At 43.1% G+C, this 60,948-nt stretch overlaps 2 protein-coding genes across 3 annotated transcripts; one reads left to right on the forward strand and one right to left on the reverse strand.

Annotated features, from left to right (window-relative positions):
* Positions 1-23,013: 23,013 nt before the first annotated feature.
* On the reverse strand, positions 23,014-43,175 carry MAP3K8 (mitogen-activated protein kinase kinase kinase 8). 2 transcript variants are annotated; one of them, XM_056485042.1, is made up of 9 exons: positions 43,013-43,175; positions 39,694-39,820; positions 38,500-38,860; positions 35,260-35,424; positions 33,547-33,808; positions 30,861-30,967; positions 26,765-26,917; positions 25,883-26,129; positions 23,014-24,446 (listed from the first exon to the last, which is right to left on the reverse strand). In XM_056485042.1, exons 2-9 carry the CDS (start codon positions 39,726-39,728, stop codon positions 24,313-24,315), a joined length of 1,464 nt encoding a protein of 487 aa, XP_056341017.1. In that variant the 5' UTR covers positions 39,729-39,820; positions 43,013-43,175; the 3' UTR covers positions 23,014-24,312. The 2 variants fall into 2 exon arrangements, with proteins under 2 accessions (XP_056341017.1, XP_056341018.1); XM_056485043.1 differs by lacking the exon at positions 43,013-43,175 and adding an exon at positions 40,464-42,713.
* Positions 43,176-46,454: 3,279 nt separating this feature from the next.
* On the forward strand, positions 46,455-59,205 carry MTPAP (mitochondrial poly(A) polymerase). Its single transcript, XM_056484560.1, has 9 exons — positions 46,455-46,613; positions 48,277-48,449; positions 49,025-49,258; positions 49,563-49,787; positions 52,781-52,992; positions 54,967-55,193; positions 56,376-56,468; positions 56,565-56,638; positions 58,316-59,205. Exons 1-9 carry the CDS (start codon positions 46,475-46,477, stop codon positions 58,652-58,654), a joined length of 1,716 nt encoding a protein of 571 aa, XP_056340535.1. The 5' UTR covers positions 46,455-46,474; the 3' UTR covers positions 58,655-59,205.
* The last annotated feature ends 1,743 nt before the right edge of the window (positions 59,206-60,948 follow it).

A 60,948-nucleotide genomic window follows, 5' to 3' on the forward strand; every position in this document is an offset into this window, starting at 1 on the left:
CTGGTGGAAGGTCAGTGAAGCTGGTGGAAGGTCAATGAAGCTGGTGGAAGGTCAATGAAGCTGGTGGAAGGACAGTGAAGCTGGTGGAAGGACAATGAAGCTGGTGGAAGGTCAGTGAAGCTGGTGGAAGGACAGTGAAGCTGGTGGAAGGACAATGAAGCTGGTGGAAGGACAATGAAGCTGGTGGAAGGACAGTGAAGCTGGTGGAAGGACAATGAAGCTGGTGGAAGGACAATGAAGCTGGTGGAAGGTCAGTGAAGCTGGTGGAAGGTCAGTGAAGCTGGTGGAAGGACAATGAAGCTGGTGAAAGGACAGTGAAGCTGGTGGAAGGTCAGTGAAGCTGGTGGAAGGTCAATGAAGCTGGTGGAAGGACAGTGAAGCTGGTGGAAGGACAGTGAAGCTGGTGGAAGGACAATGAAGCTGGTGGAAGGTCAATGAAGCTGGTGGAAGGACAGTGAAGCTGGTGGAAGGACAGTGAAGCTGGTGGAAGGTCAATGAAGCTGGTGGAAGGACAGTGAAGCTGGTGGAAGGTCAATGAAGCTGGTGGAAGGTCAATGAAGCTGGTGGAAGGACAGTGAAGCTGGTGGAAGGACAGTGAAGCTGGTGGAAGGTCAATGAAGCTGGTGGAAGGACAGTGAAGCTGGTGGAAGGTCAATGAAGCTGGTGGAAGGACAATGAAGCTGGTGGAAGGTCTAGAGAGTGACTCATATGGGGGGTGGCTGTGGGAGCTGGGGGTGCTCAGGCTGGAGAAAAGGAGGCTCAGGGGTGATTTTATTGCTCTCTACAACTGCCCAAAAGGAGGTTGTAGCCAGGTAGGGGTCATAGCCTCTCCTCACAGCAACCAGTGGCAGGATGAGGGGATATAGTCTTAAGATGGGTCAAGGTAGGTTTAAATTGGGCATTAGGAGGATTTTTTTCCTGGAAAGGTTGTTAAGCATTGGAAAAGGCTGTCCAATAGAGGCAGCGCAGTCACCATCCCTGGAGGTGTTCAAAAAACAGCTGGATATGACTCTCAGTTCCATGGTCTGCTTGACAAGGTGATGATCAACCAAAATTGGACCCAAGAATATTGAGGCCTTTTCCAACCTTAGTGATTCTATGATTCTGTGATCCCATTGTCCACAGTTTTTTGTGGATGGGAGTTTACCATAGAAGATTCTAATGTGCACAAAGGACCCAGCATAGAAAGTTTAAATATCTCCTCCAAGGTCAGATATCAAGTCAAGGAGAACCCCCTGGGCCCCAGGTGTGTATTTTTGCCAGTGCTGCCTGTCTCTTGACACAGAAATACAGTTAAAAAAATGAGGGTGGGGCCCTGTGGGGCTTTTTCTCCATACATGCAACCAGAAATGCCTTTTATCCCTCTCAGCCTGCTTCAGACAGCACATTAAACACCCTGGTGTCTGGTGTCTGCCCTGTCACACACTCCTGGCTGAACCTGGGAGCCAGCAGGGAAAGGCTGTCCTGGGAAGGGCTGGGCAAAGGGAGCAGTGCTGGGGCAGAATGGAGGTGGGGAGATGCTCAGGAATCCCCAGGCAGAACGAGAAGGGGAGGGTCTGCCCTAGGGATGTGGGCACAGCATGGTGACACTCACAGAACGCAGAGGAAGCCCAGAGCTGGGGAAATGAGGCTGCTCAGGGCTGAGGTGCTGCCAAAGCAGGAGCCAGAGCTGCCTCCCTCCAGTGCCCCACCAGCTCAGAGAGCAGCGAGTTTCCCAGTGCTGGCAGGGAAAACGGGGGGTTTTCCAGCCTTTGACAGCTTAAGGCACACAGACTTCACAGCAGTGCTCTCCACAGCCATCCAGACCAGGCTATTTTTAAATAAAACCAAAATTTTCATACATATTTGCTGACTCCAGCAGTTACAGCATGTAAAAACACCAAGCTATTGCAGAACTTGGGGTAATTTGCAAACTTTAGAGTTGCAAGAACATAAATAGAGAAGTGCTGTTATTTAAAGAGGAAGGAAAGCTGTATAAAATGTTTTAGAGGACTGTTTAAATGTCTTTAAATACAACAGCTAATTTCCCTGTCTGAGGATTTTCACTTTAGTCACACCAGACAGAAAGTTTTTTTGCAGGTGTGTATTAGATTATCAGACACCAAGGTTTCTTCTAGCCCCCACATAAATCAATGTGTGTTAGAGATTTGTAAGCTTTCTAAGATTTTAATTTTTTACTGAAAGCTTTATCAGTGTTTAGTCTTGTAAATGCTTGTATATAGAAGAGACACACAAGCATCCTTGCAAAACCAGTTCCAAAACCCAGATTCCCTGGTTGGTGAGCTCACCTATGCAGAAAATGTCAATATGGTATTCCCACAAGATCCAGCAGGAAAACCACCAGAGAGTCTCCCAACTTCTTAATGCCAGCTCTTCCCCACTTCAATCCCAAATAAAAATCTTAATGGTAAATGTATTATTTTCACCTGGTTTTCCACAGAAATAACAATTTGTGCTCAAATGATGAAAAAAACCTGAACACTTTCCCCCAGATCACAGGAAATGACAGTATAAAAGATTCATCACAATGAAGTTTGTGAAGTTACAGATTTAAGACCTGTTTCTAAAGTCAGCCACTAATGACAGACTTAGAGGCCCCTACACCAACAGAGCTACAAAAAATATTAATAGCAAAAAAATCAGAAATCTGCAAGTGAGTGAGGATTCTTTTCAGTGGAAACCACTGCAAGCTAAAGCTTTGCTAGGAGGCAGTGATAAGTGGTTTGTGTGCAAGTTTTATCAAGATACATGCTCCAGGCTTATAGAAGACAGGACCAATGGTTTGTACTTCAAGGAAATGACGTTGTACACTGATGATTATTTTTATATGTCTTGTTGTTGCTATTGAAACATGAAAGCACTTATCTTTATGAAGTTTCCTCTATCTGTATCAACTAGTTGTAAATGCTGTTTGATTTTCCAGATCCTTTTACAATCAAATGTTATTTTAAAAGGACTGTAGTGTATAGACAGCAGAGCAGCCAAAGGGCAATTTTAAATTTGCAGGCTGAAGGAAGCTGCATCATAGTCAGGCAAGGAGGAACTTGCTGGCCATTTTTTTATAAAATTATCTTCTTCTTGCAGTATGATTTCTCTTCACCTGGAACAAGAAACCCTTGCCAATAACAGAGCAAAGCTGTTTGCAGAAAGCAGCTCTGCTCAGCCCTCCTGATGCTGTCTGCAGAGGAAGGAGGGAGGCAGCAGGATATGTTGCACACATGTTTAGGTCCTTGCATTGTTGTCAAGGAAGTGATATGAGCTTCTGGGAAATCCATAGTTCCTCTTTAAATGTCAACAGGTTAACAGTGTTGTGCAGGCTGTATCTGGCTGTGCAAGCAAGGTGATGTTTACATGGTTGGATAGTGATAACAGCACCTGGATAATTTCTGATTCCTTCTGGAAATATCATCTTTCCATATGAGCGTAAGCACAGGTGTTGACTTAATTTATCCTTACTGGCATGTCCCTGTTACAGGACAACAATTCATTCAGCAAATTCAACCTGTAAGAGTGGAATGTCTTCATCTTTGCCCAAGACCCACTGTACAGTACTTTTACTTCATAACACATTTTGAGCTTGAGAGCAAGTGCTGTTTTTAAGATCCTGTTTACAACAAATCCTGGAGAAGTCTTTGAAAATTCAGAAGTCCAGAATGATGCAACATTTTTTCTCCTGTTCTCTGCCTGGGAAGGGCCACTTGTCTGCAGCAGGGTTTTGAGGTGGGCATCCAGGAAGTGTCCCTGGGTGCTGCTCTCCCTCCCAGCACCCACACATGAAGTGGGTGGCCCACAGTCAATGTCAGGGACCTGGACAGGGCAGGTGCAGGTCAGGGACTCTGTATGCCACTGGTGAGAGAGGTCAGAATAACTTCCTATGCTGTTTTTGTCCTTTCAATCCTCCCCTAGGGCATATGCTCTAAAAACCCATTGTATCACAGCACAAGAAAGTGCTGCCACCCTGTGAGATGCTGGCACAGCTCAGGCCTTCTGCAAGCAGAAGAAATAATTAGATTGTTTTTCACTGCCATGTGAGGAAGTCTTACCAGCAACAATTGGATAATACTCAAGAAGGACTTGAAAAATTATTTTTTCTGATCACAAAGTCTTCAGAAACAGCTGAAATTTGCAAGGGAAATTTCAAGGCATTTTCTCACACCTTAAGGTTATTTGCCAAATGTTGAAGGAGGGATCCTGTATAGTATTTGGTCTGTAGGTTTTTTCTTTCTGCCTTTCAGAATGAACATACCACATTCAAGCTTTTTGATCTCTTGGGCAAAACAGCAATTATCAAAATTCATGTTTTGAGAGATCTCACTCATAAATGGGTTGGGATTTGAGGGTCAAAGGTACCTTCTTACATTCTTCCCGCACTGCTGGCTTGGAATGCACTGGAAAATCTCTGCACCTATTGGGCATTTTTTTGGCCATGAAGCATTCCCTAAACACTAGTTTGAAGTGATGACACAAGTTAAGAATAATCTCAAAGATCTTGTTTTATAGTTTTGACTAAGATTAAAGCATAAGTAAATTGAGCCCATCACTGAGAACAGTGGATGAACTTTTTTTACAATTCTGTATCTCTCTGTAGCTCTCCTTATTTTCAAAGGCCACTTCCTTCAGTTTGTTTATTTTTATGCCAGCTTTTGTGGCTTTGTCCCTTGCTCTCCACCCTGAGTGATCTCACTAGAAATTCCAGGTATGTCTCAACATACATTTGTGAATTCTCCCAAGTCTCCAAGAAACTTTCTCTGTGCTCTACTTCCCCAATTACTTTTCATTTGGTTACAAGATGTGGTTCTGTCAGTGTTCTTTCCAGTGTTGACCCAGGCACCTGAAACATGCTGTGGACAGTCTGATCTCAGGCTACAAGAGCAAATATCTGCTTCCTCCTGTGCTGTGCAAAGAGAACCAGCTGGGGCTGAGTCACGCCTGCTGAAACTCTGGGTGGTGTTATTGCAGGGGAAAAGTCATTTGGAGGAAAGTGAGACCAAAAACTCGAGGGAGAAGTAGAAATGCTGTGTATCAGCAGAGGTGCAGAGAGTAGAAAGTGCCAGTTGGATTTGCAGAGCAGTGTGGTGAATCAGCACCAGAGCTGTGCCTGGAGACCTCCCAGTGCCACCCAGCCACAGCAGCAGTGAGAGCTCAGAGATGCACTTGGGTACCCCTTGGGGAAGTAGTGAAGGGAGAGACTGGGATGGAAGAAGAGAGGATTCAAAAGAAAATGGAATTGGGCTCTAAAATGGGATGGAAAGCAAGCCACAGTTTTCAGGGTGTCTATCCACAGCTCACTGAGCGTGCAGGGCTGGGACTGGAAGCTCAGCAGCAGTGCAGCAGAAAGCTCTCCAGTTCCCTATCCTTGCCTGCTCACTCTCATATTAATCCAATTTTATTGTGATGGCATTTTAAAACCAGATCTAGTCCCAGGCAGGAGGGAGACACACTGCATGGGGATGGGGACAAATGCCAGGAGCAGGGCCAGGAGATCCTTGTTCAAGCCTCATAGCAGGGCTGTGCTCACACGACTCCACCTGTGTGAGCTGCACCAGGTGAGGTAGCATGGAAGGACATAGCAGTGATGATTTTGTTAAAGCTTTTGTGAATTTATTTTTTTCATCTTGTGAATCTAGATCCTCCCGCTTCTACTGCACAAGTATCTTGGGTCATCTCTTAAGAGTTTTCTGTTTAATAAAGTTCACTTGCAGTGGATTAAATTTTATATCACTGGTGAGTTGAGAACTATTTGCCACTTTCTGATTAACAGCCTAAATAGTTTATTTTTGCATAGAGGATATTTATGTGCTTTGCAGATCCTCTTTCGTCTTTGAGTCTCATTAATTCTTGCATCTGAAGTTTGTTGTGTATTTTGTGGCAGCAACGCACATAAAATACTTGTAACACCAAATTGCCGGGATATTTATATTCCTAATTTAATCCGTGAAACACAAAGGAGACCATGCTGCGCTTGGGGTGCCCTCGGTGCCCCTTGGCAGGGGAGCTGTGATTCGTGTCCCTCGGCTACCAGAGCCACGGCTGAGCTGCTGGCAGAGCAGAGCGGAGAGAAGCAGAGCAGAGCGGAGCAGAGCAGAGCAGAGCAGAGCAGAGCAGAGCGGAGCTGACAAAGTGTCAGCTACAGGGACCCGCTGGGGTGACCGAAACTCACAGGGGTGACCAGCACGCAACCCCTGTGCTGTCCCTATCCCCTGTGCGGCTCAGGGGCAGTTTGGAGCCGCAGCATTCCCGGGGGACAGCCGGGAGCTGGCGCGCACGGAGCCGCGCTGCGCCGCTCCAGCTGCGCTTTCCCCGCTCCAGCTGCGCTTTCCCCGCGCCAGCTGCGCTTCCCTCGCTCGTTCCAGCTGCGCTTTCCCTGCTCCAGCTGCGCTTCCCTCGCTCGCTCCAGCTGCGCTTTCCCTGCCCGCTCCAGCTGCGCTTTCCCTGCTCCAGCTGCGCTTCCCTCGCTCGCTCCAGCTGCGCTTTCCCCGCTCCAGCTGCGCTGCCCCGCTCCAGCTGCGCTTTCCCTGCCCGCTCCAGCTGCGCTTTCCCCCCTCCAGCTGCGCTTCCCTCGCTCGCTCCAGCTGCGCTTTTTCTGCCCGCTCCAGCTGCGCTTTCCCCGCTCCAGCTGCGCTTTCCCCGCTCCAGCTGCGCTTTCCCTGCCCGCTCCAGCTGCGCTTTTCCCGCCCGCTCCAGGCAAATCCCGGCTCCCGCTGCTCCCAGCCCTGCCGCTCCGAACGTGCGGCTCTCGCAAGGACATCACTAGATGGCGACAGAAGTTTTGAAACCGAGTCGGAGTCTCCTGAGGGTTTGCACAAGGCTGCGGTTCAGGCTTTAGCCGAGCCCTAAAGGGGCAGGACGTGCAGCCTGGGCTGCTGAGGGGTGTCTAGCTCTGGCCATCACCGCTTGCCTACATAGGAATACTATATATATATACTATATACTATATACTATATACTATATACTATATACTATATACTATATACTATATACTATATACTATATACTATATACTATATACTGTATTAACTACATACTATGTACACTATATACCATGTACTATATGCACTATAGACACAGTACACAATATATATATAAACTATACAAAATACACTATGTATACACTATACACTATTATACTACTATAATATTCACTATATAATACATAATATTTAGTATATAGTATATAGTATATAGTATATAGTATATAGTATATAGTATATACTATATACTATATACTATATACTATATACTATATACTATATACTATATACTATATTCCATATAATATGTACTATACACTATACACTATAGACTATATACTATGTACTATATACTATGTACTATGTACTATGTACTATGTACACTATGCTATACCTTTGTTCCAAGGCAAGAATCCAGCATGCTGGGTAGGAGACACACAGGTAACTGGAGTAGACAGCGAGGCAGTGCAAGGTAATCAGGTCCCATTACAGCTGCTGCTGCTCCTGAACTTGGCTGAGTAACCTGAGCGTGGTCAGAATAATGATGCTGAGGTGCCCAGGGTGGCATTTGCCATGTCATTGGGGAATATCATTCCTTGGGCTCATTCCTAGGCTGCAGCATGCTGCCTTCTCAGCAGCCAGACATCCCTGCAGCCCTGGCCTGGGGCTTCTCCATCCTGTGCTCAGGCTTAGGCTTAATTTAATTCCATGCAAAAAGGGTGAGGAAAATAAATAAATAAATAAAGAGGTCAAAAGAGGAGAAGCCAAGAAAAATTAAATTTAGCTTTATATAAAATTAAAGCCATCTTTAAGGAAGCCTCTTGCCTTTCTGGGTGTTAAACTACTCTCTGAGGAAGCTGTGGGAAGCATATCTCCTTATTATATACTGTAAACATGATTAATTTGCTTTTCTGTATAAATAAACCCTGTGATTCATCGCTGTCAGACAACTTACAGAGAGTTTCAGTTTTAAATTTTTAAAAAATGGGTTGAACAAATTGTTGGTGTTTTCTGGCCCATTAGGCAAAACTGTAAAATCATAAAAGGGTTAATTTTTGAAGCAGCTTTGGAATATTCCTGAAGTTGTTCTATTACTGCTGCTTGCTGTGCTCTGCTGTGGGAGCAGAAGTGGCATATGTAAGTGATGACAGGACACTGCCTCACAGCAGGGACAGCAGGACCTGCTGAGGCACTGGAACTTGAGCCCTGCTCCTCCAGTCCCCATAGCACATCACCTTCTACATGATATTCCTGGACCTGCAGGGACATATTCTGACAGCCTTTTTATGTGCCCTAGCTCCAGATTTCCCTAGGAAACTTGGGAAATTACTGACCCCCCCTTAAGAGCAGATTGTCTCTTCCTGGGAGTCAAGGTGGAGTGTAGGGACAAGCAGGGTCTGATGGCCTCTGCAGCATGGAAATGAGTCCCTTCAGTGCCAGGGTGAGACCAAGAACAAAAGCAATTTCCCAGGAAATACATGTTCTTGTGCCACCTTCTAAGTGCCCTGTCTGTTTTATAAACCCTGAATCCCCACATCACACAGGAGGTCTGTATGAAATTGGACCCAGTGAGCTAGATAAAAAGAAGAGACCATGGTCTAGATGACAGACTTTTGGTTTCTAAGTGCCAAGTCTTAGCCAGAGTGTATCTGTATAGAATTCCATGTTTTTATCTTCTCAGTGGCTTTATGAGCAGGAAAGTGCAGATGGATACCAAGGTATTGGGAGCAGAAGTGACCCACCAGTGTCCTGAGAACCTGCTGCAGAGGAGGGGATGCATCAGCTGCTGAACCACCCTTTCAGCCATGGCTGGGTCATTTTCAGGGGAAAGAGTCTTTTGGTGGCACTGAGAACAGAGAAGACAATTGCAAAAGTGGCTCAAGCACTGCAAGGGCCAGTAGGCACTGCCCTGCAGGACCCTGGGGAAATGCATCAGTGAGCATCTGCTGTGCTGGACAGACAGCCTGGCATGTGCCCTACTTCCAGGCTGCTGTCAGCATGGCTGTTTTGTCAGGATGGTGCTCTGTTTTTCCCCAGAGGTGGAAACCCAAACCACATACTCCCCCACCCTCAGTCACTGTTCATAAGCCAGGTGTTTTTTAAGAAAACATGCTGCTGACTGTTTGAGAGAATTTTATGGGTTTTTCTGGTACTGTTTCTCACCTCTTGTGGTAATCCAGGTGTGTTAGTACCCACCAAGCACCTAACTGTGACATGGTTAAGTGTTGGAAAACCTGGAACATCACAGAAGCCATTAAAAGCACATTTCTTTTTTTCTAAGGTTGTTTATAAAAAGAGAATACAACCATGTGGTGCCCTTGCCAACCTGCTCCTCAGACTGGCAATGGGAGCTGAAATGCAGGAACAGCCTGAGAGGGGAGTGAGCAGAGGCACAGCCCAGAGGTGAGGGCTGGGGAGCACTGGGGAGACAGAGGGCAAAGCCCTCAGGGTGCAGAATGTTACCTGGAGAGGCAGGGGCTGGTGCACCAAAAACTCACCCACTGAGTGAGATGGGCTCCTGCAGGGCCAAGGATGCTGCTGGGCACTTCCCATGGTCCTAGAGCTTGTCTGAGGGAAGGCTGGAATGGCACCACCTGCTTTTCATACTGCTCACAAACCCCTGCTCACGCTGGCAGGACTCAGGCTGACCTAGCAAGCAGTGTTCTGCCAAAACCAGGGCTTGGGACCAAGTGCCCTGCCTGTGCCAAGGCAAGATCCTGAGAATTCCTCCCTGAAGGACATGTACCTGGGAAAAAGGAAAAGGGTCCTTCCACAAGCTCCAAGCAGTGGTTTTGCCATTCATACTCAGTGTCAGTCACTCAGATAATCTCTGCATGTAGGTGGGCACTCCCCAGCCAGACTGGAGGCAAATAATCTGTCCCTCACTCCATAGACTGGCAGAAATAACTGCAGTGACACCAGCCTCCTCCCTTCAGGCTCCACCAAAAGCTCAGCCAATCCAGAAAGTTTTAGGTCTGGTTTTTTGGGGTTTTTCTTTTTTGTTTGGTTTGGTTTGGTTTTTGTTTTTTTGGGGTTTTTTTTGTTCTTTTTTCCATTGGTAGTTCAAAGGAGTGAACGTCACTCTCTTTCTCCCTTCACTACCGTTTTCATGTGTGCTGGAGCTTCTGGTTTCCAGTTACCACTGAAAGCAGAAGTGAAAACTAGAAAGAAAAGCTTTTCTCAGGGTATTTTAGGTTCAAGCAAAGTCAGGAGGTTTCAGAAACAAAGCAGGGGCACTATGAGATAATCTGGTTTGTGCTTAGCTAAAGGTAAATCAAACTTTGACACTTGCCTATCCTGTGAACTAGCCACAGATTCTCCTCCCTCACAAATACCTGCTCTGTATAAGCATCCACAGCTCAGTCCCAGCTTTGCCTAGCAGAAGGTGTTTATGAATAATAATACTCTGCTCTTCAGTCAGAATTTCTGTCTGAAGGTCTCAAAAGAACTGCAAAATTTAAATTTTTCTAAAGTAAGAGCTGAGTAACAGCAGTCACTCTTTTGTATAGATTTGTGTTAACCACCCAGAGATGCAGTGGCAGAAATGAAAACAATGCTGAAGTGCTTCAGCAGGACCCAGCTGTCCTCCCAGTTGTCCCCCTACTATGGATCAAGGATGCATGGGGGGAACCAAGTCTTGAGACAGCCTCTGGCAGCTTCAGGCACTCAAATATCATGAGAAGTGTTGGGATAGATCTGGCAGAAGGGCTCAGATTTTTGCTGTTGCTCTAAACCAGCCCTGTGTACAAAGCTGCCATGTAGTGAAGATGGTCTGGACCCAGAAACCAAACATGGACAAAGAGGTTTCAGGGGAAAAAAAACAACCAAAAGAACAGCTGGTCAGGATGAGACATGATACCCAGACCAATTTATCTGCCTGTACACTTCTTATGAGGGAGGGTGACAGGTTTCTGTGCAGAGCAAACATGTTTGGCAAGAGGAATGACGCCAAGAGAAGATTTGAAAGTGCAAAGATCATCTGTGAGCAGTGAAAGCCTGAAGGTTTTCTTTGTTAGACCAAATGACTGCTCATACTGGAGTAGGTCAGCAAAACTACAGCAGACTCACAGCAAAGAATTTTAGGTTATGCCCAGTGGAGTTTTCTGGCCACAGAAAGGAGTGTGAAGCCCTGACTGCAAAGTGAAAACAAAGAATTATTTGAATACTTCATGCTGTAATGACATTTTGGCAATGTGAGAATTTAAAAGACATTCACAACATGAAATATGTGTAGCTGAAAGACTAAACTTTAGGGGCTGGATCTGTCCTAGCTAATCCCACTTGATATTAAAAAAAAAAAAAAAAAAAAGAAAACTTTCAAACTTAGATCTGGACAGGAAATTATTCTTGCAGCCTGTGACATATGATTAGAGGAAGCTTCTATTCAGCTCCAAGTTTCAATTGCTGAACAACTTAATTTGCTGCCCCTATAGAGGGAAGAGAATAGTAAGAGGAGTAGGACATAGAAGTCTAGAGGGCAAGAGAATGTACATCAAGGAGAAAGGAAGTAGTCATGCTGATAAGGACAGCTATTGAGGAAATGTTACAGTAAATGAGAGATTTGTGCCTGTTTCCGTTAAATATGATGATGAAGGGAAGAAAGAAAGGAAGAAAGAGAGAGAGAAAGAGAGAAAGAAAAAGAGAAAAAGAGAGAAAGAGAGAGAAAGAGAGAGAGAGAGAGAGAAAGAGAGAAAGAGAATTGTGCATAAATGCAGTCAACCCAGGTAATAAAATGGAGTAGTATCTTGATCTTCCAGTGAAAGGTGTGAAATCAGCTACTGCAGAGATAACAGCAGCAGAAATCTGACTTGAAGCTGTAGGGTCAATATTGAGCAGGGAAGAGAACAGTAGAGGGCAAGGGATGGAAAGATTTCCTTATTTTGGGAATGGGAAAGAAAGCTATTTTGATATGTATAAAAATCAATTTGTTGCACTGGTCATAAGGAAGTTCTAGCAGGGCAGTGTTATGGATCTGTTATAAATTTCTTAAGGTTAAATTTGCTTTGTGATAGTACTCTGCCAAGAAGGGGCAACAATGACAATTTTGGAGACTGGCAGGGTTTTTTTTGGTGTATTGGATGTGCCAAGGTGCAGGGTCAGTGTGTGACATCCATCTTTGCTGTAGAACCAGACATGTCCCTCCCACATTTCACCCCTTCTAGGGGGAAGCTGCTGTGTGGCCAAGAGATGTCTCTTTGGTTTCATGACAGATGCTCACAGATCATGTAGGAGAGAAAAAACACAGAGCCTTGGTAGCCAGAGCAGCAGAAAATGGGCTGTGGGCTGGCAGGGCAGTTCCCTGTCCAGGTGTAGGAGCTGGCAAGCTTCAGGCTATACACTATCCAAACCTCCAGCAAGCAGAACATGCAGAAGCTGTTCAGAGAAGCACCTCTTGAGAGAAATAAGAAGGTGTGGAAAGATTCCAGCACTCATGGGATTAGTTGGTAGCTGAGTGAGAGTTTCAGGTGTAAGCAGGAATCTACAGGAAAAGGCTCTGAGCAGGTGAGTTCATGCCTTGGGCACCTCACAGGGCAAAGGGAAAGTGAGGCTGGTCATCAGGCATGTAAGATCAGTCAAAGGATATTGAAACAAACAGCAAAGTATGGGTTAAATGAAGTGCAGAAAGAACTCCCTTGTGGGAATTCTTCCTCTTTTGTGCAAGGGCTGCTGTGTGATGCAGCAGAGCTGGGGGTGCTGCACAGATATTTTCCCTGACAGTATTTTTACTACATCCTCCTAGTTTCTTTGTAGTTCTAGTTTTCCTCCAGTTTCTAGGGAAGTCTGGGCATAAAGAAGAAATAGACAGCCTTTAGACATGATCAGGGGCTGGCATCAGCTGATCAGGTGCTGGGCATCAGCTCCTATGTCCTTTTTAGGATCTGACTGCAGGGACCTTCCTCCTTTGAGCTCTCAGGAAATCCCCAGGCTATAAGGGCTGAAAATAAAACTAGCCTAGATTTATCAGAGTACAGAAAGGCACTTGAAAATACAACAGGAAAAAAAACCTTTTCCCTGCATTCAGTTAAGTCTGAAAGTGGTTTTTAAAAGCAAACTTTCTTCACTGCCACCTCATTTTTGCATTCATCTCATGCATAGGAAAACATCAGCCTGAAAGAGACTTTTCCAAGAAAATTGCCAAGAAGGTGCAAAATGGAAGCAGCCCTTGCTGAGGGGTGACCTCCCTTTCTTCCTTCATGTGGGCTCACTTTGTCCAATACTGGTGGCTGTGCTTCTTTTTTTCCTCTGCCTTCAGTCAGAGTCGAGACTGAAGCACAAGATTCAGGATTTTCATGTTCAGACTAAAATGTTTATTAATTCTTATCTAAAGTACACTGAGTTCCACAGAACTTCTAGCTAACAAGCTAAAAGTGAAAAAATGGAGCTGTATCTTGTTTGTTGCAAGGTCTTTTAAAGGCAATTAGTCCAACTAAAAACTAACATCTTTATTATTTATGCTTTTGACCCCATGACCAAACACTGTGGCCTTCAGTGTGGTGCTTTCCAACCAAAAACTACTACCTAAAACCAAGAAGAAGGAACAAGGAGGAAAAATAAGCCAATGCCCAAAGCCTCCATCTTGTCCCACACCTATTCCTATATTCTAAAACCCCAAATTCCAAACCCTTCACCATGTGATATTACACATTCTGTTCAAACTACACACCATGATCCCAATTCCATCACTCAATTTTGGAAGCCTTCTCCAAGGCCTCAGGCCAAAAGCAGTGCTCTTTTGGAGGTCAGTGCCAGAAAGCACAGAAAGTTCAAAACTCCCTGGCTTCAGGGCTCCAAAAGTCCAGGAAACATTGGTGGTCAGGTCCCAGGGAAGGTGGCAGAGGGGTACCAACAGTTTGGAATCCATGAATGCTCACTCCAGCTGCTGCAAGTGCACCCAAAACATTGGGGCACCAAGCAGCATCCTGGGAGAGAGGGCAAAGCTGGGTCTCATTGCTCCACAGAGGAGAAGGAGGAGAGAAGATGGGATCTGGGACTCCAAAAACGTGGAAACATGAGACAGGTGAAACCATAGACAGGGATGTGGCTCCTAGAGTGGCCAGCACCACGCTGGGAGCATGGAGTGGAGAAGACAGGCACCTCTGGTCCTGCTGATGCAGCCCTTCCCACTGCCCACAGCAGGGGCAGGAGGGGACCCTCTGCTGCTCCTGCCCAGCCCAGGGGTGCTCACAGTGCCAGCCCTGCCCAGTGCAGCTCCTCCTGCACTCCTGGATCAGCAGAAATCCACACAGCTCCAGGAGGCCAGAGTTTACAGCTGGGATCCCTCAGCCATGGCTTTTGGGTCTTCTTGTATTTCTGAAGTGCTGCCGCCCCTTCTGAAGCACTCCATCCCTCCTGCTCCAGGGGCAGGGCAGCTGAAGGAGTTTCTGTGAGGAGTCCTTTAGCTTATCTTATGCAACAGGTTAGACAAAATGGTAATTATTCCTTTCAGCTTTTAGGGTTCTGAGCCACTTCTTGTGTCTATCTTGCACATCTGCTCGATTCATTTTGTCCCACACCAGAGCTTTGTCTCCTGTCCCAGCTGCAGCAAGGCTTGATCCCAGGACACCTCCACCAGCCCTCAGGGTCTCCCCAAAACCCCTCTGTGGAAAGCACCTCAGAGGCTGGGGAACCACACTGGGGGAAAGCACAGGACAGGGAATATTCTACTGCTGAAATACCCAGCCCCAGCTGGGGAGAGCTGCATTCCCCCTGCAGTCCTGAGGGCAGAGCTTTCCTCTGGTGAGGGAGACCTTTTACCAGCCAGGACAAATGCAGGAAGATCTCCTGCTCATCCTGCAAGTCAGGGATGGACCTGGAGTGAGCCTGTGGGATCTGTGGAGGCTGTGAACATTCCTGCAGGCACACCTGGGGGTGGAAAGCTGTGTGAGGCTCATCACCAGCAGCAGGTACCTCCTGAAGGGTGTGGCTGCCTGTTGACCCAGCAGACACAAACAGGGGGCTCTGCAGGTGTTTCTGAGGTGCCTGGCCAGCTGCTGGGGAGGAGACCATGGAAGGATGCTGCTGGAAATGAGGGACTCAGGGCTCCATGGCTGAGTGGCAGGAGGCAGCTCAGCCCCAAGCTGGGCTGGGGCAGGAACAGGCTCACTGGAAGCAGGCAGCTGCCTGGATAGCTCCATACAGACTGGTGGGATGTGGGCAGGGACATGAAAGAATCATCTAGCAAAGGTATGTGTCCTGGGGTACCTGAGGGAGGGTAGCACAAAGTGCACTGTTCCCCTTCTTGGAGAAGATGAAGACTTTAAGGTGAGAAACACCAGCCTGCTCAGCAGGGCACAGAGAGAGATCTGCTGAAAAGTGGGCAGTGCTAATTAAAGGCTGAAAAGGTCTTATTTCAAATGAAAAGGAAAGTTATGTAGACATTATGAGTAAGTGAACCAGGCAAATAAACAGAGTCAGCCTACATCCTGTGTCTCTCTCAGCTCCTGCATCCCCATTTCCTTTTGGTGTGTGCATCACCCTGTGGCTTTGACTCACTGTTGGCACTGGAACAGTGTTGGATGTTCTGTCTCGTGTCCCGAGAGGAAATGAGGTGGAGACACTGACATTGCTTGGAAAGTGGAAATAATCTTTAATCATTGGACTCTGCATTACAGCCCCGTGCTGGTGCCCCCACAGGAGACGTGCTGGGCCACCCCAGCACCAGGACCTGATCCTAAAGCCACTGGCTTCCCAAAGTGTGTGACCCAAGCCAGCCCTGACTGTCAGGGCAGCTGCCTTAGGGCAAGCACAGGGCACAGGTCACTTCTGCTCTTCAGCACACAGTGCATCTATGCCAAGCACTGGACTCTGCCACAGCTTCTATCCACCCAGGCTTTCTGCCTGCCTCCTCTCCCAGGAAAACCCTGCAGGGGCTGGCAGGAGACAGGGGAGTGGCTTTCACACACAGAGCTTTAATGTGGGCTTTGCTACTCAGAAAGGCTCCGAGCTCCTGGCTGTCCCTCTCCCAGTGGCGTTAGAAGGGACAGAGACAGGCAGAGGAAAGCCTGGGGGGACAATGCCCCACAGCATGTCAAAAGTTCCTGAATGGGCAAAACAAATCTCCTGTAGCTTCATCCAGGCATAAGGAAAAACCTGGGAGAATTGCAGGGACAGAGAATAAAAACCACTGTGTCTTGAGAAGGTGAAATATATAAAATCCATTCTGAGATCTTGCAAGATCGGGTAGGAAGCTGAGGAAATCAAGCTTAGAAGAGGAAGGATCCCAATGGTCTGGAACATCAGACAGAGGCATGGTTGGAAGCAAGCGCTGAAGGGAGACAATGTTTGCCTTTCTGTGCCTGCTTTTTTGTGTGTCAGCCTCTCCTCTGTCTCCAAAACAAGAGACAGTGGGCAGCAGGGTGGCCCAGCTTTCCTCAGCTTCCTCTCTGGTTTGGGTCCACATGGATCAGGAAGTATCTCTAGTCCAAGCCCTGCTCCACATGGGGCAGACTGCAAGGTCACACTCAGTTATTTGGGCTGCTCCATTCAAGCTTTGAAGATATATCCCCATGTCTGGAAAAATAAAGATTTCCAAACTTAAAGTGACCTTATAAATTAGGCTTGAATTTGTGTCTGCTATTGTATGCACCCAGTTGTTTGTATTTTCAAAACTCTAGTCTGAAACTGTTATGTCACTGTCTGTGCTGAATAATAAGACTTCAGCTGAATAATCTCTCAAGAGACTTGGGAGAGGTGCACCAGTCTGGGAGTGTTCAAGAGAGGAGTCATCCTCAGCAGGCACATGTTTAATAGCTGGACATGTTTCCCTGGTGTCTAACCTCTGCCTCATTTCTCACTCTTTCAGGGGCAGAGGTGTTTGTGCCGGGACAATATTTACAAATACAACATCAAGAGCATCATTTCAGAGAAGATGATCAATCTTCATGGCTTCTGGTACAAATTATTCCTATGGGAAGCTTGACTCTGACATGATGACTTTTCTTATAGCAGAACAGTAAAACACTTCCTAAATATGAATAAGAGCCCTTCTGATCAAAAAGGCACAATGTAGTCCTGTAACCAGCACTATTGCAAAATTCAGAATAGTATCTACTGGCATGCAAAGGCTGGACATGCAAAACATCAGTCTAAGGGAAGGCTAAATTCCAGCATACAGCAGCTGGAGTTAGCTGAAGTTTGCAAAGAGCTAAAGTTTGGAAAGAGCACTGTATTTCCTTGCCTAAATTCAGAATTTTCCTCCTTTCCCCAGACAGCTAAAAGATGAAAGGTCTCTATTGCTGCCCATCTCTGCCAGCCTTCCTGACATGCTGGTTTGGTTTGCCACACGTCCTAAAAAGTGGTCTGGAGGAAAAAAAGTAAAAGTGGCTCCTGCCCAAGACCTTCCTATGGAGGGTTTGCTGGTGGTCCCTTCTGTCCCTGGTATGGCAAACAAGGGTGTGCAGGGACAATTCTGACTTCAGGGGTCTGAACCTGCAACACTGCCCCAGCAACCACCTGACAAATTAGCTTTGGAAGAGGGAATGCTTCTAGCCCCATTTACACATTTCATGGGTGCAGAAAGAAATATCACACCTCTTTTTGAGATATGTGTGCTCAGAGACACCTTCAGGCCTCCTCCTTCCAGGTAACTTCTGACTGCTTATCAAACCTGCACTTACCCACAAATACTGCAGAGAAGGCCAAGAGAAGATGCCACAGTTAATACTAAAGCCTTGCTGCAAGGCTGGAAAGTGCAATCTAACTGGGTTCTGCTTGCATAAAACAGTGCAGAAAGGGAGACAGAGCTTCCTGAACATTTTTCAAATTATTTGGCTTATTTCCCTTCCTGGAAATGTTGCTTTTTTGGCAAAATGAGTTGCTGATATGCTGTAGCCAAAGATGTTTTCATATTTCTAAGGAAGAACCAACTTAACCTCAAAGGATACTTGTTACTTGCTTTAAAATATCCTTTCTTATGAAGAAAATGGTCTGATTTTCCCTGAAGAAATGCAGTGTGTACTTGGAAATGCCATGGTGGTTGGCTAGCTCTGCCTGAGTCAGTGATATCTGGTCTTCTGCTCTTTCAAAACCACCTACACCCAAACCCAGAAGGATGCAGCATACATGTCCCTGCTCAGAGGTGGGCAGGGAGCCACTCAGACCAGTCAGCCCAGGGGGTCATGAGACCACTTTTAAACACATCCCTTTGCTGGCCCCTTGCCATCTCTGTATGCCACAAAGTCCTCACAGGAGCCTGCCCCAGTGTCCCAGGGGTCCAGGCTGTCCTTGGGCCACCAGCATGGCAGCACAGTGTCACTGGGCTCCTGCCACCCTTGGGCCATGGCTCTGCTCAGCACAGCAGCTGGAAACAGCCACCTGCAGGCCAGGGGTCCCCATGCCACCCTGGCAATGCCACCCAGGGGCTGGTGGCCCAGTGCAGAGGCACATCCTCACAAATCCCTCTGTGTCTCCAGAGGGCCACCAGGCTGGCTGGCCCTGCAGGATGTGACTCCTGGGGACCAGACAGGGCTGCAGAGGGAGAGCAAACACAGCCAGATGGGAGAGACCTGCGTGGGTGATGGGACACCAGGCCAGGCTTGGAAACTACCACTGAACAAAACTAGGGAGAAAAAGGTAATTTGTTGGAGAGGATCTTTGTGCCACAGGTAAATAAAATCTCCTGAAGGAGCATCTGCAGAGGTGGTGGGGTACAGACACAGGCTCTGCTCGGCGTCAGCACTGCCAGGAGCTCACCTGTACCAGAAGCACATGCAATTCACTTGCAATTTGAACAGGCAAGAGAGGAGTTGACAGAGGGAAAAGACCTACATTGGAAATTCACATGAGTTTTGTAGACTTCCTCTTAGGGCAAACTATGTTTGCTTTTCTCCTTTTTTTTTTTTTTTTTTTCTTTTTTTTTAAGGGAGGGGTGTTGTTTCAGCTGGAATAGAATTATTTTTCTTCTTCTTAGTGCCGTGTTTTGGATTTGAAATGAAACTCGTGTTGATAACACACTGATGTTTTGGTTGTTGCCAAGTAGTGCTTACCCTGAAAGTCAAGGACTTCTCAGTGTCTCCTCCTCTGCCAGTGAGGAGGAGCATAAAGAGCTGGGAGGGGCAGAGGAGGGCTGACCCAAACTGGGCCAAGGGAGTTCCACACCACAGAAAATCATACCCAGTTTATAAACTGGGGGAAGGGGTCAATTGCTGCTCAGGGATGGGCTGGGTGTTGGCCAGTGTGTGATGAGCAATTTAATTGTACATCACTCTTTTTCTTTTTGTTTTATATTTTCTTTTTTTAAAATTACAATTGTTATCACAATTTACTTTGTTTCAATTATTAAACTGTTCTTGTCTCAACCCACAAGTTTTTTTTTCTTTTTTTTTTCTTTTTTTTTTTTTTTTTTTTTTTTTTTTTTTTTTTTGAGTCCCTTGTGTTCTTTCTTTCCCTCCAGGGATGGGGAGGGGTTGAGCAAGCAGCTGCACAATACTTGGGTACCAGCTGTGGTTAAACAATTAGGGAAGGGGGAGAAAAGTTGACCTCGGCTTACTGTGAGAGTTAAAAAGGCAATCCTTTGCACTGCCAGCAGCCTTGACAAGCCCCCAGGCTGAGCAGGAATCTGTGGCACTTCACCTCTGGAGGTTTGATGGACACCTCCTGCCCCCCTGTCCTCCTGCACAGGCACCTCCTGGAGTCCCTCCCTGCCTCTCCCATTTCCATCTCCTGCCCTTCTTTGGCTGCACGACACTTCAGCATGTCACTTGCTGTGAGCACCAGGAAGGATTTAAACTTTGTAAACACGACTGATTATTTGACTTTTTCATATTGACAAAGCTATGCTTGATGTCACAGCCTGCAATGGGGCATGGTCTCTGTGCATGGACATCCCTCCTCTGAGAATGGCTCCTACAGGAGCAGGGTTCACACTCATACCAGAGCTGTGGGTGAGGCGAGGCTGCCATTGCATGTGGCTTTGATGAGGATCAGACACAGCCATTTTCTCTTGCACACCTCTCTCTGGGAGCATCCTCCCTGTCACAGGCTCCCTCTGACCCACCCAGCTGCCCCTGGACACGCTCACGTGCTGCTGCCTTGCAGCAGGTGTGGGTGCAGGTGAGCAGAGCTGCTCAGTCTCCTTCCTGGTGAGTCACCATGCCCCAGTATCTGTCTGGTCACCAGCCTGAAGCAGCACACGTGCACCCATGGGACTAAACCCAGCCACTCCCAAAGTCTGGCTGCATTTTTTTTTGGGCGTTGCTGAGTTTGGTCAGCACACAATTTATAAAGACTTGTTTTCACCTTGACTGAATTGTTAGCTTTGGATGGTGACAGTTTTAGAAATAGACCTTGCTGGGCCTTTCCTGTAAGAAAAGAAAAGCCTGCTTGGGCTCCAAAGAGTGATTTGGTGCTCTTGTGTTGGGAATTTGCAAAGTCCCTGGGCATGGGATGCAAAGCAAAGCATAGGAAGCAAAGAAAGCCCTCCTGGTGTCTGAGCCTGCCTGGGAAGCAGCCAGTCCAGCCCCAAGGGAAGCTGCTCCCAGCCATGCAAATGTTCCCACTTTTGGCCATGCACAGCACCAGGCATCTCCCTACACCCCAGTCCTTCCCAGACAAAGAACCTGGCCCTCCCAGCTGTGGCAGGGTCACACCTCCAGTGACTCTTCCCCAGCTGCTTCTTTGCTTCTGCCAATTAGCCAGAGCAATGCACTTTATTCCCCAAGGTCCCAAAAAGGGACTAATGTTTGGCCAGGGGCTTCCTTCCCCATTCCCCTCAGCTCTGCACATAGGGAGGGGCTGGAAAACTGCTCTGTGTTTCTACTGCAGCTTCCCTCAAACTTCCAGACATCAGGAAGCCTTGCTGAGGAGTGTCATGGTGATCTCAGTCCCAGGGTCACAGGCTGAGATAAGAAACCTGCTAAGCCCAGAAGAATAGAAGGCACGTTTGGCTCCCTAATTTCACCAGTGCTGTGATTTATCCTCAGCAGGCAACCAAACCCAGTACAGCCACTCATTCACTCCCTTCTGGTGGATGAGGGAGAGGAAATTGTACAAGTGAGAAAACTCATGGATTGGGACAAACATGATCTTAAGACCAAAACAAATGCTGTGCACACGAGCAAAGCAAAACAAGGAATTCATTTACCACTTTCCATGGGCTGAAAGGTGTTCAGCCATCTCCAAGACAACAGAGCTCCATTATGTATGTGATTGTGACTTGGGAGCACAAACACCATCTCTCAGAATGTTTCCCCTTCCTTCTCCCCCCAGCTTTACACACTGACCATGACATTGTATGGCCTGGAATATCCCCTGGGTCAGGAGGGGTCAGCTGTCCAAGCTGTGTCCCCTCCCAGCTCCTCCTGCACCCCCAGCCTCCTCCTTGGTGAGACGTGAGAGAAGCTGAAAAGGCCTTGACACTGTGTAAGCCCCACTTAGCAATAACAGAAACATCCCTTGTTATCAACACTGTTCTCAGCACAGCACAGCCCTGGACTGGTTACTGTGAAGAAAATTCTCTACCCCAGCCAAAACCAGCACTATCAATTATTGTGAGCACTGGGTTTCCCCATGCCCTTGTTTTCCTTTGCAGTTTAGCATGAGTCTCAGTATTCCCTCAAGAGAAAATCAAACTACACACCAGAAATCAACACAAACAGAGGCAAACCATTTGCAAAATCCCATGGGTCAGTGCTGACCAGCCAGCACAGGATTTTCCCACCACCCATTTTCATTCCCTCCCCCTCACCTCCAGCCTTGGCTGCTGAGTACACAGCTGCTCAGGCAACCAGGTTAGAGGAGTAATCTTCCCCCTCCCAGGATATTTCTAACCCAGTTCATTTCCCTGACCTCATTCCCCAGGTACTGGTATAAACAAGTGGACCTACACAATGCAGGGATCACTTCTGTGGGATGTGCTTGAGGGATGTGGGATGTTTAGGATGTGATGTATTGCTCCAGAGAGAAATTCCTGCTATGCTGTAGCCTAAGGCTCACCTAAGAAACAGTCCTCAGCTATCAGAAAGCTGATAGAGCTGGAAGCAATGCTTGGTGTTCAGCATATCTGAACAGCTGCTTGTTGATTGTGTACCAGTCCTCTGAAGTGATAATTATCCTGAAGCCCTTATACTGTTCAGACATGTGGATGTGTCTATAAAGAGCTATTGGTTTACTCAGCCAAACATTATTACCTATGTCTGGCAATATATAACAGCCATAACTAAACTCAAATATGAAAGAGTGAGCCTATATTAAATATTGTCTCCATATGCAGATTTCCCTGCTAAAACATTTAACTGGGTGGGGGAAAGGAGAATGGCATTACAGAAAAAAAATAGAAGAAAAATCAGTGCAACATTTTTAAAGCAAAGGTAAAAGACCCCTAGCAGCCTGCAATTTTGACATGGATGTCATTGTTGAAGTATACAGGCACTCAATAAGCATTTGCAGAACCCTTAACCATTGTCTGGTGACAATAAACACCTTAATTTTATAGAAGGGAAAGTGGGGGAGAGATTATAAACCCACCTTCTGTTATCAGAAAAGTTACTTCCCAATAATTCTATGAATCTCCTTAAAGATCAAAAGCTATCAGCAAAAGATCATAAAATTGAACACAGGTCTCTGAGACCAAAGGTGACATCCAAACCATTAGGTCATGTTTTCTTTAAGTTAGCCACACTGAAAGTCTGATCCCTGAACATCCTGATCACTGCAGTCAGTATAAATACTAAGAAGGCTTGCTGACACAGCTCTCCTCCAAGCAACTAGTTATCTAGAGATTTTGCACAAAGCCCTAGAGTAAGTGGGTTACTCCCAACAGCATTATTTGCAGTAATTAACATCAGGACTGAAGTGCTCCATGTTGTACACAACTGCTCTGCAACATCCAGGCAGTACATAAGGAATGTTGGGGTGTGAGAAGATCCTGCCAGAAATACTTACCATCTATCACCAGAGTCCAAAATCCATCAACAATCACCTTCACTCTACCTCCCAATAAGTGGAATGATGCCTGTAGTGTACCTGGGCCATGGTAGGGGGTGTTGGCCCAAATGCAGTTGCAGCCCCACACTGTTTTTGAAGATGAAGGAAGAATGACCACATCTCAAGGCACTGAGCTGGATTTATTCATTTGACCATATCAGTATCAAACTAGAAATCATCTCTTTAAGATCATGTGTTAGAGAGGAGCAGCATTAAATAACAGACATGAAAAAGAGACTGTGCTTCAGAAAAAATTCAGTGTACAACATACACAGTATGCCATTTAACACAAATGCTTATAAAGAGTCATCCTAAGCATCAGAAAGAGTTTTATAAAAGTTTACGTTCTCATCCCATGGGATGTACAGAACTATGCAGTTTACATAGTTTTACTATCATCCAAAACATCATGTTTCAAATGCATGAGGCACAGCAAGAACAATGTAATTCCATTTCCATAGGAACATAAACACTGCTTGTCACTAATGACACTCCTTCCAAACCGTAACACTCAGAGCAATTATACATGTGTACAATTTTAAAGTATTAAAAAGCAAGAGTTTGGAGCCTGCCCACTGCTACCAATAGGGAATAACACTTGATCTACCCTTGAAAACTATCATAGATACCCTTGCAGAAGCTGTAACACAGGAAGGAGCCATGCTTTGTCAGGGCCAGCTGACTGTGCAAATCCCAAAGCTAACTGATACTGCCAGTGAAAGCTTCTCTGGACACACAAAGGAGGGGACAGCCTCCTGCTTAGCTCCCACTGCCCTGGCAAGATGCAAAGTTAAACACATCTGTAAACAAGCAATAATCTGACTCCACAGACAGCTGATAGAAATTAGCTCAGTTTATGGGAGGCCCTGATTTTCATTAAGAATTACTAGAGGCTGACCAAGTTTCAAAGACCAAGAATGACCAAGTCTTAAAGATAGAAACAAGACTGAACCAGTCTCTGACTGGTTAAATCAATTACTTCTTTTCTTTTTTTTTTGGGGGGTGGGGATGGCAGGAAGGTTTTTTCTAAGGACAGCTCAGAGAGACTGAATCTTACAGCCCACATACTATTATATTATATTTTTTTTCCTGACATTATTTGCAAGCATATATTTTAAGTTTTACAAAAGTGCAAGGCCCAGCACAGGAAGTTATCCTGGATTAAGACATTCTCAGCAGCAGTATTCTTTCCAGCATCTTCTTGTTGGTCAACCAGCAGACACACAAACATCACTGCTTGGGATCAGCTTATCAGAGCCCCTGAGGGTTTAGCTTAATCATCTGTGCAATTAAACACTATTCACATTTGACAGCCTATAATGGCAATAGTTTTATGTACAAATTGGAAAATCAAGTCTTAAAATCAAACTTTAAGAGGTAGAGGTCCATTTCTGACCCGTGAACATAAAATGTCACTGAGTCAGTCATACTCTAAGGCTGGTGGTCCCCTAACAATATTGAAGTAACCAGCTAGAGCTCCAAGGTCTATGTAGAGTGATCTTTGTCTCTTTAGCAGGTCTGACTCTTCCATGCTCCCATTACACAATGAGGAATCTAGAAAGAAAATAGAGGAACTGTGTCATTACTGCACAAATAGCTGTATCAGTTCATTTTCGTGTTTGGAATATTTGGCCTATTATTTAGTCTTAGTAATCTGTGGTTTAGAAAAATTTTAAGTACAACATAAGTCAAACCAAAAACAAAATAAAATCTAACAAACCAACCCACAACTCTAACAAAGAGAGGGAAGCAGTTTACAACTGAAACAGCAAGTGTGTTCAGCCACTTAAAAAGTCTCCATCAGCTGGAACAGCTAAGCAGAACCTTCTCATCCTCTAAGATATAGTGCTGAAGGAGTTTGGTGCAAGAAAAAACCTGCTAACTTTCTGTCATCTGAGAATTCTGCTTCCTCATAGGGAAATTTTCATCTAAACACATGACATCATCTTTGTCTGGGTGTGACAACAGAGAATGAATACAGGACCATCAGTTTCAGATTGTTTTATTCCTTTTAAATCAGGGTCTGAAAAGACAGATCAGGTTTGCAATGGCAGAATTCCCCTGAATACTTGTATAATGAATGTCTTGGAATCCCAGGCACCCATAATAAAATCCAAGTTTAATGGTCAAATATTCTTTTCATTTTCAAAAGAATTAGTTCAGATGGTCTGAGAAGGCAAAATCCAGAAGGTACAATGCCATTCTAAATTCAAAAACTCTGACTGATTTATTCAGTGAATTTGTTGCAACAATTATGCATTACAGTGCCCAAAACTTTGCACAGATATCTTTGAAAATATTTATCCCACTTAAATAAACCACTTGTCTTTTGTCAGAACCCTCCTAATGTATTTGGTAAGTTGAAGAAAAGCATTTTGAAGCCTGTTGGCAGGTTGTTGGCACTAAATCTTGCTTGGGCTTGAAAGGGCTGTTTCCTACCTAGTTCATGTATTATCCTTCATTAAGCACTTACTAATGCACAAGGGCAACAGCATTCTATCCCACAGTCATTTTAAACAAAGGTTTTAAAACAAAGGGCTTGTACAGCTGACACTCAGCAACATTAGTAATGGTTTTGTGTGTGTGTTTTTCCTTAAGAATGCAAAACGTGTTGGATTTGCTGGTGGTTGTTGGACTTTGTCATTGTTTACAAATCACGGGTCTATAAAACATCTCGAGTACAGTGACAAATTGAGTCCATTTGGAACAAAAATCTATCCTTCATGAAGTGCCCTGAATGCCATGGCTTTTCCAAGAGCCAGTCCTTCCCGAGCCTCGAAGAATTCAGTCGAAGTTCCTGCCCATTGAAGTCAATGGGCGTTTTACAGATCACTTCATGACCTCGGGGTCTGATCCCATCTGATCGGGATTTTCCCCCCGTCTCTTTCTAGATGTGTTTCGAGTTTGTCGGCTCCTCACCACTCATCCAAACCAAGATCTGACACAAACTAGTCTACAAAGTAGGAGGCAAGTGAGCCTGATGCCATTACCTGTAATATTCTCTGGCAGCTGCAGATCCTTCCTGGCGAGCAGCCTTTTCCTTTCAAACAGCGCCGAGTCCAGGCTCTGGCACCGCGGCTGCTCCTCGGGCGGCGGGTGCAAGGCTTCGTGCTTCAGTAGGTCTGCTGCAGACAGCCTGTGATTGGGATTCCTGTCCAGAGCTGCCTCCAGCAATTCTCTCATGGAAGTGCTGCAGTCCTCAGCAATATCCTCTAAGGGGGGAGCTTGCTTGTGTATCTGTTGGAATAAATAAACACCATGGAAACTGTTATTCCAAAAACAGTGGAAGAGGAAGTCATAGATAACCACATGAGTGGTCTGGGAATTCCCCAATCAGGACTCATCACCTCCCTAAATAGGGCTGATCAACTAGAACAGAACATGCACAGAACTACACAAAATCCACTTTTAAAAAATCAGATTTTATAATAAATTTTAAAACTCAAAGAAATTTCAAGTAAGCTTAAAATCCAGTGCAATGCAAATTCACCAGATTTCTGTACCACACTGGAAGAATCAGAGAATCAAATCTACCAGGCTCCAGTTTTTATCTGCAACTTCTAAGGAAAATAGACAAGTAGAAGAAAATTGATTGTTTCAATCAAGTCTCACATTGAACTATCCCCATCCTTCCAGTAAACCCAAGGCCTGTAAATTGAAACCCAAATTAGAGAGACAACTCCAGCTCAGTCTCTGTCTTCCCCTAAACGATCAAAACCCACTTCTTCCCTCCCTCCCTCCCCTGAAGCAAAAAGGATGATATAATCTCTCTGACAAATATTTTGATAGTTTTTATATGACTAGAGGTTTCCCAACAAGAGTACAGGAAACCCTCCAAGTGATACTGAGCTGGCTCTGCTCAGGACACTTACAATATAGAGGTAGGAGGGATATGCAGAACGAGGGTATCTGTTCACCCAGGGAGGGATGCCTGTTTGCATATGAATGATGGTAGCTCCCATGCTGTAGATGTCTGCTTTTGTTGTGTGGCCTCTGCAAAGGATAACTTCAGGGCTCATGTAAATCTGTAAAAAAAAACCAATAGATTACTCAAAGGGGAAAACAACAGCCAAAGATGACTTAATGACATTTTGTCATCCTGGAACCCCCCTCAGAAGGGATGAATCCCACTAGTACCTGCAAGCACCATTTGGGAAATAAGATAGTTGTGTTCTGCATGTGAGTTTAGCCAAAGAAACAGTACCTGGACAAACTCATATTCCAGACTTGCCCTCCTCAGAAAGGCCACAGGCCAGTGGCAATGTGCCTTAGCTGAGCTGTGAGAGGCTGAGGTTCAAGCCACAGCTCTGCCCTGTTCAATGGGAGGCAGAAGCCTCATTCCTCCACATTCCTCCACAGCAAAAGGAGGTGCCTGAATTGCCAGTTTGTTTTGTGGGGCGCTGCTGGGACTGCTCCATTCTGCTTGAACAATGGCTGGGCATGAGCTAAAGAGAGAGGGTGAACTGTACTGACAGCCACCAAATGGGAGTAGGAGTTCACTCCTCAGATCCCTGTCACACAGAATACTACACAGCCCTTCTGAGCAGAACTGGCAGATATATACCTTCCTGTCTTCTTTACTCTCCTTATCCATTAACCTGCATGTTGGAGCATTATCCTGAGAAATGGGATGATGAGGAACAAGCCAGGTCTAGGCAATTCATAAATTAAAAGTTAGGTGCCCTTTGCACCAGATTATCCCCAAAGCAGCTATGAAGAAAAGAATCCCTCTTCTAACCATTTTCCAAAGCAAAAAATGCTAATCTTTCTTGACAGAAACCAAAATAGTTTCCATCAAAACATTTCACTGAAACATTTGAATTTGCCAAAAGTCTGAAGAAGGATCTTGCAAGCTCCTGCCAGCAAAGGCAGCTCAGAGTGCAGCTGGAGGAGAACCAGACAGGCAGGATGCAGGAGGCACACCCTGCACAGCTCTGCCACTGGCCTGGGGAGCAGGTTTCAACACCACATGGGCACAGCTCAGAGCACACCAGGCTAGCAAGCTACCATATTTGCTCCTGGTTTCTACTTTTCCCTCACCCAATTTCCCTCTAAAGGATTCAAACAAACTTTAATTAATTCAAGTCATCCTAACACAAAGAATCACATTAAAAGCCATTAACTGACACAGGGGCAGGAAGTTAAGTCATCACCACATGGCTGACTGCTTATTACCACAGATTGAGAACGGCTGTAGGCTCACACAGATTCCAAGGAATACTTCCCAGTAAATTACATTCCATATCTGCAAATAGAACTTGTGATTTGAAGTGTGTGCAAAGCCTCAGCAGGTGTCTGCAGCTGCTTCTGACTTATCCATTGCTTTCCTCAGGGCTAAAAGAGAATCAGTGCATCTGCATCCTCTACCTTTAAGTCTCATAAGGAGAAAAGAACAGGACTCCTAATTCTATAAAAAGAAGACTTTGGCAAATACAATGCAACTTGAGTGAAATCTACATAAGCAAAAAGCAGCTGCCTTCAAAAGAACGCTGGCACAAGATCCTATCTGCAGTTAAGGTGAGAAAATGGTCAAGATGCACCTGGACTGTACAGGGACAAAAATCAAAAATGAGCTCCAAAGCTCTGGTTTCAGACTAAGAGTCTGTTGTCACCAAAGCAAACAGCACAAGCCATGGATAACTTCCCATTCTCATTCCTTCTCACTGGTGGGCTGGTACTTGCCTGCCAGTCAGACCAGTGTCACAGCCCAGCTAAAAACCAGTCCTTTCTTCATGCTGTGCTAGTTTTAGTTTAGCATTCCTGAAAATGAATCATACCTTCCACACTCAATAAACTTTAGCAGACAACTTTTTACCCTCAGATGGTTGTAACTGAAGCTTATATATTTTAACAAAGTGACAGAAGCCTAACAGAAAGTGTAACAACTGCCTAGAAAAAGTATTTCCTGCAGAGCAGTTTCATAACAACCACAGTTTAATGTTCTGCATGACTTGTACACAAAAGCAGGAGCACCAGTTTTTTCACACTACACCACTATACAAAAAACTTTTCCTTCAATCCTGTTGCCCAGAATTGTGACTACTCATTTTTACAAGCACAAAGAAGATTCACTACATTCAGACTTTCTGTGCTCTGGAACTGAATGAAAATCCTAACTCCCAGAGAACATGCACAGGACAAAGGTTACTCCACCTGCCACTTCCCTCAAGGACACAAGTCCCTGCCAATACCAGATGTAAGAGAAACCAGCCAGCTCACAGGCACAATGCTGCCTGGCAGTGACAGAGCCCCAGCCTGGGGTTGGTTGCACAATTACCTGCAGGAAGAGCAGGACAACTGCACTACTCCTTAAGGCTGCATAACACAGGGTGCAAAATTCAAGAAGACTTTGTAAAGTCAAGATTTTACTTTGAAGAAAAAACCCTAACAAACAAGAAGGCCAGACTACAGAGGCCATTTGTGGGTGACAGGATTAGGCACTATGGGGAAGAAGATGCCTAGAATGAAGACTGTGAGCAGAAAAACCTATAGAAGCATCAGGATCATCAGCCTGTAACAGTGCTGTGTCTCCAACCCCACCTCTGGCTGTGGTGCTGTAGCAGGATTGCTGCTCTCCTGAGACAGCAAACACCAAACAGGGCCATATTTCAGGGTTGGGGGAATTATCAGCTTTCTGAGGACAAGACTGCAGGTGTTAAAGTGTGGGGAATCATTTTCCTCCTATTAAATGAAGAACTAAGTGTTTTTCACTTGGCAAAGTGAAAACACTGAAGTGTTTTCACTTTTCACTTGTTCTTATTAACACAGTCTTGGTCTGTCCTCCAAGACCCAGAAGTGGATCCTCACCAGTCTGCTCCACAATCATGGAAATTTCCTGTTTACACACATCTCCATCATTGGGAAATACCCTACCAACTCATACCCACCACTGTTCTTACTCTCATTAACCACACAAAACCCCCTTGAACAAGCAAAAAACCCCAAACCAAAATAAAAACCCCACAAAGCTCATACATGAAGTGCCAGAAAGCATATACTGCTTCCAGCTTAGCAACCATTTTAAGCTCTTAACTCCCCTGACTAGAAAGACATTGAAAACAAATATTCAAGTGTTTTCTCAATGATCTTGAAAAAAATAAACAAACATGACCTTCTGTGAAATCTTGGTTTATCCTACCCTTCTAAAAAGTGAAATGGTTTTTGTCAGTTACACAAGGATCTCCTCTTTGCACATGTGGAAGACTATTAAAAGGGTAAGTGCCAACATTTCAGCTGAAGTATTTCCTGTAAACAATCTCCTCCAGCAACAGAGAGCACAGACACCACATCTGCAGCAGCTATCCAAGTTAATTGTTGCTGCTTGGTTGTTTGCTAAAACTGCAAACACCTCTGCAGGAATGCAGCCCAAGTGGTGTGCAGAATCTCAAAGTCACTGAGAACATTTAAAAGGAGCCCACCTCCACCACAGTAATGTCTAAGGAATTCTACCAGATAATCATGACCCGTGCCATGCACAACCTCTGAAGAGCCAAGGGGTTACATGTAGATAGGGAACAGAGCTTAGGAGGGCTAAGGGATGAAACCCAGACATCAGTAATTTCTGTGGTTTTGAAGGAGGAATCAAAGCACAGTATTGAGCAGGTCACCACAGTCCACAGCCTGTATCTCAGAAGAAATCTTTGCTAGAGCAAAGAACAAATTCCTGTTTGAAGTGTCTCTGACCAGCTGAAACACTGCAAACAACCCTCCTCAGAGCACTGTTTGACTTCAGTGAATAATTGCTAACAAATGGGACTGCAAAGAAAGTGACACAGCTTTCAGAGCATTCCATTCAGCAAGTTGAAAATAAAAATATAATTGAGACTCTACTAATGTTAGTAACTTTCTTACAGATTTTATAGTAACTATTTTACCCATGCTTCTAACCCTCCATTTTCAAATTTGAGCCTAAACACCACAACCAATGATTAATGCAACATAAGGGCTTTTCTCCCTTCAGCTTCTTACCTCTGTTCCTCTAAGGTCTTTGGGATAGTAAATGTCTTCAGTCATTTGAACACTTAGGCCAAAATCCACCAAAACAGCCTTAGTTGACATAAAGACAATGTTGCTTGCTAAAAGAAAAAAATTATATAATTTAAGTGTCTGGCACATTCGGTATTTATTTTACAACACTCTTGTTTCATTCACATGCTATCCTAAAAAGAGAGAGAGATTAGCATAACCACTCTCTACAGCCAATATCCTTCTAGCCAAAAAAGGTTTGGTAATGATTTGGTTCAATTTTAAATCACATCTTAAAAATCAAACTGGACTGGTTTATATAAAAGAATCCATGTTTGGTCCTTTTCTTAGCTTAAAATGAAAAAAGAAAAAAAAAAAAAAATAAGACAAGGAGAAAGAGGAAAAAGGCTGAGTGTAGAGGAGGAAGCTGAAGCCTGGTAGGCACCATAGCACGGTGCTCTGAAGATGTTTAATGGTCTCCAAGGTGGAGATCATGCTGTGCAGCTCTGGCTATAAACAGCACAACTGCTGCTCACAGAGGCTTTTCTAGAGTAATAATTTAAGTGAAGAGAGAAGCAGAGAGTAACCAGGGCCCCTCCACAGCAGCCACACCAGTCACCTGCACTGGTTCATGAGGGCAGCTCAGCATGACAACAGAGGACAGACAATGGCTATAAAAGTAATAGAAGACTGAACATTTCAAACTCCCTCTCAACTGCAGCAGTATCTAGGAGCTTAATTTACTTTCCTTCATAAAACTCTGCCTAAGGCACAACTTTGTACTCAGAGGCTTTGTTTGCAGCTGTATTTCTGATCAAATATTTAAGAATGTAGTGCTCAGTGTGAGCCTTGAGAAATCCTTTTTTGCTGTTTCAGAAGAGGTGGTAAAATGAAGTCTCCAAGTTACCCAACAGAAACACATTTTTCTTACAGGAAACTGTGGGCTATTTTCCATCTTGACAGTGCCTACCACGACCACCCAGTGGGAGGACAGCCTTGATGTCAGCAGTTCGGATTCCTGAAGCAATGCTTTACACCACTACCTCCTTTCCAGTGCTATAGACCATGCAAGTCTGTAATTTTAGGGATAATTTTGAAGATATGGATTTTAAACACCCCATAATAGACAGTGCAAAGTGCCACACTGCCACAGTGCAGCAGGATCTGCTGCCTGCCTGGGACCATTCCCAGCCCCAGCTGCAGCTGATTTTGGACTGAAGCTCCCCCTACCAAACAGCCTGATGGTTTAACTGCTCTCCAAGCAAGGGTTAAAATGAGTGGGAGCACTGAACTCCTCCCAAGAACTAGAATGCCTTCCTCCCTTTCCTTGCTCAGAGCATTTTTTCCTCTCAGAAAATCCTCATCTTCTGTATCAGCAGAACAGACTCAATGCAGCTCAAAAGCAGCAGACAGAGTGAGGAAGGAATCAGAGGTTTTGGGAAACAGTCTTTTCTGTTTATTCCACCTGGGGAGGGAAGGCACACACTGCTCCCTGCATGGAGGCTGAGTGGATGACTACACTGGGCAGTGGGCACCACCTCAGCCTGCACTACCCAGCTCACCCCTGGCACCAAACAGGCAGGAGCCTGGTCAGGGCTCACCCTGGGCACCTCTGGGCAGCCACATCTGCCCCAGGCAACCTCTGCCTCTCATCTGCCCTGCATCCACCAACACAGGAAAAGGCTGGAAAAAGTGAAACACGCTCATATCCACCACATTCACAATGGGCTCATTCTCCTATTTATTACCTAGACATAGTAGGCTTTGGGCTGGTTTAGTTTTTAGATCATTTAATTAACGTCTTTGTTACTGCCAATCAAAATAAAGCCAAAATAAAGAAAGACTCTTACTACAAATGAAAAAGAAAAATTAAGGGAAAAAATAAGCAGTTTTGTAGCTGTCAGAATCTCAAAGGCTTACATCTAAAGTACTGACCCATACTAAATTTTAAAAAAATGCAAAACTGAGAAAAATTTAGCAATTCCTAATAATCATTTTCTGTGAACTATTGCAATGCTTCAGCCTGAATATTTCTACTTTAAACCCTCAAGTTTAGCTAAATAAACTCACAGAGATGCATCTATTTGTGGGCTGAGGTGGTACTGGGAGCAACAGCATTTATTGCTAATTTTAAAGTAATTTAATACTAGTGTATTTAATTTGGACTTAACATCAATATGTTTGATTATTTATACATGTTAGTATCCAGAGTTTTTTAAAAGCAAACATATATTAAAATTTGCTGTACTTGTTGAAAGAAAAAAAAAAAACCACAAATTATGTATTTACTTCCAAAGAGTCTCAAACTGATGAACAGTTGTGTAGAAATGTAAAACCTAAAAGAAGGTGCAAGTTGAAGGTGAGCATGGAAACATTCAGGATGAATTTATATTGAAAGTAGGAAACTTCTGGCTGAACACAGACTGATAACTTCACTCTTTAGGTTTTTATTTAAATTGAGTTACTAGTGAATGGCATAGGATCTTTCTAATTACCCTGTCTGCTGGAGTGAATTAATAAATACTGTAGTAACTATCACCTCCAGAACCTGACCTTGCCATTTGTTAAGCACTGTCCATCCCTCCCACTCAGAGATGTAAGGCTGCATGTCCCAGCTCAGTCCCAGGCACTCCACCAGGGCCCCAGCCCAGCCAGGAGCAGAAATTACCCCAAGGAGTCACAGACGTACGTTTGATATCATGGTGGATAATCCTCTTCGAGTGGAGAAAGTCAAGTCCTTTCAGAATATGCTTTGTCACCCAAATTATTTCAAACTCTCTCATAGGACCACAGCTCTCCAGCTTTTCCATGACAGATCCTCCCTCTCCAGCTTCCATGAAGAGATGGATGGTCTCATCCCACAAAATAGCTCCATATAATTCAGCAATGTTTTCGTGACGGAAACATGCCTGTATCTCCACATCTGATGGTTTGAACTGTTCCACTGGGACCTAGGACATGGAAACAAAACCAGTTATCCACAACAAAAACAAGCTCCATGTGGACACTAGTTATCCTATTGATTAACAAAAAAGAAGGAAGTATAGCACTTGCATCCACTTGTTAAACTACTAAGCTTTCCTTTGTTCCTGTGACTTTTTTTCCTTTGCAGCTGAGAGAGTTCCTGTTAAAAGTTGAGAGATATTTTGGAATCATGCCCAAATAAAAAGTGCAATCTTCCAGAAAAAGCAATGTAGCAAGAGTTATTCCCGTCAAAATCCAGTGATTACGCAAAAGCTTTATGCAAACTTCCTGGTGAAGGAGATAAAATTCCCACTGCTTTTTCCATTAGCTTTGTGCACTCATCTGCACTACCAGAACTACACACCCACCTGACAGGTGGATCAGTGCTTGCAGTGCTCAGGTCCATTACTGACCTCAATTCAGTCCTTATCAGCACTGGTTTATGGCTTGCAAGGAATGAAACCTGCTTTGAAGGGAGCTCCAGCAGCATGATATTTCTTTAAAAAGTACTGATGGCAGATTGCTGAGACAATAAAAGCAGTGTTTGCATACAGACAGAAAAGCTACTACTGCTCTGTTTAGTTTTCTTCCCTTGGATTGGTGTCTGTGAACCAAATAAGAGGCTCATCTATTCAATGAGAGATACTGTTTGTATTTTCAGAAACATTAGGATACTTAATTCTGCGGTGGATTATGCAGGAGCAGCTAACAATCTGTCCCCATATAGACACACAGGCTGCAGGGGAAGGACATACAGCTGCCTGCCCAACTATTTCACAGAGAATTAATACAGGTACTTATTCATGAGCTTGGGGATATAGAGCAATGTCCCAACTGAGCTTTTACTGGCCCTGAATATTTACTGCTCAATTCAAAATAGTATGTTAGAAGGCATAGCTGAAAGAAAATGTTGTCTTGCATAAAAATAGGGCAGTGCTCAGCAGTTCTTTTGAGGCATCTCACAGCCTTAACTCTGTCAGTGCCCAAAACAGAGCTGCACATACTGAGTTCTCAGGGACTTTAATAGCACTGGAGTAAAGAAAACTGAAGTCTGAGCACCTCATTTAAAGGACAAGAGCCTAAAAATTCTGCAGCAGCAGGGTTTTGCTACCACCTTCAGCAGGGGATGGGATCTCACACTGATATTTTCATGGAGAGTACAGTAGAACAAGTAGAAAATCCACTTTGCAGCACAGCCCATGTGCCAGTTACACAGACTTCCAGATACATTCAAAATGCTGAAACATCTGCAGCTTTAGAGCCAAAAAAATTTAAACATGCTAACAGAAGTGTGCATTTCCCCCACCTTGTTTAGGCCAACAAAACCAAGATGATCATCAGCCAACAGTGGAATTTGATACAGACATATTTGAAAGTATACTGTAAGTAGTATGTCATACAATATTTGCTCAGAGATAAAACTACTGAACTAACATACCAGTTTGCATGCCATTCGTTTCTTGGTTTCTCTGTCTTGGGCTAAGTACACCTTCCCAAAAGCTCCCCTAGGAATAAAGTCAGAGCCAATATTCCTGTAAGTCAACTTCCAGGGAAACAGGAGCACATCCGAGTCAATCTGATAGCGCCCGTTCTTGGGTGTGATCTGAGGAGTTCAATAAATAATAAAAAAAACACAGTGAAGTGAAAATGACTTCAAATCTGATTAATTTTATACATATAGTGGACAAAAAAAAAAGATATTCCACTTATGTGTATGATGTAAATGATCTGTTTAGCAGTCTTTATTTAGTAACACCAAATGGGAACAGCATGTGAGGTGTGGCATTCATTCACAGCCCAGGCATCCATGTTTCTCTCCAGTGACTAACTTATGAAGTGTAAGTTGCAATTAATTGTCTTGAAACAACAACAACAGCTGCTAGGTTAATGAAATTACCCACCTCTTGTTATTAGATTTACCTGCACATGTTTGTCCTTCCTGTAATGTTAACTTGTTATGCCACATACCTGTTACTCACAGGTTATCTTATACAACAATGTGAGCAAGAGTTTCAGCATTTCCTAATATCACAATGCACTCCTAGGAGTTTAGTTTTCCATCTTATATTGGAGTTTCTGCTGCTTAGTAAAAGGTCAAAGAAGTCTGCCTCGATTTTACCAGCCACTGTCCTATAGTTTTATATCATAGCTTAGAAAAGAAGAGTGGGAGCAACATTGCCTCCTCCAGGTGGGTAATGTTGGGAGCTTTGGATCTTCTGTGTCAACAACTAGACAAGGAGGGGATTCAGGGCACCTGTCAGTATCTTGCTCTAAATCTTTCTCCCAAAGAGCTCCCTCCCTCTGCATGAGACAGAGAGAGACCAAATGCCTAACTACAGCCATGTCATCTCTGCTTGATCTCTGATGTTGCTTCTTCAGTCTCTCAGCTACAAAATTATTAACCTTTCCTATGAATATGCTTCAAATTATTTCAGCCAGTATCTGGAATATCATTAATCTCCTTACTGCTACTTTATCAACATTCTTGAAGAAATGTAAAATCACATCAAGGATATTTATCATTTCATATCTGTCACAGGGCCTCAAATACTCAGCTCTTCAGCTACTGTTTTTAAGATAATATCATATAAGGAAGATTATTTGGTTTAGACTTCTATTTAAGATGTAACATACAATCTTTCATTCTTAACCTCCCTTCATGCTTTTCAATTAGAAAAGTACTTTCTTGACTGCTAAAATTGTCAGTTATGATTTATGTTATGACACGAAATAAATTAATTTTACCAAGTTCCTAAATATGTTCTTAAACTTTGGCCAAGTGGGCATGGGGGTCTGTCCTTTAATAAAAAGTATTCTGCTTAGGATAGAGAGAACAAGCCTTCCCTCTGCTTATTAGAGGTAGGGTAAATCAATCTGTGTATGTCTAACAATCTGTCCATCTTGCTTGTCTACTTCAGCATTTCAAAAGGTTGAGACTAATCTGTATGGGTCACACCTTATCCTGGAAAGGAAGAGATGCTGAGCAGAGTTGATTTACAGAGCAAAACAGTGATGACCACCAAACTACTCATATTTCCAGGAGGCTTTTAGGACTAGCTCCTAGCCTGACCCTCTGAACAACTGTCTATGGCTGCAATGCATCTTTCAGTTCAGTTTCAACTAAAAGAAATCCAGCTTGCACACTACAAGGCCCTTTGTGATGCAAGCCACAGTGCAGCCAGTGAGGGTCACCAGGCAATCAGAAACACTCCTGACCCTAACAACAATGCTGTAGGTATTTACAGAGCAATGCCCCTGCTGAAATGCATGCACAGGTAATGCCCTGCCTCCAACCCTCAGTTGCATAATGGGATCACGTGCACCTAATAGTGCTTGGTTCATACCAGTTGTATGCATCTGTAAGGAAAACAACCACCAGTATGCAGAACAGGGTCTACCCTAAGCATAGGAAACATGTAATATTACTAAGTGTCATTTCAATGTTACAGAGTTGAAAAGTGATTGTTTTGCAATACTGCAATGCTCCCTCCAAATCAGAATAAAGCAATACCCTGTGTTACTCAGGTTACTGAATGCTCAGGTATTTTGCATCTCAGTAACCAGAAAGCCTCAAGCAAACAGTGTTCACATATAAAATAGATTATACTCAGGATTTTTAAGATGATAGATGTCTAGCATCTTAAGAAAATACAGCAGCAACACCAACACACGTGAATAGAATTCCATTGCAACACTGATTGTTTTTAGAGCAACTGATCTAAAACAAAAGTTTAATGACACTAATATCCAGAGATGCTTGTAGAACACAAACAATTTCAGGGAACATCTCAAAACAACACATCTATATACTTGAATTTAGCAGTGTGAGATATTACATAATATTGTAACACTTAAAATCACACTTGATAATAAGTGCTTTTTCTCCTTATATTACTACAATTGACATTTTGTGCAGACAGAGCAAATTTAGAAACTATATTGTTAGATCCTAGATCTTTATTTTTGGGAGTCTGCATGTTTTACTGCATGAACACAAGGTACTAGAAGACTCTTGCTGTTTCCCAGACATGTAAATCATCATAGTTCATTGGCTTTGGTTGGAAAGGATCTTAAAGATCATCTAATTGCAATTCCCCTACTAAGGGAAGGGATGTGACCCACTAGGTCAAGTTGCTCAAGGCCCCACCCAACCTGGCCTTGAACACTTCCAGGGATGGGGGCATCCACAATTTCTCTGTACAATCTGTTCCAGAGCCTTACCACCCTCAGAGTAAAGAAATCTCTACACTTTTAATCTCTGCACATTTCTCCTTGTTCTATCACTACACTCCCTTCTAAAAAGTCACTCTGCCTTTTTTTTATACAAGTTGTGGATTTTATAAGCTCCATTTAAGTACTGAAAGGACAAAATGAGTTGTAGATTTTGCTTTTTGGCTGCTTGTCTCAGGTTTGTATTCGACACTGGGAAATGTTTTCTAACCTCCAGGGATACTAGGAGATAACAGAGTGGCTCCTTCTGAACAACAGACCTTTCTCCATAGCTGCCTGAGGCTGCAGGGGCTAGACTTGATAGGCTCAGAGACCCCTTCCAGCCCCAGGGTTGCACAAGAAAACACAGCCTGTTACTCCTGGGACTGATCTTTATTTAGAATCATTAAAAATTTCTAATTCCTATGGTCTATGAAATGCTAAGTGAAAGGAAAACAGAGGTACATACCATATTCAAGAGGATTCCAGATTCCTGTTGTGTGCATCCTTTAAATTGTTTTGCAGTGTTGGACACCTGATTTGCAAAAGCAAGCAGGTCTTCCACAGTCCCATATTTGACAGAGGACATCAAAGAGACCTCCCTTTCACAAAACAGTAATGATTCTGCACGTTCATCATTCTGATTTGCCTCTTCACACATTGTAATTAAGCTGTCTTCATAGACTGCAATGTCTTCACCTGGGTAATGGTTTTCCATGATGGCTATCACCTCAGACATATTTAGATCAGCTAGCAACAAGTCAATCTCCTCTTTGCTATCACTACCCGTGCTCATATACTCCATTACTGTCCACTTTGCAAAATCACTCCTGGAAAAAAAAAAAAGAGAAACAAACTTGAAAACACTTTTCACCTAAATTTGCACATCATTATACAGATTTAAAATTAATAACTTGTATTATGAATAAAATCTTAATTAAGATCCTGGGTAAAGATAAAATGGAGAAATATTGAAATAGTGAAAATATTGAAATAGTGGTATTTATTTAGAAGTTACTAGTTAACCTCACTCTTGGAATTTATTATGATAAAGCTTTCCCTAAGAGGAACAGGTACAGTAAGAACACACCACTGCAATAGAAATGCAAAAATGAAGGAGCACCCTCAATACAAACAAAGAAATCCATTGTTTGGAAAAGAATCATAAAGAGAGATATTAACATTCTCAATTAGTTTATATCAAAGTTTGTATTGGCAATTTATGTGATGTATCCAGGAAGTAGAAAAGGTCACAAAGCAAGGTTATTCCACTAGTAATAGGCATCTGTTAGTATCATTGTGCAAAACACAAATGTCACCACCTGAGATATAAAATCTGTATGTTTTTTTAACTAGACTTGAACTGAAATTTTCATCCTGAATTTCAGAAGAAAGTCAGAAACAGAGCTATCATAAAAGCAATGAGCTTGTGAAGTGGTTCCCAGCAGTTTGTTCTGTTCCCTCTACACCTAACAATAACTTTTTAGGTTACTATTGCAACTCTTTTGCTGAAATAGTTACATACAGCAAGTTGGGTTCAACCTCCCAAGAAGTCCCTTTCTATTCCAAAGAGTTACATATTCAAGTTAAAAAGGTATGTATGGGAATTCATTAAAATACTGACATAAATAGTTACCAACACATAAATGTCTAGAGCACTTACCTTGTATTTAACCTGATTACATCACTCAAAACCATTTAAAAACGTCTCAATAGAATCCCTGAAGTCATCATGTTTTCCTGAACCCGTATTTACCACTGATGATAATTTCACAGTGTTCTGTGGCAGTCTATTAAAAAAGCAAAACAAATAAAGGCATTGCATACCAGCTCAAGCAGAAGGACTGGTTTGTACTCATATAGATCATTTGCTTCATGGAAAGAAGAGCTAGTAATCACAAGGCCGAGATAACAGGGGATTTTTCTGCAGAAAAAGATGCCAACTCAAGAAAGAATCAAGCTACTGTATCATCCATATTTCCAAGTAGTAGTGAAAAATAATTTTTCCATGGTTAGGTTCTGAGTTATATCCTCTCTGTCTCATGCTTGTTTAAGCAAAGAGCAGGACCTCCTTTTACTTTAGCAGAACTGACTACAGCATGCCCTCTTTAGAGAGCTCTCATTTCCCTTTTTCATAATCCACTACACCAACTATTTTGGGCAAAAGATAACAACTAGACGAAAAGAAAAGAAAAGAAAAGAAAAGAAAAGAAAAGAAAAGAAAAGAAAAGAAAAGAAAAGAAAAGAAAAGAAAAGAAAAGAAAAGAAAAGAAAAGAAAAGAAAAGAAAAGAAAAGAAAAGAAAAGAAAAGAGAAAAGAAAATCGGCAAACAAAACTTTATCTCAAGGACAAGCAGCAGACTCGGTCCCCTGAGGCCATGGAGCAATGCATTTACCAGGTACAGTTTCTGGGTATGATCACTATCTTTCTTACCCTCACCACAAGGATGCAGAAGCTCTGTGGCACATATTTCTCATGGGTTAGAGTATTTACGTCAGCTCTAATGTGAAGAAAACCAAGTAAAATGACGTGTCTGAGTTGGCAAAGAAGTCAGACCACGTGCTGAAAATTCAAAAGGCAGGACAGGACAGCAGATGCAGCATCAGGGAAGGCAAACAGTGCATATTCCTTCTCAGACTCAAGCCCTGGGAGTGATGGTGGCAGAGCAGTACTGTGCCCCCCATCCCCCCAAGACAGGCACAGTGACTGTCACCAGCACTCTACACCAGTCCATCCGGCCCTAGCCAACCCACATGCCCAGCATTAGGGCAGCCAGGATGGAAACTTTGTGGTCACTAGCACTACTTGACTGGGGAGGCCCCAGGTTTTGTATCCTGGGTGCTCAGAGAAGTCACAAAAAGGAAAAGATGCTGTGGGTGTTTTCTATCCCTTATCACCTCAACTCACTCCATGACCAAGCCATAGGCTCTTAACAAAGACTGAACATTGTTAGTTTTTAATAGAAATGAGATTTCTATTTTTCCCCAGAACAGGACTTCTATTCACTTCTTTTTTTTTTTTTCTTGCTTTTTTTTTTTTTTTTTTTTTTTTTTTTGTGCTGAATTAGTGGGGTTCAAAAGAAAAGAAACACTGCTGTCATAAAAGGAACCAAGAGACCTCATGTGTAAAGTCAGTTAAAGTTACAAACTAGTCCTGAGGGACTTTCTGAAGAAAAACATGAGCCTCTAGATGCTCTGGTCTTTTGTGGATAAAGACAAATATGCACCACAGTTAAACTAATTTACTCTCTGAAGCATTTTCATGCACAAAGCATCTGTACAGATTAGACCAAATGTAGCTTTCTGGAAGTGCCAGCTCTGCTCTGTTCCTCAAAATGTTCCCAAGCTAGAGCACCATACTAATAATACTCTTGTTAATTTTACTACTACCCAAAAAGCTCTGAATAAGATGAAGAAGTGCCTCTAACCTGCATATTCTCAGTTCTGTGCTTTTAGTGCTTGAGAAAAGCTGCAAACCCTTCACCATTATCTCAAATAACAAGTGATGGGACAAGGGGAAATGGCCTCAATTTGTGTTGGATATTAGGAAAAATTTCTTCACTGGAAGAGTTGTCAAACACTGGAACAGGCTGCCCAGGGAAGTGGTGGGATCACCATCCTGGTGGGGATTTAAAAGGCATACATGTAGACGTGACACAGTTTAGTCATGGGCTTAATACTGCTGGGTTGGACTTGATAATTTTACAGGTCTTTTTCCAATTATTTCATTTTTTCCTATATCTAGTAAATTCTAAGGACTAAATGTTTACACAACAAAAGCAATGTCTAGACTATAAAAGCTGATTTTTAAAATTATGTAGCAATTTAATAATTTAATATTATATATTTCCCCCTCAGGAAAAAAAAAAAAAAAAAAATCCATTTCCCAATAGGGAATTCACTCTTCCTATTTATCCCTAAAATCCTGTACTAGTATCAGTGGTGGGCACTCATGTAATATTCTAAATCATCCTATATAATCTAGGTTCATGAAGAAATGACATCACTAAACATGCTTTACTTATTCTCAGCTGAAAAACTGGGTTTACCTGCAGTGGAAAAATAAAACTGCATGCAAACACTTAGGTCAGTTGCTAAAGCACAAGACGCTTTCTCCAGTTTTGCCGATATTTCAACATCATCACATGAGTAATTTGTAAGGCAAAGGTTTATTTCTCTATTCTCTGCGTAGCTTTTCAACCCCTTTTGCCTAAGAAGTGTGCTGCCAGAGACCATCCTTAAAGTCATCATATTAAATGAGAGTAACTGCACACCAGACTGCTAAACCTCTGTGGGACTTTTTGTGTGTCAGGGATCAACGATGGAAAAGATTGAACAAAATCTACAATAAAAATAAAATTTAAAAACCTAAAACACACAGACAAAAAATTTCAACAACCCCCCCCTCCAAAAAAACAAACAAACAAACTAGACACAAACTGCATAGACTGGCTCAACAGAGTCGTACACCCATAATAAAGATCTCTTGTGCTGCTTTTAGAAAATAATTTTCTAGTCTAAGTGACAAGAGACTGCCCACTAGAAATGGAAAAAAGTCCCTATTTACTTCCAAGAAAACTTATCGACAGACCTTGACAAACACAATCCCTCTGAAAAAAAACTTCTACTGATAAGGAACAAGAAATATCAACAACTTGAATTTCGTCAACATTTCCCGTGTTCACTCGGGGTACGGGAATCGGCGACTGTCGCAGCGCCGGCAGCAGCAGAGCCCGGCCCCGGCCCCGGCTCCAGCCCCGGCTCCAGCCCCGGCCCCATCCCCGGTCCCGGCCCCGCCGCCCGGCTCAGCGCAGGTGCCGCAGCCCCGGCGGCTCCCCGGGCACACGGCGCCGCTCGGGCGGCCGAGGGCAGCGGGGACCTGCCCCGCCACAGCCGCAGCGGGGCCCGAGACACCCCGAGCCCGCTCCGCTCCATCCCGCCCGGGCTCCCCGTGCCCTGCCCAGCCCTGCCGGCCCCGCTCACCCGCCGGGAGAGCCGCGCCGCCCGTCCGCTCGCTCCGCTCCGCTCCGCTCCGCGGGGATCTCCCGGGGGCGGGGAAGGCGCAGGTAGCACCGCCCGCCCCCGGCCGAGGGCGGGGGACCGGCCGGCCCTGGCCCCGCTTTCTATTTCGGTTTTCCGGCAGGAGCGGGCGCTGCGCTGTTCTAACCCGGCCTCAAGCGCGGCCAGCGATCGCCTCCTGCTCCAGCGGCGGCAATGGCTCGTCCCAGGCGGTGGCATCGGTAAATCCCTTTTCTACCGCCTCATGTTTCCGTGCGCACCTAGAGGGCGTCCACCAGAGTCCTACGAGTTTAAACATTATCTGAATCAAACTTCAGCTGACACGCGGGTGGAATTTAGGACAACAATGTGAAGAATTTGTTAGTGGCAGTAGTATTAAAATACTTCAAGACACAGTAGTATGAGTGGGGTAATTGCTAAAATCGAGCACAACGACTTTTTATTTCTTATCCATAAGGAAGTAACTCTTGCAAAACTGTGCTACCCAATAGCTCCTCTTCAGTCAGTTCGTTTTTAGGGAGACAAGTATCACCTTTAAGAAAACCAGCTGCCACAGCACTACGAGCTGAGGAGCTGAATCTGTCTCAAGGTGTCAAGAGACACAAGAGCGATTTTTGGTTCATTATCTGCAGTGTAATGACTATTTGCTTACTGTAGTCAGTGGCAAAACCATCATTATAAAGTTTCAGGACAAACATTCAGCTTAGGCTTCGGTGTTTATTAGTAGTTCATACAAGTCCTTTTCTGTTTATATTATCAAGATACCCTGACTCCCTTGTTTAAAGGGTTTATGTTTGCCACCTCTCCTGGGGCATTCAAAACTGTCCAAAGTATGTCCAAAGAACGTCACAAATGACATTCTGAAATGTGCAAGGATTTAGACTCACTATAGAATTTTATTTTCCTTAGCATCATAACTATGTGTATGGAACTCCATTAGCAGGGTTAACCTTTGCTCATACACGGTCTCTTTTCTAGACTATGCAGATATTAAATACATTGGCAAGTCTCCATAAGGAAATAGGTGTCTTCTTTGTTGAGTTTGACCTTGTTCAATTGCACCATCCAGTGCATTTGCTAAAAAAAAAAAAAAACAAAACAACAAACCAACAAAAAACAACAAAACAAATAAACAAACAAAAACCCTGTGATAAAAAAGGCATGAAAGCTGAAGATGATTATAGAAAGAAAAAAGAGAGGAAGGGCTGAAGAATAAATTAGGCTATAGGAGAGGCCAGACCAAGGAGAGGGTGGAATTGGCAGCATCTTGAAAGTGGGAGGTTAAGGAGGCTGAGTAACACATCCTGAACATGCAGCAGCTCTCACGCTAGGATACTCAGGGTATCCTCTTTCAGGAACTTGCTTGTGCTATTAGTTTTTCCAAACCCACAATTAATTTTAATGAAACCCTTTTCTATTTTTAGACCAACTTCAAAGAGGGAAGGAGGAGGAGTCCCTCTCTCCACATCAATGAATTTAGGCACTTAGGATTCCAGAGGAAATTTGCCATGGAGAGATGGAGGAAACACAAGTTTGTACTCCATGGCATGCATAAGTAGGATATAAATTGAAATGCTCTATTTAAAAAGCAATCTACTCTCTGTCTTAATGATCATCCTAGAATACAAAACCAAAATAATTAGGTCATAACAATTACTTACAGACCCTGACTTACTGGGAGACTGCCAAGAGTATCTACAACACTGTACTGAAGACCTACTAACACTCTAAGTACCCTAACATACACTACAGATGTAGCCACAAGTTTTATATAATTGACTGCTTTTGAAAACCAAAGAAAATTACATTTTCTTCAGTACATGCCTGGGGTACATTGCTGCAGACCAAAGAGTGTTTGCTGGGTGCTCTGCAGCTTTCTGCCCCTGCCACCTCACTTCTGATCCCACATGCTGCCCTCACTGCAGTAACTCTGGCTTCACAGCCCTGGCCCAGGACCAGACAAACAGAACCACAAAATCAGTCAGGTTGGAAAAGAACTGAGATCGTCAAGTCCACCTTGTAACCAAAAACTACCATGTCAACTAGACCACAGCACTGAGTGCCATGTCCAGTATTTACTTAAACACCTCCAGGGACGGTGACTCCACCATCTCCCTGGGCTAATTCCCCCTTCTGTGAAGAAATTCTTCCTAATGTCCAATCTAAAACTACCCTGGCCCATCTTAAGACTATGTCATCTTGTCGTGTCACTGGTTGCCTGAGAGAAGAGGCTGACCCCACCTGGCTACAACCTCCTTTTCTTCAAGCTAGACACCCCAGCTCCCTCACCCACTCCAGTACCTCAAGGTCCTTCCTGAACTGATGGGCCCAGAACAGGACACCTCTCTCAAGTGCCAAGTACACTTCCCTAGTCCCACTGGGCAACATCACTGATACAGGCCAAAAGTATAACTTCCCTTTTTTAAGTAGTCAGCCCCAAACCTACATTAGACCCCCATCACCTTGGCCATTTGACCCTTGAGGTTCACCCCCACTCCCACCCTCACCCTCCTGCCGCTGGCTGGCAGGGCTCACACAGGGGCTGGCAGCCAGCCCTGCCTGGGCTGCTGGGCGCTATCCCGCACAGGGAGGCAGCTGCTCACACACACACCTCGGGCCTGACCTCAAAATTCACAGAATCACAGGATATGCTGAGCTGAAAGGGACCCACAAGGATCACTGGAGTCCAACTCCTGGCCCTCTGCACAGGACAAGTCCAAGAACCACACCATGAGCCTGAGAGCATTGTCCAAAATCTTTTTGAACTCTCAGGCTTAGTGCAGTGATCTGCCCTGGAGCGCCCAGCTACACTCTGGGTGAAGAATCTTTTCCTAATATTCAGCCTAAACCTGCCATGACACAACTTCAGGCCATTCCCTCGGGTTCTGTCTCTGGTCGCACAGAGATCAGTGCCTGTCCCTCCTCTCCTCTTGAGGAAGCTGTGAGGTCTCCCCTCCGTCTCCTCCAGGCTGAACAGTCCAACTGATCTCAACTGCTCCTTTTAAGTCTTCCCCTCAAGAAGCTTCACTGTCTTCACTGCACTCCTTTGGATGCCCACTAAAAGCTTTATATCCTTACATTGTGGTGCCCAAAACTGCACAGAGGCCTCAAGGCGCAGTTTTGGTGCAAACTGCACAAGGCCCCAGCGCAGAGCGGGACAATCCCCTCCCTTGCTCGGCTGGCGATGCTGAGCCCGCTGCCCCCCAGGACACGGCTGTCCCTCCTGGCTGCCAGGGCACCCTGCTGCCCGCGGTCGGTTCCGTGTGCCCGGCGCAGGCAGCTGCCCGCACCCCGGGCTGCCCGGTGAGCTTGGCTCCCGAGCGCCCCGCGCATCTCCAGCGCGTCCCACCGCACACGGCGCGGGCTGAGCCTCGCGGGCCGCCGTGGATCGCGGCGCCTGCGCAGAGGGGCGCGGCGCTGCCGGCCATGGCGCTCCGCGCGGGGGGCCCGGCGCTGCTTCTGCTGCGGGGCCGCCTGCGCCTCCCCGGGCCCGGCGCCCGCGGGCACGCCCGGCTCGGCCGCTCCGGCGCCGCCGCGCAGCCCGCTGCCGAGGAGCCGGGGGAAGGTAGGGACGGGTCGGTGGGCCGCGCTGCATGCGCTGCGGGCCTGGGTGCCGCACAGCCGGGTCTGCCGGGGGCGCGGGGAGGGCAGCGGCCGCCTGTCCCGCTCGGCCCCAGCGGAGCCGCCGGGGCAGTGCCTCCGTGCTGGGCGTGAGGAGCCCGCAGGGCCCGGCACAGAGCTCGGCTGTGCCCTCGGGCTGCAGGCCAGCCGGCCAGAGTCCGCTGTCAGTGCCCGGGACTGGGTGTGTTAAACGCAGATAGCAGCTAGAGCTGAATCGAGTGACGGGGCTTATCCCGAGAGATCCCCTCAGAAAGGCGTGGGAATCGCGTGACTGACACCGTGTCTTTAGTACAAGCCGAGAACTAGTGCGGGGTGTCTGTTGCTGCTGTGCATCAGTGCCGTGCTCAGACTGTGCAAGGGCAGCAGAGCCAGAAGTCGAGAGATCACGTCATCTCTGCAGTGGCTAAGCGTGTACAGGTAGTAAATCAGGCAAAAATCACAGATTTAATGCAGAGACCTCCTGGTTGTGTCACCCATCCACGGGACTTGTCTTTTCTGCATCTTGGTCACTTCATCCTCTGTTTCTATGGAAACTGTGATACTTATCATCTTCATAAAACGCTTCCTTAGTTTTCTGATGAAAAATGCCATATAAAACTAGGCTGTTGAAAGAGCTGCTGTGGTTATTATTTACAAGCTTCTATGAGAGCTCAGTAAACTTATAAAATGGATGATTTTTAAAAAAGAAATACTATCAAGTAATACTAACAGCTGTCATGTAATGATACTTAAAGGTTTTTTTGAGGCCACAATATCCCATGGGTTCTTCAAAACCAAAATAAAGAGCTCTCTACTGAATATCCCTTTGGCAGATGGTAGCTGCTGGGAAGTGCACAGGCTCTGCTGGTGTGATGTGGTCAGTGGATTAGTTTGAAAGCTATGCAGGGAAGTGATCATGATTTCAGATTTGGGAGATGGCCCCTTTGCCTGTATGCAAAGTGGAAAGAAGTTCCATGTTTCTGGATATTCAGCATGTCTTGATTCCATGTGAATTCTGGAGGCTGTCAGCAGCAGTACACATTGCCAGTAGTGATGAGAAGATGAGAAGTGTCTGGTCTGTGGGTTTATTGTACTGGGGTAGATGAAAGTGTATTGTTAAGTGAAAATTTTGAGTAGGAGTTTACTGTAAAGGAAGGCGCTGAGTTGTAAAAATAGCAAGTGTTGAATTGTTCTGAAGTGCTGGTTTTGTGGTAGTGAAGAGAGACTTTCATTTCAGTGAAGGTTGCCAAAGGTCTAGAGCTGCCTTGCAGCCTAGCTGGCATTTCCAAACTCTCATGTGTGTGCTGAGTTGAACAGCAAATTAAAGAACAAAGATTCCTTGTATTATGAAGCTTCCTGTGCATCAAGGGAAGTCAGTGTTGTGTTCTTCCTACCTTTCCTACTTCTTGTTTTTAGAAATGTCTGCATTTGTGAGAGAAATACACTTACATTTCTGTCTTTTTTTCATTCATTCTACATTGCCCTTCATTCAGTCTTCATTCTTTTCACTTTTGCTGTCATGATCTTCAAGAGCCAGGACAAACCTTAGTTCAGTTTTTCAGTTCAGAGGAGATTAAGTGTACTACAGCCAGCCATACAACTTTTTTAATGCTTATTTCTTCTCACAGATGCAGAAGTCGGTACCAGAAAAAAGACATTTGCTGAAGTCCAAACAGAACGACTGGATCAAGCTGAACGGACTGTTTTAATAAAGTGCCCATCAAAAATCAATGAAAAAAAATTATTGCAGTACTTATCCAGTCATGGGAATGTTAAGAGTCATTTCTTTTTTGAAAATCGTGTAAGTAATTTTTGATGCAAACTAAAATCTAGATTAATATGTAAAGAAATACCAGAAAGAAAATTTGGTTAAGGCCTCATACATAAATTAAGCAAATTATGTACACTTAGTGTCTTAAGTCAGTTTTTATCTGTGCTAATGTTCACAACTTGCTGAGCAGTTGATTTTTATTTGTAAGTCAGCTAAGCAACACCTCTAAGGAATAGCCAGCAACCTGTTCTGCACTAAATCTTTTGAAACTTTCACATAGCACCATTCATTGTTCTAACAATAGAGAGAGCTCTTTTTTATGTGTTTCGAGTATTTCAGTTGTGAAGATTAGTATAATTCAGAACTTTTATGTTCAGTGCTTGCTGCCAAGAATAGCACATCTTAAATACTTTTAATCTCTTGTGAAAAGGCATCTAAAATGTTTTGAGATATGAAAACCAAGCATTTGGCTTCAGGGCTAAAAGGCTTCATGCTTCATATTAATTTCTCTCAGCAGCCCCAGGAACATTTGAGTAATATCAGTACATGAGTTCAAGTATTGTATGCATTTATCTCACCCTGTATTTCCATTCTTAATGTTTTAGGGCATCAATGCTTTAATAGAGTTTTCAGAAAAGGGCAGTATAGCCTCGCTGCAGGATGCTGTTGGGATCCCAAGTGCTTCAGAGCATCATGTTGTCCCATTTAAATCAAGACTTTTTACCTTCACACTGAAAAACCCAGGGAGTCAACGCACTGAAGAGACACCACTTCACCTCTCTCCTCAGTGTCACATTCCAGTGAAAGACCTTATTGAAAAGCTTTGTCTTGCAGACAGTGTAAGTAGAGGTTTCTAATTCTCACTTAATTAAAAATGTGACATGTTCGTTTCAGATTTGCAACTTAAAACAGTTATTTATTTTTCTTAAAAAAGGTAACACATTAGCATTTTATGTGAATGGTTCTCCTACATTGAAATAAATAAATGAAATTATTCATTTTAATTATGAGAATAATTTCTCTATGTGAAAGAAATAATTTTGAAATTTTAATAACCTAATTGCATTGATATTAAATAGATGAATATATATGTTAATAGAAGATGGGTCATTGTATTTTTACAGTGTTTATTTTCTGAACTAGATAAGCAGCCAGATGTACATTCTACTGAATGAGTATCAGCTTACAGAAGAAAACATCAAGCTGCGATTCCTGGCCTGTTCCTTGGTTCGGGATTTTACATATGCATATTTCCCAGACAGCACAGTAAAGCCTTTTGGCTCTTCAGTCAACACGTTTGGCAAGCTGGGATCTGATGTGGACATGTTTTTGGATTTCCGTGATGCAGGGAAGCATGCTACAAAAACGGTAAGATTATGCTGTGCATCTTCAGTTTGTTGGATTTCTTCAACAGAGCAGCTCATTTGCTGTTTCACACACATGAATCAGTTTATTTTTATTTAGGTTTTGAATGGGTTCATACCATAGAGTGTGAACAAATTTATTTGAATGTTTGGATCTGAAGGCTTCAAAAACTGAATGTGATGTGGATGAGATCTTCTTTGCAATACGAAGAAAATAATTTGGTGTTTACATAAATTTTGCGCTATTAGGGTGAATTTCAATATAAGGAAAACTCTCATCCTCCAAAATTGTTTCAGCAGAGTCAGACCTTCCCTTTCTACTGTCATGCTTGCTTCTGTGCTTCAGCCTTGCTCTGTTAGAGCATGTTTGTTTTAATGCATTGACTTTGTTTTTTAGGGTCCTCCATGTCCTAAAGCAAAGTAAGTTTGTGCATGTGTGCACATCTGCATTTTGGGAGGATTGTCAGGTTCTTTTCCTTACTTTGAAGAGATGACTTTATGCTCCAGGGAAGTTACTGGATTATGTACTGGGGTGTATATATATTTATAGGCACATATTGAGTGTATGGAGGTGTGAAAGCTCAGGATATGGGATAGTCATGGTGAATACTTACAGGTCATGGATTCTGAATGAATAATCAAGGAAGTGATTCTCATGGTGTGGAAACTTACCTTTTTATTTGTATGATGACAGATAGTTTGGGAAAAACTAGCTCTGTTTTCCTTAAAAGACAATGGGCTTAAGCTTTTCTACATTGAAAATTCTCTCAGCTTTTTTATTTGTATATTGACATGTAAGTTACTTTTAAAGAAATAATCCTTCAAATGTATATAGTTTTTAGTAATACTGCAGTGGTAAATCACAATGAAAGCAAATATGTCAGCTGAAGAGAAGAATCATCATTTGTATGTGAAGTGTTAAAATCTTTATGCATAAACAGTGAAATTGCCTCTTGGATTTTGAAGGAATAAGTTTAAAATATAAAATGTATAAATTTTCAAAGCACATTTGGTAACTAGCTGTTTTCTTTAATATGTGTCCTTTGTGGAGATGGAAGTTCTGTTGTGGAATGTAAAGTATTTGATGATGAGTGGATTTACTAGCAGCTGTGATTACCTGTGAATGGCTGAGAGGCTTACTACTCTGGGGAGACAAAGGGGAGGTAGCTTTAGTTACAAGGTGATTTAGCAGCAGGGGAAAAGCTGTGTTCTGATTTCTTCACTTCCATAGCCTTTCAGGAGGTGCCAGCAATGAGGAGGATCAGGCATTTCAGCACATATTTACATGAAATAACTGGTTTTGAGCCTTATGGCAAAGCGATTACTAATTGTAATTTAAGAAAAGAGACAGAAGTGGGAACATTCTTTACCAAGAGGGAGTTTAGACCACAGATAAGGCATTTTTAATCCCTGGGCAGTTTGGGAGATTTGTGAATGACTTAAAACAGGGCTCTGTGATATTTTAGAGTAGCAGTTTTTGTTAAAATGTTTGTGCTTCTTGCTTAGGTTACTGTATCAGTTTACCGAAAAGTAACAGTTTAGTTTTAATAATGGTAGTAGTTAACAGTATTATTTGCTGTTCCCATCTTCATGACAAGAATAGAGGAAGAACCGCAGGGTTGGGGCAAGTGTATCAGTGCTTCATACCCCCTAGCTAGCACCACAGCTGTATATGAAGGTTCTTTTACTTGCTAAGAATATCTACTGTATCATTATAAAACAGTCTTCATCAGTTTATGACAGCGAGGTGCTGTCTGGAAAGGCCCATTGTGGTTTTTGTCACAAATATAAATATCAACACCAGCCCACCTACAGGTCAGCTGAGTTCCCATCTTTATCTTTCCTGTTAACTGCCTCGATGTTGATAGTTACAGGCTCCTTGCACTTAGAGCCAGCCCCACTGTAGCATGCAGGGACACAGCCAGATGGGATCAGGGACCTGGCATGTTCCACTGCACGTGGTGCTGACTGGAGAGCCGCTGGCAGGAGGGAGCAGGAGCACCTCGGTGAATGCCAGGGAGACTCAGAAATTCAGCCCCTGAGTGACCTCATGGGAAAGGTTGCAAGGTCCATAACTTCTGAATTGTTTCACCTGTCTGTGAGGTCACTCATTTGCAGACAAAAAAAGTAACATGCTCTGTATCTCAGTTATCTCAGATCTCAGTTACATCACTAATTTTATTTGTATAGTATGCATTCACCCATGACATGTTCCAAGGCAGAGGATAAGTCAGTGTCAAGCATTGGATTAACAAACAAAATTAGCTGATGTCTTAAAAACACAAGACTACAAAGAAAACAGAGAATTCACAGGTATTTTATTGAGGTTAAAACTATAAATATAGCAAATCAAAATACGAAGACCTATAGAGAAGTTAATTTCTCATGTTAGAATATATCTTCACAATATTTTTGTCTTTCAGGGAAACTATATATATATGACATGAAGTGATTATTTTAAGTCTTACAGAATTGTATCTTAATTTTGAAGGATTAAATAAAATTACTTAATGCTAAATTTTTTAAATGAAAAAGACATTTTTCCTTACACTGCTACTTGATTTACTAATAATGCATTGTTCTTTGAGGATTTGATATGAAATTACTGATAATTTGAAATTATTGGTACTTTGGTTGTGTTGCTCCTCTGTAATTGTATGCTCCTCTTTGCAATCAGAGCATTTATGCTGTCCTGGTAATTCCAGAGTTACATTTTTTAGGCAGTAATGAAATATAGTACTGTTATACTTCTGTTTGAAGATGTAGCTTTATAGTAAGTTGATCACTATTACCCTGGAAAAACTGAATCACCAGAAAAGAATATAAAAGAGAGAGCAATATGTTTTTATCTATTTTAAGTTTGGTAGATTGCTTTGAATAATTCTTGTCTTTCTAATTGTACAAACCCCTTTGCAAATTGTGGTGGTCTTTCAGAAGTATTTTTAAATGTCTCTTTTGTTTGAGAGCTAACAGCTTGCTTTTAAAATTCTGTGTTAGAAAAAGGGTCCCTTTGAAATGGAGTATCAGATGAAAAGATTACCATCGGAAAGATTAGCGACTCAGAGGATTCTTGGTGTGATTGGAGACTGCCTTGATAATTTTGGTCCCGGGTGTGTGAATGTACAGAAGATCCTCAATGCCCGCTGCCCTCTGGTGAAATTTTCCCATCAGCCGACAGGATTCCAGTGTGATCTGTCAGTGAGCAACAGGTGAGACCCGGTGTTAAAAAGTTTGCAGAGTATTCTGATGTACTTAAAGTGTTCTGAAAACCTGTAATATTAACTGGTTTAGTCTCCTCTTTTTTTGTATTTTTAACAAATGTGAATGTTGGCTCTGAAAGTAAAAGGGATGGTTTTTGACTTCTAGAGATTGGAATTTGATATCCTTAAGTTATCTTTCTCCAGCACAGGAAATTCTTTCTAGCTGAGGCTGAGGACCCAAAAACCAGTCTATGGGATAAGGTTGGTTTATAAAACTGGAAAAAGGCAGTCAGCGTTCAATACTTACCTCAGGGTATGCACAGCCTTTCTTGATTGCTTTTCAGATTATGCGGCTCCAGAGCGTTAACTTTTAGGGTTTGGGGTAAAATTTGGCTTGTAGCTGTTGTAGTGTCCTTTCCCTTCCCGGGGCGCGCTGTTGGCAGTGGGACCGCGGGGCTCCCGCGCGGGGTGCGCCGCTCGCAGCTGCGCGCTAGGGGGCGCCCGCGGCGCGGGAATGGCACAAACTGCCCGGCAGTCCCGCTGAACCTTCCCACTGGCGAGGAGGAATAGGAGCGATTTCCTCAGGATCCGGTGACACGACCCGAAGGAACGGCCCGAGGTTGTGTCTGCGGAGATCGAGGCTGGGTATTAGGAAAGGTTTTTCAGAGGGTGGTTGAGCCCTGTAACAGGCTCTCCAGGGAAGTGGTCACAGCACCAAACCTGACAGAGTTCAAGAAGCTTTTTGACACTGATCTCAGCACATGGTGTGATTCTTGGGGTGCCCTGTGCAGGGTCAGGAGTTGGACTTTGGTGATTCTTGTGGGTCCCTTCCAACTCGGGATATTTTGTGATTCTGTGATGTGAGTTTTAGTGCAGTTTTGTGATTTGTCTGCATCAGATACAATCAAATCACATACCTTCAGTTTTTACCCAAACTTCTGTTTCAAAATATACAGCTAAGGCAATATTGAACAAGTTTCTTACAATAAAATTACTTCTCTATATGCAGCCACAGTGAAAGTCAAGCATGTAGTTCTGTACAAGCTTCCTTGTAACTCACTGCTGATAGTTTGGCTGTTTGGGACTGCATGTCTTGTCTTGTTATCATTTTTATTTGAAACAATATAAAAAGCACCTCACGGCTGAAATTTAGGAAGCCCAGGTGTTACAACATTTTGACCTAGTAAATATCCCCAAAAGGCTCTGCTGAATTTTTAGAACAACTTTTAGCACTTCTGCTAAAACTGAGCCAAAACAAGTTTTGTTCTTATACTGTACTTCCATTTTTTTCTACTTTTTCTTGCCCTCTCATTTGTACAATACATGAATGGTTGTATGACAGTGTGATGAAGGAGATCAAAAACTGATCCATCTGAAATCCTTTATCCTTCTAGATTAGTTATTTTTTTCAACTCGACTAAGCAGTAATCATTTGAAAATTGCCAAACTGACTTGTTTTGTGGATTTTATTGTGTCTCTGCACTTAGATTATTTTACAGTGCAGCATTTTATTACTTTTTAGATAAAAGCAGTAAATGGAGTTCAGGTTGTATTTTATTATATGTTAGAATAGAGATATTATCTAATGTACCTCAAAGGCAATTGTGGCTAAATTAGGTTTTTTCACCTCAGTTCTGCCTAGTTTGACTCCACAGTACATGATGTTGGTTTTTTTATTTTGGGGGTTTTTTCCTCCCACTGTGATGTGGAACGAAGAAACAGGAAACAGTGCAATGCACATTATTTACCCAGAACTGTATCATTCTTTCTATGGAAAACTACCAGGTATTTAATCCTGGACAATTCCTGGCGTTCCAACCCAAACCACTCTGCTATTCTTTGGTTCACTCTTATTTTTTAAAATGTGTAAAAGTTTTTTTTTTTCTTTTAATGGAGGCCCCCTTCTCTTATAATGCACAATGAAGACTGCATCTGATACTTCATGATTCTGTCCTCATTTACACGTCTCCATTTCTTGTTCAGCATTGCCATAAGAAGTTCTGAACTGCTGTACATCTATGGCTGCCTCGATTCCCGTGTGCGAGCGTTAGTGTTCACTGTACGATGCTGGGCCCGTGTCCATGGGCTTACAAACAGTGCTCCTGGTACCTGGATTACAAACTTCTCCCTGACCATGATGGTCATGTTCTTCCTGCAGAGGAGATCACCTCCTATCATTCCAACCCTAGACCAACTTAAAGAACTGGCAGGTAAGCACAGCTGTTTCTGTGGTTATTGCAGTTTATTGTTTATTGCACATCTGTTTTATCTAAAGTGATAAATAAACCCAAGCAATTTCTTTATGCTCTCAAATCCTCATCAATATTATGTGTATCTTAAGTTTGAGGGAACACACAAGTTTTACATGCATTTTTTAGTGAAAATAATGCATCTTTAAAGGCAAAATAAATTCCTTTTCAATACAGAGTGGTTAGACTTATTCTGTCCCTTAGACAATTAAATGTAATTTACTTGTTCAGTGCTCCTATGCTAAAATTTGTTTTAATTTTGTTTTTTAGAAGACTTGTAGAGTCTTGAACATTCCTGGAGTTAAGGATTTTGTGCAAACTGATATGATGTGTATCATTTTATAGCTACCAAATGCTTAAAAGAAAGGCTGTGTTTTGTTCTCCAAATTTGTAATATCCTTAGGACCATTCAGGTTTCTGCAAATAATTCTTGTATCTCCACAAACAAGCTGTCCTGGCAGTTTCTTACACAGCATTCAGGGTGTGTTGTCTTCAGTGAATTGTATGAAAGCATAGAGAATGACCCCCCGAGTTCTTGATTCCTTACTCATGTCTTCTGCTTATTGACATGATTCCTTGGAAGCTTTGAGTGTTTACTGTGGAGAAAAAGGTCTGTGTTCAGTTGCTTTACAATAATTTTAAACATTTCCATCATAATTCTGTAGAAATGTTTATGCATAAAACATGTGTTCTGATATTTACAAGAGTGTTCCTAATTCTCAGAAGTTTTTCAGAAAAAGACAGTGAGCACTCTGAATATGATTTTTTTACAATCCTCACATAGGTAGTAAGCTCAGAGAGTTGTGCTGCTAAGTGTGCAATACAGCCCTCTGTGCAGAAATACCCTGTTTGTTACTTATAAGAAGTATTTTCAGAGATATGAAGATGTCTTTTGTCTTAGTCCTGTAGGATTTTAAAAATGTGCCATTTGCTTATGATGCTTTTACTTTGCCCATCTATAACTTTTTTTTCTTTTAAATCTTTTACCACTTAAGTTGAATCTTAACCTGAAAGTTCACTTGTGAATTCCTAATTTGATTTGTGTAATATGGTAGCATTGATTTCAGTTTATCTGAATTTTATTAAACACAATGGCATTTTACTGTTTATTACTTCAAAATATGCCCACAATTTTTCTTTCAGATGAAAAAGACAAGCATATAATTGGAGGATATGATTGCTCATTTGTTAGTGATTTAAGGAAGATTAAACCTACAAAAAATACAGAAACACTTGGTAGGTAGATCTTCATCAATTTTCTCTTTTTTATGAGCATATTGAAAACAAACTTTTCCTTAATGTTGCTGATGGCTCTTGTTTTTTTTCCCTTAGATGTATTGTTGGGTGAATTTTTTGAATATTTTGGAAACTTTGATTTCAGAAAGAATTCCATAAATCTTCGAAAGGTAAATGAATTTTAATTGCTCATCATTATCAGTTGAATCTCTCTGTCTTCCATTTGACAAACTACATATGTTAAGCAACAATTTCTGTAATCTTTAATTATATATAAAAAATATATTTTTATGGAAACTGAGCCCTTTCTGTGAAGGGGGAGTGTTTTCCTCCTGGAGCCCAGTAACTTACAATACCATTAAGAACATTTACAGTATCATTACTTGGATATGCTGGAAAGCATAAAGTGATGCAAAGCTAGTGTGGTTTTACTGAAAAGCCCTGTAATAAAAGTGGCAGTTTTAAAAAGTCAAAGCTATTTTGCTTCCGTGGGAGGAAACCTTTTAAAATGTCATGATGTCTGTCATAGCAAAAGTCTGTGACAAACCCTGTGAGCTGACAAGGTTTGTATTTAGAGTTGGGAGTCCAGACCCAACCAGTGCCTGCATTAAAGCTCACAGCTGAGTTCTGGGTATGCTTTTGGCACTGCAGTTTTGTACTGCAGTTTGTATCAGCCTACATAACTGTGCTGCAGCTCAGTAAGCATGCCATAGCATGATAATTCTGTGCTAGCACTGCAGTTTGCTTTGTATGTTTAAGTCATCCTGTTGATCTGGGTGTGCATGCAGGTATAATACAAGTACATGAAAATGTAACTTCCATAACTCACACCTGTTCCTGCTGGGCTGCTGAATGGGGTTTCAGTGCCACGTTCCTGTCTCCCATTTGGGCATTGTGGATCACTGGCTAAAGAGCTCTTTTTGCAGATTGATCCTAGAAACTGATTTATTTAGGTGGAGAACTTCTGTTTGCTATTAAACCTGAAAAAGGCAAGCAAAAACACATTTGGAGCCTGAGCTAGTCAGGGAAGGTATCTGTGCTGCTGCTGTTTTTTTGACAGTGCTCTTGGCCCTGGGGCAAGAGTGTGTAGCCTTTACCTGGACACTTCCTGGACCAGCAGGAGCTGGTGGATTCCTGCTAGAGCTTGCAGCAGAAAGGCTTGAAGAAGTTCTGCTGTACAGAACCAGTCAGCTAAGAAACACTAATAAGCACTGAGATGGAAGTGCATTTAAATAACATAGTACACAGTTGTCAGCTATTTGTGTTGTACTATACCAGGTGCCTAACAGTGGACCATGACCTGAATAGCTCTGTGCTTAAAAGACAGACCAAACTGGAGGAATTTCAGCCAGCCAAGCAATCTTGTTCAGTTACACCAGCACTGTGAGCTCTCTGAACAGTGTGGGAGGAAAGGTTTGAACAGTTTAAGTGCATGCAGTGTTTTATCAAACTGGGCTATGGAGGTTAATGTGACACACTGATGCTGCCCATATGCTAGTGGAGATTAGGAGTAGGAGGTTGCAGTAGGTGAGGTCTGAGGTTTGTTGGACAGCAAGTGGGAGAATGGCCAAAAAGATAGGTTAAGCTGTAGTTATGTGTTCTTTACCTTGAAGGAAATCTAAGCTGAATGCAGCAAAGAAAACCACTGAGCGTATTCAGAGAACAGGAATCACACAGTCAGATTGACAGGAAAATTAACTTGATTAATAATGACTGGGTGTTTTGTAAAATATTCTCTAATAGGTCAAAACACTTTTCATTCTAATGTAATAACTCAAATGATTTGTTACTTGTTCAGCCTATAATGTACATATGCAACTTTGACTTTTGCTTTATGCTGTCTGCAGGGAAAGGAAGTAAATAAGCCTGAGTCGTCTCCTCTTTATATCTGGAATCCCTTTGAACAAGACCTTAATATCAGCAAGAATGTTAATCAGCCACAGCTGGAGAAATTTGTAGCTATGGCCAGAGAAAGTGCCTGGATTTTACAGAAGGAAGATAAAGCTCAGCAAATTATGGATAAAGAACCTTGGGGACTGGCAGCTCTACTGATACCATTTGGAAAAAGTAATTCCAGCAAGATGAAGAATAGGATGAAGGGAATAGGAAGTGAAACAATCAGAAGCCTCTTGGACTCTTTAAAGTTAAATAATGCAAACAGTCAACAAAAAGCAGTGGGAAAATGACTTTAAGCACAGAAACACAGTAGCTAATATTCTGTTTTAGGAATTGAACATGACACACAGTCCAAAGAACATTGCTTTTAATATTTCTAATATGGGGAATGGAGAATCGAGCAATCTCTGTTTTTCATCGTGATGATTTTTGTACAGGTCTGCTTTCTTTCTGTACATTTTTCTCCTTCTTACTCCTCACCTTGCCATCTGTTTTATGTATGAAGAGTATTCAAATATAAGTTTTACAGATGCATTTTGGAAGTAGCCTTCAGATGGGCACTCTTCTGTAAAAAAGGCTGACAGGAGCAGTATGGGAAAAAGCCTTTGGGAATTCTCTTGGCTAGCATACAAATGATATGCTAATTAAAAGCTCAAGAAACAATCACCTTTCCACCTTTCCAGAAACCACAGTCTGAAAGATGATAAATACTTTGGAACCATTGTTTCCAATCCAGTCGTGGTTTGGAAGCCAGTAAAACTGAAGTGCATGTATCTATTTTTGCAATTGTTTTCCATTCATGCAGATAGTGCCAAGACAAAATAAAGAGAATGGAAGTAGATAGTCAGGTGTGCAGTTTCATAAAGCATTGCACCATCACAGCTCTCCAAGGACAGTGCCACTCTTTTGTGTTGGAAAAGTGGGTTTGCTCTTTTGTTTTCCACCTGATGTAAAATGTTTTGAGTTAACTTTCCCTTGTTCTCTCTACCCAGGACTGTCTCCACCCACAGTTTTTTCCTGTTTTGCCTTCAGCTTCACTTTAAACCTGTATTTCAGGTTCAGGCAAGAGTTCTTGAGTGCCCTTCTTGCTTCATCACTCTCCCCAAAGCTGCTGCCTACTAGGTGACATCAAAGCATTCCTGCAGAGGCATCTGTCTTATGCAGAGATCCAGAGAATCCTGTATTATTCTGGAGTCCTGTTCCCAGTCTTGCCTTGGTTTTCAGATAATTCAGCAGAACAGTGACTGTCCTACTTCCAGATCAGTTGGGCCAGCAGAGTCAATGCCTTTTACTGACTTAAAACATTGAATGCTTTTTGCATCTGCCACAAAAAGAAGTCTTCAGAGGAAGAGGGAGAGGGGAGGGAAGGAAGGAAGGAAATGGGAAATAGAGAGCAGGCAAATATCAAACTTTAAAAGTACATTTGTGAGTATTTCACCTGTCGAGTTTGAGAGTGACTCATGCATTAGACTAGATGGTAGCTCTGTTAGCAATTCCACACTGTTTTCTTCATTAACAGAAATTCCATGAAGGAAATTACTGTATTCAGAAATAATCATATAGATGCAACATCAGTTTTGTGATTACTGTTTCATTTTCAGTACTTTTAGATTCTACTGTTGCACTGGTATATGATCTTGCATAGACTTTCCTAATGGTGTGATCTGAACAACGTGTGTGTTTTCTCTTTTCTCTGATATATTATTCATTGGAAATACTGTAGAAAATAATGCATACTTCCAAGTACTTGTAAAAACTGGACAAGGAAAAGTATCTCCTAGCAGTCAGCAAGCCAAAGGGTTAAACCTTCAGGTCAATTCCATAACAGTTTATTTAGAGTTTAAAATAATACATATATATGTCAATTTCTGATTCATAAATGTTTTCTTAGATAATGACTCACATAGTCATTGTCTTGGTTGCTGAAATTAATTCTCCTATTAACTTCTTCAGGATTGAGCCTTGATTTTGAAACTTAGTTTTCTACCTAAATCCTGGTATTAGAACTTTTTGAAGGCTGGTATGAAGTTTATTGTAACTTGTTATTGGTGCAAACACAAAGCCTTTGGTAGCAAGCTTTACACATTCTGTAAGGAGCCTGCTGCTACCTTATTTTTTACAGAACTTAGAGGTACATTGCCGTTTACCCAGGAATATACTATGTAACTTTTTTGAAGATTAGGGCAGTATTTGAGTACTTTTGAATTTAGTTTTTTTTAGATTAACCAAATGGGTAATAGTGTAATAATAAGAATATGGGTTACCAGGGACAGAAGCATGCAGCAGAACTGTGGCAGTGTGTACCTAACTGATTATATTCACTGTGATCCACTGACAAAGGGAGGAAAGACTTCATATGAATTTTGACATAGGTACAGGACACTTTTAGACAAATAACAGTGAATTTTATATTTGTATGGTTGAGCCATGGTGAAGCACAAGCTTTTGTAAATGGTTCTAGATGTCCAAGCTGCTTAATATGCCTTAAAAGGCAAGGCAGAACATGGTTACTGTACACACAGCGCCTTTCAGCATCACTTTTCTGTTTAGACTGCATGTCCCTTTTGGGAATAGTTCTGAACCC

The sequence above is a fragment of the Oenanthe melanoleuca genome, chromosome 2, assembly GCF_029582105.1.
Source record: "Oenanthe melanoleuca isolate GR-GAL-2019-014 chromosome 2, OMel1.0, whole genome shotgun sequence".
Lineage (NCBI taxonomy): Eukaryota > Metazoa > Chordata > Aves > Passeriformes > Muscicapidae > Oenanthe > Oenanthe melanoleuca.

Coding starts and splice junctions, on each gene's coding strand:
- MAP3K8 (XM_056485042.1), bottom strand. CDS start 39,728: ATGGTTTTGAGTGATGTAATCAGGTTAAATACAAG. Junction 38,861..39,693: donor GTAATCAGGTTAAATACAAG/GTAAGTGCTCTA, acceptor TTTTTTTTCCAG/GAGTGATTTTGCAAAGTGGA. Junction 26,130..26,764: donor ATCCCTCCTACCTCTATATT/GTAAGTGTCCTG, acceptor TTATTCCAACAG/ATACACAAGCAAGCTCCCCC.
- MTPAP (XM_056484560.1), top strand. CDS start 46,475: ATGGCGCTCCGCGCGGGGGGCCCGGCGCTGCTTCTGCTGCGGGGCCGC. Junction 49,259..49,562: donor AGCTTTGTCTTGCAGACAGT/GTAAGTAGAGGT, acceptor TTTCTGAACTAG/ATAAGCAGCCAGATGTACAT. Junction 56,639..58,315: donor ATTCCATAAATCTTCGAAAG/GTAAATGAATTT, acceptor TGCTGTCTGCAG/GGAAAGGAAGTAAATAAGCC.